The 62572-nt window shown below is 33.9% G+C and overlaps 9 protein-coding genes and 1 non-coding gene across 10 annotated transcripts in view; 5 read left to right on the top strand and 5 right to left on the bottom strand.

Annotated features, from left to right (window-relative positions):
- The window catches only part of LOC145637105 (protein ASPARTIC PROTEASE IN GUARD CELL 1-like), a 3239-nt gene extending 2454 nt beyond the window's left edge, over positions 1–785 (bottom strand). The window contains exon 1 of the mRNA XM_081688614.1: positions 116–785. Within this exon, the coding sequence (XP_081544740.1) occupies positions 116–785 (670 nt within the window). The remainder of the gene's footprint in view (positions 1–115) is intronic.
- An 8200-nt stretch (positions 786–8985) lies between these two features.
- On the top strand, positions 8986–14020 carry LOC145637097 (uncharacterized). Its single transcript, XM_081688609.1, has 5 exons — positions 8986–9063; positions 11444–11560; positions 11644–12148; positions 12650–12810; positions 13140–14020. Exons 1-5 carry the CDS (start codon positions 8986–8988, stop codon positions 13818–13820), a joined length of 1542 nt encoding a protein of 513 aa, XP_081544735.1. The 3' UTR covers positions 13821–14020.
- A 2088-nt stretch (positions 14021–16108) lies between these two features.
- Positions 16109–16784, bottom strand: LOC145559088 (large ribosomal subunit protein eL27y-like). The gene has a single exon (XM_081620502.1). The coding sequence runs from the start codon at positions 16668–16670 to the stop codon at positions 16263–16265; it is 408 nt and encodes a 135-aa protein (XP_081476628.1). The 5' UTR covers positions 16671–16784; the 3' UTR covers positions 16109–16262.
- Positions 16785–23801: 7017 nt separating this feature from the next.
- Positions 23802–25663, top strand: LOC145621435 (uncharacterized). The gene is made up of 3 exons (XM_081676198.1): positions 23802–23906; positions 24341–24501; positions 24851–25663. Exons 1-3 carry the CDS (start codon positions 23855–23857, stop codon positions 25541–25543), a joined length of 906 nt encoding a protein of 301 aa, XP_081532324.1. The 5' UTR covers positions 23802–23854; the 3' UTR covers positions 25544–25663.
- Positions 25664–25718: 55 nt separating this feature from the next.
- On the bottom strand, positions 25719–32260 carry LOC145621334 (acylamino-acid-releasing enzyme 1-like). The gene is made up of 18 exons (XM_081676099.1): positions 32072–32260; positions 31826–31969; positions 31346–31655; positions 31022–31243; positions 30697–30915; positions 30530–30604; positions 30031–30166; positions 29594–29745; positions 29432–29514; positions 29232–29353; positions 29035–29113; positions 28582–28756; positions 28212–28272; positions 27965–28087; positions 27047–27244; positions 26803–26871; positions 26401–26477; positions 25719–26283 (listed from the first exon to the last, which is right to left on the bottom strand). The coding sequence occupies exons 2-18, from the start codon at positions 31935–31937 to the stop codon at positions 26220–26222; spliced, it is 2277 nt and encodes a 758-aa protein (XP_081532225.1). The 5' UTR covers positions 31938–31969; positions 32072–32260; the 3' UTR covers positions 25719–26219.
- Positions 32261–32750: 490 nt separating this feature from the next.
- Positions 32751–35964, bottom strand: LOC145559080 (putative inactive purple acid phosphatase 2). Its single transcript, XM_081620490.1, has 2 exons — positions 35111–35964; positions 32751–34450 (listed from the first exon to the last, which is right to left on the bottom strand). The coding sequence occupies exons 1-2, from the start codon at positions 35792–35794 to the stop codon at positions 33164–33166; spliced, it is 1971 nt and encodes a 656-aa protein (XP_081476616.1). The 5' UTR covers positions 35795–35964; the 3' UTR covers positions 32751–33163.
- A 9707-nt stretch (positions 35965–45671) lies between these two features.
- Positions 45672–50160, top strand: LOC145621237 (uncharacterized). The gene is made up of 11 exons (XM_081676008.1): positions 45672–46035; positions 46936–47083; positions 47344–47415; positions 47510–47581; positions 48305–48376; positions 48473–48616; positions 48734–48814; positions 48893–48964; positions 49104–49175; positions 49589–49660; positions 49766–50160. The coding sequence occupies exons 1-11, from the start codon at positions 45945–45947 to the stop codon at positions 49854–49856; spliced, it is 987 nt and encodes a 328-aa protein (XP_081532134.1). The 5' UTR covers positions 45672–45944; the 3' UTR covers positions 49857–50160.
- A 563-nt stretch (positions 50161–50723) lies between these two features.
- On the top strand, positions 50724–50797 carry TRNAT-AGU (transfer RNA threonine (anticodon AGU)). Its single transcript has one exon. It is a non-coding gene; the product is annotated as a tRNA-Thr (tRNA).
- Positions 50798–51268: 471 nt separating this feature from the next.
- On the top strand, positions 51269–54327 carry LOC145637091 (heparanase-like protein 1). The gene is made up of 9 exons (XM_081688601.1): positions 51269–51517; positions 51608–51644; positions 52229–52412; positions 52565–52716; positions 52836–53069; positions 53167–53356; positions 53476–53601; positions 53703–53802; positions 53980–54327. The coding sequence occupies exons 1-9, from the start codon at positions 51269–51271 to the stop codon at positions 54325–54327; spliced, it is 1620 nt and encodes a 539-aa protein (XP_081544727.1).
- Positions 54328–54457: 130 nt separating this feature from the next.
- LOC145621139 (putative SNAP25 homologous protein SNAP30) lies at positions 54458–57010 on the bottom strand. Its single transcript, XM_081675906.1, has 6 exons — positions 56806–57010; positions 56136–56541; positions 55352–55445; positions 55109–55233; positions 54888–54985; positions 54458–54762 (listed from the first exon to the last, which is right to left on the bottom strand). The coding sequence occupies exons 2-6, from the start codon at positions 56469–56471 to the stop codon at positions 54663–54665; spliced, it is 753 nt and encodes a 250-aa protein (XP_081532032.1). The 5' UTR covers positions 56472–56541; positions 56806–57010; the 3' UTR covers positions 54458–54662.
- Between the last annotated feature and the right edge of the window lie 5562 nt (positions 57011–62572).

The raw sequence follows: 62572 nt of genomic DNA, 5'->3' as shown, positions 1-62572 counted from the left end.
AATATTTGTACCTAACTTCTATGGTGCAATAATAAAAAAAACGGAGAAAGTATTTAAAAACAGAGGGAGTATATATATATTATACGCGCTTAAATTGGGATTGCAGAGCACGTACCTATGATCCCCATACATTTGATGCTGTTGTCCCAACTACATCCAAACATGTATTGTACCAACACATGATCTTTAGGCCAATCAAATGTGACGTCTTCCGTAGCCATCTCTCCATAAGCATTAGTACCATCTTTATATGTTATCTTAAACTCGCAAATATCTCCTAAGTCATCGCAACCTCTGACAGCTCTGTTGGCATCAGTGTCGCACAATTGCTTATTACTACACCTAACGGTGCTATAGGTGACTGATTGCGTTTGGTTATACCACGGAAACTTCGATTTGTATGCACGATTGTTACATTGGAACCATGTTATACCACTTCCTGTGTCAAAACTGGCATGCATCAATTGCTTTGGCTTACCCAAATACATGCTCATTACATGCTCGCCTGCATCTTTTTTAAAGGAGTATTGGCTTTTTTCGTTTGGGGATACCGATAATCTTGAAAGAAACCATGTCATGTAGTGGTTTCGATCTAAGGTGATATTTTTTGCTGTTGTTGAGATGTTGTTGGCTTCGAGGATTTGAGTGTAGAATGGAGATTTAGGAGACAATGGTGGGATCAATGGTGCTTTTAGGCCCTTAGTAGGAGGATAAGAAGCCACAAAAAGGACTAGTAAGATGGTGAAAATTAGTGTGTTAGGAAGCATTTTGAGGTGAAGGACCATAGCAAAATTGTATATATGAAAATTAAATAAATGTATGATTTTTTCAAATGTCATAACATATTGTGGAAACATATATAACGTGTACACAGTAAATGTATGTATGGTTGATTTGGTAGAAAATCAAATACCAGTATTATATTTATGATTAAGAGTAAGGAAACAAATCGTTAATAATTGCATGTAACAATTACTGTCAGTATTATTGGTCAATTAAGACAAGACAATTGTTATGCCAACACATGTAATATGTAGTAGAAATAGACCTATACAAAAGTACCGATGCCAATTCAGATGTCCGAGTCGGATGTATTGAGTTCTGGTTGGGATAGATTTATTCAAACTTGAGTCATGCTAAATTATTGTGTCCACATAAGTCAAAATCTAAATTGGGTTTTGATAGGGTCGAGTCAGATCATGTTTTGACACATCTATATAAAAGGGTGGGAAAAGCGGAGAGAGAAGAAAAATAATTAGAGGCCCAGCACATTACATGATCCAAGCAACATTAGAAGAGAGAGATGAAAACAAAGTAAATATATATCACGTGTTTCAACCAATTACCATATGTCTTTTTTCTGGCGTTTCACCCACTTCACTCTTCTGTTTAATTTGGATTTGAGGCTCAATTCTGTCTAGTTAGGTTCCATACCATGATACCGTAGTTACTTTATAAATTTATAATACTAATTTGTATCATGCTAAGTACCAAACAAATATAGATTGATACCATCTATAGAGGCAGGGCAGACAAGGCGGCCGAGTTGGGGTCATGATAAACCCTAGATTATGAAATTGATAAACATTTTCATAGTTTTTCGTACAGTAAAGAACTATAAACAACAGCTTGCAATACATTAGCAATCACATTTTGCTCAATCATCAAATTAGGCTCCAAAAAATAAATTCCTTACACTTAAGAATAATAATAGCAACATAATAGAAACAAAGTCGATCATTTTAATCGTTTCAGTAAGTAATACTAAGATTTCAATGATCCGCCTAAGAAGAACCCTAAATTGAATAGATTGACAATAAAATTAAATATAAACCCTAAATTGTAAAATTGATATTCGGTGATTTACAAATATTAACAACTATATCTTACCTCAGAAGCTGCTTCATTGGAGGAGGGAAAGCTCATAAGCTTCTACAATGGAGATACAGTGGCGGATCCAGGAATTGAACTTAGGGGGTTTGAACTTTATCAAACACCCGATTTCTAAATACTTGGATATTAATCGGGTATTCAAGCTAAGTATAAAATAAAGTGTTCAAATACATACCAATACACAACTACACAAGTACACAACAAAATAAGTCCAAATTTCAATAATATTCCAAAAAGGAAAAATTGCCCGCAATAATCCCTCCTTTGGGCCGTCAGCTAATAATAATCCGCCTTTGGATTATTTTTAAATAATCCCACCTTTATACCTCTTCCGCTTTAAATAGTCCTAACCGGTCACATAACTTGTTATTACAAGTTACCAGACACATGTCAGTCTATGATTGGTCAAAAAAATAAAAATAAAATTAAAATTAATAATAATATATAAAAAAAAAAACTGAAACCAGATTCCGGCAGCCCCACCTCCCCTCCCCAATTCCGGCCACCATCTCCCTTCCCCTCCCCGATTCCGACCAGCCCCTCCTTCTCCCTCCCCGTTTCCAACCACCCCCTCCCTCTCCTTCCCCGATTCCGACCACCCCATCCCTCTCCCTCGCCGTTTCCGACCAGCCACTCCCTTCCCCTACCCGTTTACGACCAACCCCTCCCTCTCCCTTCCAATTCCCGGCCGACCCCACCCCAGTACCCATGCCGCAAACGCACCACCACGAATTCGGCCTCTATCTGCTCGATGTCCTCCCCCACCCTAATTCCGGCGTCGCTAACCTCCCCCGTCCCCCAATTTCGGCTTCCCTGACCTCTATCGTCCCCCGATTCCGGCTCTATTGAACTCCCCTACCCCATTCAACCCATTTTCAGGGATTTAGTTTGGTGGATTTAATTTGGTGGATTTTCGAATTGGTTGAGTTAATGGGGTTTTGGGGTTGGGTTGGCTGGGTGAAATTCCGGTCAGCGCGATCTCCGTGGCGGTGGTTTCAGGTCTGGGAGGGATGGTTGTTCCAGAGTTTTGCTTTGGGTGGTGGTGGGATGGTGGTGGCTTGGGTGGTGCTGGTGGTGTTTTTTTTTTTTTTTTACAAGTTTTTTTAAAAAAATTTTGACCAATCAAGTAGCTACACGTGTTAATTAAACTTTTTTTTTTAAAAAAAAAAAACCTACACAACCGGTTCCAGGTAAAATGGGACCATTAAAAAAATTAGGGGGTAAAGGTGGGATTATTTAAAAATAATCCAAAGGTCGGATTATTATTAGCGGACGGCCCAAAGGTGAGATTATTGCGGGCAATTTTTCCTTCCAAAAATGCTCCAAACTTTTCATGCCATTCATGGTCACACACTAGTACACTACAATAATTAAAAAAAAAAATTAGTACTACATCTATTGTCCATTTTTCATAATTCATTTAACAGTAACAAACTAACATGTCTAACAATACAACAAATGAACAGAAGTTACAAAATAATTAACAATCATTCAATCAACAAAATAACAATTAAGAAATTGAAAAACTCAAAAACAAATTGAAAAAAATAAATTAACACTTAAATACTTAATAGAAAACAAACTAACAATCTACATTCTACAATAGTACAATTTATAATTATAAACAAGTACAAATAAACCAATTACAAAACAAATTAAACTAACTATTTAAAAAATTGAAAAAAAAAAACAGCGATAGAAACTTACCTCGCAGGCTGGCAACAGGTCGTTGGCCGTCAGTCACAACCACAGAACCACCAGGATTGTCGCCCTCGTCGGTGAGTAGACTGGGTGCGGCAGCTAGAGTAGTGAGAAGAGCAAGAGATAGAGAAAGAAAGTTAGGGTTTGAGCTTTTTAATTGCGTCCAGGGAGAGTTGAACCCGGGATTTGTTGTCCAAAATTACACTTACTTATCCAACTGAGCTCCGCAACTTATCATATACTCCTTCCGTTTTTTTAATACTTGCTCCATTTCTATTTTTTACACTATTCATTTATCCTACTTTGACTAATGTTTGTGATTTATACATAAGAAAAAATATACTTTTGTGGGTACTTGTTGAAATTGTCTCAGTGAATAGATTATTAATTATCAATTGTTACAATTTATACTTATTGATAATTAAAGATATTATTGATAAAAGATTAGCATCGACATTGGTGCCCAAGAGAAATGGAGCAAGTATTTAAAAATGGAGGGAGTAACTAATATATAAAGCTAAACTTTTAGCCAGACGATGAGGCAACGACATTTGGGGTTCCAACTTTTCACCAAGTGTCGTGCCACGTAGGATAGAGTTATATAGAATTCAATTTGTAGGATAAAAAAGTTAGTTTAGAATTTTATTTTCAATCAAATTTTGATAGAATTTTATTATAAAATTGTTAATTTAGAGTTTTATTTTTGATAAAATACCAATATTTCATATGTACAAATTAAATTATAATTTTATTCAAAAAATAATTAGATTATAACTCTCATAAATTATCGTATAAATTTATTTTTTGTATCATAATATTTTTTTGGAGCGAAGAAATTAGTTTAAAATGTACCACATCCATTGTTTATAATATATTCTAATAAATTAAAATAATATACTTCACAATCTAATATAATTTTATTACTTTGTGCAGACATGTCAATTAGGTCGGGTCACGAGTCATTTCAGAGAGGGTCATTATTTCAGGTTATGGGCAAAGAAATGTTTTTCACCAATATTATTATTATTAGTCATTACATGTCTACAAGTTTAAATCGTCACAAAAACACATCAATTCCTAACTAATTTTGTATAATGATATGTTTTAAAATTTGACATATAGATTAAAAATATATCTTAAAATTCAATAAACAACCCGGGCATCGCACGGGCACAAAACTAGTATGGTATATATCTTTGTTTCAAATACTTTATATATAGTTTTTCTGTTTTTTTTTTTAATAACTTTCCTATTTTTTTTTTCAGGATCTAACGGGGTTCAGTTGAACCCCTGAACCCCCGTTGGATCCGCTACTGTGGAGATATCAGAATATGCGTTTCAATGGAGAAGAGAGAGAGGGCGCAACTAATGAAAGAGCTTCAAAGGAGAAAGGTTTGGAGTTTATCAAAGGGTTTTGTCCACTAATTTTGTCCGAAATAACGCATAGTGTGTCAAGTGTCAACCCTCACATAATACTCCGTGTAAATCAAATGACAAAAGCTAACACGCGCACTCAAAAAGTGGAAATATTACGGTAAAATGATTTTAACAACGCGTGATATCACTGAGTCTGATATATATGACATACATTTTAAAATTAATACTCGTACTATCCTAAGTTATAATGCTAATTAGTTGTCTGATGCTTTGAGGCTTGTTAGCAAAATCTAAATTAAATTAACATCTCGTGAAATAAAAGAAAAAATAACGATTATAATACATTTTTCATTTAAGCATAGAGTGTTATAAAAAAAAAGTAGTCAATTTTTAATATTAATAACAAATTTTTATTATGATGACCAAATGCAGGTTGATACATATTCATTTATGTTGAATAATTTTTTTAAAAAAAATATGTTTGGTGTGAGGTGTAAAATAGATTACTAATTAGATACGCTATGGTATGGTGATATAATTACTAAGTAGATATGATTGGCTATCGAAAGATGATGGAGCGAGTAAGAATTTTAAATCATAATCCAAATGGTAGGCAACTATGATTATAATGAATTAAGGGTCTGTTCACTTCAGTTTAATTTCAGTTCAATTCAGTTTAGTTCAGTTCAACTCCAATTAGTTCAGTTCAGTTTAGCTCCTAATTTTCTCCTCTCATAAAATATTCATTTAAGCTCAATTTAGTTCAATTCAGTTCAACTCCAATCAGTTCTGTTCAGCTCAATTAAGTAAATGTGAATAGGCTCTAAGTTTACAAATTTTTTAGTATGCTCATTGCTCAATCAATACCAACGTAGTAAATTGATGGATAATGCCATTGACGGTCTAAAATTAGATTATAAGTATATCCTACCAATATCAGTTAAAATATCGTAAAACAAGTACATATATTCTTTATATTTTAAATAATGAATCAAAATTTTACTAGTAATACTTTTACCGTTTTACTCATCATATAGAAGTCAAACAACTCATAACATACCACTTTGATATCACATACCCCGATACCCGTATGATATTTGTGACGTATCCGTGTAACCTAATTGAAGGGCGATCTTTTAGGTCTTACACACCCATTAGCATAATAATCCCATGTAAGACAAATTAAAAAGAGCGCGAGCGAGTGTGCCTAGTAGCTAGTCCTGTAGTACACCCCGTACATAAGTCACGACTTCTTATTACACATTTACACCACTCCCAGAAAAATAGAAAGAGTACACTTCTCTCTCGTTCCTACTAAACAGACACATTCAAACCTCTGTTTTCCAATTTCTTCGAAGATTCTGAATTGCAATGGCTAACCAGCAAGATAGTCAACAATCTCTACCCAGCTCTTCTGTATGATTTCTTTAACTGGGTTTTTTTTATTTTATAATCTAATTTTGTTTTGCTTAAACTTAGTAGTAGAATTTTGGTGTTGTTCTTTGATAATATCTCTCAATCAAAATCTGCATTTTCGATTTTCAGTGTTAATTATAGCTTCAAAATGTGTTATTAATGACTAATTAAGAGAAAGAAGTTAATGGGTATTTAATTTTTGGTTCATTCAACTTGGCATTTTGTAAAAAAATGTGAATGTTTGCTTGTTCTATGTTTTGATTGAATTTTGGTGGTGTTCTTTGATTATCTTTTGTTAATATGAAATTGTCGTGCCCTCCCTGTTCAATTGACAAATCTTTTGAATGATTTATCAATGGTGGATTATAAGAATGAAATAAATGGGTGTTTATTAATTTGTTGGTTTGTCTCATTTTTTTTTTTTTTTTATTTGCAATGTTTTCTTACAACAATTCTTGTTAGTCGATCCCGAATCATTTTTGGGACTCAAGATTTTGTTATTGTTGTTGTTAGTATGCAGGCTTTTTTGATTGGATTTATAGTTATTGGTTATCTGGAAATGTATAGCAGATTTTTAAGGCTGGTTAATTTTTAGGTGTTTCAGTTTGATCAACCATCTCTTGGTGAACAAGTTTTGGATCTTCTGGAAAGTGCAAGAAATAATCAACAGCTTACTAGCCAAACTGGTGAACATCTTGATTCTAATGTGCAATCTGTAAGAAATCTGCAGTTGAATAGCCAAACTGGTGAACATCTTGATTCTAATGTGCAATCTGTAAGAAATCTGCAGTTGAATAGCCAAACTGGTGAACATCTCGATTCTAATGTGCAATCTGTAAGAAATCTGCTGTTGAATAGCCAAACTGGTGAACATCTCGATTCTAATGTGCAATCTGTAAGAAATCTGCTGTTAAATAGCCAAACTGGTGAACATCTTGGTTCTAATGTGCAATCTCTAAGAAATCTGCAGTTGAATAGCCAAACTGGTGAACATCTTGGTTCTAATGTGCAACCTGTAACAAATCTGCAGTTGAATAGCCAAACTGGTGAGCATCATGCATATAATTACAATAATATGCAACCTCAAAGAAATCTGCTGCCTTATAACCATAGTGTTGAACATCAAGGGTATGATATGCAACCTCTAAGAAATCTGCAGTCTAGCCAAACTGTTCGACATCAAGGGTATAATCAACAACCTCAAAGAAGTCCGCAGTCTTACCAAACTGTTCAGCATCATGGGTATAATCAGCAACCTCAAGGAAATCTGCAGTCTAATATTCAAACTGTTCAACATCAAGGGTCCCATTTCACTCCCCAAAATCAACCAGGAACAAGTTCACATCAATGGCAAAGGCTTCCGCAATATGGTCATACGATTCCCAGTACTAGCAATCAGTTGGGATCTTCACATCCTTATTCAGGTATGCTTGAGAATCTCTCTTGCTCGTGTTAGATAATCACTTTGCTAGTCATATTCTGTTGATTGTCTAATATCTTCCCTAGACTATAAGTGCCTAGTAGATTGGATTTTTCTTTTATTAATTACATTACCCTTATATCATTGAAGTTTTTGCGTTACTTCAATTAATATGTTGAATTTGACATTTGTATACCTAATTGTTTATGAAAATATTATGCATATGTGTCATGAACTGTTATTGGGTATATGTGCAGTCGCACAATGGACTCCCCTTTCTTCAAGATATCCTGAGCTGCAGCAAAGTGTACAACAACCAATGACAAACTTCTCACCTGCTTCATTTCAATCTCAAGGAGTAAACCCAAATATCTGGAATAATATTCAACAGCTTTGTTATGATCTGATAAGAAGAGAGGTCTGATTCTGATTATTTGCAAGTCAAATTTTGTTTAAGTAGTTTGGCACCAAGGAGGGAAGGAGTAGTAATGATGAAAATAATAAAATACTGATTTATGCTAGTAAGGATGCATTTATTAAAGGGCTTATATAGTATCTTTTATGCAATGCACAATTGTAGGACCAATCGTGAATTCATATCCATACCCTTGATTTACTAGATATACTCTTACTAGTCTTAGGAGCTTTACATTTCTTTAAGATTTGATCCTGTCCTATTTTGTATAAGCAATGCACATTATAAAAGGTTTCCTGAGTAATCCTATTGTGTTACATTCTTGTGTTTGGCATGTGCAGGGAGAGATGGATTGCCACGTATCGAATCTTTATGTATCGAATGTCCGCTTGCAATCTCAATTGAATTCTCACATAATTCGGATCAGACTGCTGGAGGTAGAATTAAGTAATCTGAAACAGTTACAGAGACCAGTGGATAACTACGACCTTCACATTAGAAGGCTGGAGGCAGAATTAAATAATCTAAAGGAGCAATCACAGGGACAAATATATGACTGCAAAAGTGACATTAGAATGCTGAAGGCAGAGTTGGATAATCTGGAGCAATCACAGAGACAAATATATGAATGCAAAAGTGACATAGCAATGCTGAAGGCAGAATTGAGTAATCTGAAGTATTCACAGGGACAAATGGCTGATGACATACAGCATATTAGGCAGAATAATCCAAAGTGAGAAGGAGAATGCTTATTCTTCCAAAGATGGCAACACTCGGGGACTTCCCAGTTAGTTATCGAATTTCAGATGATGATAGTCTTGAGGCATTCTCGGCTGATCATGTTCACTTCTTAGAACCTTCATCTCTTTTGACTATGCAGCCTTTTTTTTCTATTTTGTAGCTGAATGTGTTACTGTCTCTAGCAGAATTCGTAGTGTTCTAATGCTACCATTTGAAGCAGGGGTTAAGCGTATAGGATAGTATAAAAGGTACAGGAATATTTTAGCATGCACTTGAATTTACTATGCAGCCATTAAGTAGGTGTTATCTGATTTTTTTTGTACAAAATACAGTGCCTTTTGTATGTAATACGGGCAAATTGGAAACAAATAAGCATGTATGTAAACGTCTATTTGATTGTTCATTTGTTCCTGCTTTTTTGTTGCTATCAATGACTTGCGCCTGTGCATAAATGTTGCCATTCTTGATTCTCCCTTCACATTGTAGTTCAGATAAGCGATTTATGCATTATTTGCATGACTAACATAGTAGGATGTTAATTGTTGGACATTGGAATTCTAGTCTAGTGTTAAATATGTAAACTATAATCATGTTTTCAGATAATGAGACAAGCGCATATTATAAATAATCAGCTCACAAGCAAATTTGACATACAACTTTGGAAAGAAAACAAAATCTTTGCAAAAAAAAATTTAATAAGAAAGTGTAAAAATTTAAGGGTGGAATTTTGGAGTGGTAAGTAGTTTAAAGTTGAGAAATTGGTGCCTCTATTAGTATATGGAATATCAGCATTACTCACTAGGTTGTTTTGAAAAAGAAAAGTAACTTGTGAGTGAAAAAAAAAAAAAAAAAAAAAAAAAAAAAGAAAATTTGGGATAGGCGATCAAAATGAAAGTAAAAACATTTATCAAATATCGTTACAAAAATAATATTCTTTAAAATAATTTCAATTTAATAAAAATAATTTCAATTTAGTAAGTTGACTGCTTTTCAAACAACGCATAACATACTACATAGATATCACACAAGTGACATATTCATGTAACCTACCTTGAATGTACCTCAACCCTCACGGTTGTTTTGGTTCGATATTTGTGGGTCAGACACTTTGGAATCCTCTCCCTTAAAGTGTATTTAATGGGGATTGAACCCTCTATCTTGATAAACTTTTTCTTTTAAGATAACAAAGTGTTTTTAATGGGGATTAAACCCTTAACCTTGATATATACTTCGTATATTTTTCTTTTAGGTAAAGAGAATTCCCTTGTAAGTAGGGAAAAATTAAGGATCCCACTTACTTAGGGTTAGAATCGAGCTCCTCTTACAAGAATGGAAGTAGTACCGAAGTAGAGCCTCCAATCACTAGGCCAACCTTAAATAAAAGAAAGAAATTGCATTCCACAATCATACCAAACATATGGTATTAAGAATCAAGTTCCAAACCCATACCATTATGATTTCATTTCTAATTCCAACCTCATATCAATTTGCGAATCAAACGCCCCCTTAATGCTTTCGTGTAAAAGGGTGACCTTCTTACATAGGGACTATCGAGTAGCATAATCCAATATTCCCATGTAAGGAAAAAAGAGCGCGAGCGAGTGTGCAATTTTGTATAGTATAAGTATAACCCGTACACAAAACACAACTCACATCTTCACATTATATTGCTCTCAAAAATAACATTAAACACAACTCAAAAACTTTCATAATTCTTTGAAGCTTCTGAATTGCAATGGAAGACCGCCAACTTAGTCAAGAATCTGGAACCGTCCCTTTTGTATGATTTTCTTTAACTGGGTTTTTTTAATTTTTTCTATTATGATCTTATTTTCTTTCCTTAAATCTTATTAGTAGAATTTTGGTGTTGTTCTTTGATAATATCTTTCAATTAAATTCTGCATTTTTTATTATATGTGTTAATTATACCTTCGAAATGACTGATTAATGGCTATTTAAGAGAAAGAAATTAATGGGTGTTTAATTATCCGGTTCATTTGGCTTGGCATATGTGTAGTCGTGTAGAATACTGCTTGTTTTCAATCATGTTTGGATTCTCTGCTTAGTATCAGAATCTTGGTGATGTTCAATTGATAAAACCTTTAGAATGATTTATCAATGGCGGATTTTGGGAAAGAAGTTAATGGGTGTTTAATTATCCTGATCATTTAACTTGGCATATTGTAGAAATGAAGAATTTTTGTTTTGTTTTGTTTTTTTTTTTTTTTTTTTTTTTTTTGGTAAATTAGAATTTTTGCTTGTTTGCATGTATGGATTCTTGCTTAATATGATAATATCAGAATCTTGGTGATGTTCTTTAAATATCACTTTTTAATATGAAATTGATGTTCCTTCCTTGTTCAATTGATAAACCTTTAGAATGATTTATCAATGGCGGATTATAAGAACGAAGTAAATGGGTGTTTATTAATTTGTTGAATTGGTTCATTCAACTTTAGCATATTGCATAACAAATTAAGGTGGCATATTTGTCTCCTTGTTTTATTTGGCAACGTTACCTTACAACAATTCATGTTAGTCGACCTCAAATCATTTTGGGACTTATATTTTGTGTTGCTGTTGTTGTTAGTATGCAGGTTTTTTTTATTGGATTTGTGGTTTTGGTTTCCTTGACATGTTTAGCAGTTTTTAAAGGCTGTTTATTGTTTGGGTATTTCAGTTTTATCCTTCTCAGCAACATCCAACCAATCCACAGCCTAATAGCCAAACTGGTGAACGTCCTGGGTCATATCTGCAGCCTCTAAATAATCTGCAGTTAAATAGCAAATCTGGTGAACGTCCTGGGTCTTATCTGCAACCTCTAAGTAATCTGCAGTTAAATAGCCAATCTGGTGAACATCTTGGGCCTGATGTGCAACCCCGAAGAAAACTGCAGGCTATTAGCCAAACTGATGAATATCTTGACTCTCATCTGCAACATCCAAGTAATCAGCTGTTTAATAGCCGAACTGGTGAACGTCTTGGGCCTAATATGCAACCTCAAAGAAATCTGCTGCCTAATAACCAATCTGATGAACATCTTAGATCTGTACTTCAGTTGTTTCCTCGTGACATTCAACCAAATCAACCAGAAACAAGTACACAGCAACAACAGAGGCTTCAGCAATCTGATCATATGATTCCTGGTATTGGCAGTCAGCTGGGATCTGCAAATCCTCATTCAGGTATGCTTGAGAACCTCTCTTGTTCATGTTGGATGAGCACTTTGTTACTCATGTTCTGCTGATTGTCTAATATCTTCATCAGACTACAAGTGCCTAGTACATTGGATTTTTCTTTAAATTGATTACATTACACTTATATCAGTGCATGTTTCGCATTACAACAAAGGCTGTAACAACGAATTGTAAGGCTTTTCATGTTACAGCAAAAGGCTGTAACAGCTTTCTGTAAGGCTTTTCGCAAATTTTAAAAAAAAAATCAAATTGAAGTTGCAAGTCCATTCTTGAAAAGGTAGGACTAACATCCTATGTTGGTAGCAAAAAAAGTTCATATATTTTTTCAAACGAGTTGTATTTACGTTTTTGTACTTGGGATCTTTTTAACAATTGGTCTGTACTATTGCACTTTATCTTCAAATATGTTGAACTTGACATATGTATACCTATATGCTTATGAAAATGTTATGCATATGCATCATGAATTGGTATTGGTTATATGTGCAGCCGTACAATGGAATCCCCTTGCTTCAAGTTATGAACTGCAGCAAAGTGCACCACAACCAGTGACAAAATTCCCACCTACTTCATTTTGGTCATCTCAAGGAGGATATGTAGACCCATCCATTTGGAATAATCAACTGTATTATGATCTGATAAGAAAACAGGTCTGATTTCGATTATTGACAAGTCATATTTTGTTTAAGTAGGTTGGTACCAAGGAGAAATGCCGATGAAAAAAATATAATACTGATCTATATATGCTATAGTAAAGATGCATTTCTTAAAGAGCTTATGTAGTATCTTGTATGCAATGCACCATTGTAAGACCACTCCCAAAATTCATGTCCATACCCTAGATTTACTATCTTATATTCTTCATAGCCGTTAGAAGTTTTTCGTTAGATATTTAGATTTGATCCTGTCCAATTTTGCTTATGCAATGCACCATTATAAAAGGTCTCCTGTTTTACATTCTTGTATTTGGCATGTGCAGGCAGAGATACATGACCAGTCTGGGAGTCTTAATCAATCTAATAACCCCCTGCAATCTGAATTATTGATGTCTTGCGTAATTGGCATTAGTTCGCTGGCGGCAGGGTTAAATGATCTGAAGCAATCACAGAGACAAATTGATGGCTGCAAAAGTCACATTAGAAGGCTGGATGCAGAATTAGATAAGCTGAAGAAGCAATCACAGGGACACTTGGATCACTACGCAAGTCACATTTCAAGGCTGAAGGAAGAATTAATTAATCTGAAGCAATCACAGGAACAAATGGCAAATGACATACGCCATATTTCTGCAGGGAAGGCATCAGAAAAGAATACATCAAGAAAGTCTATTCCTTCAGATGATACTTTGCCTTCTACCGGTAAAGTTAATTTTCATCTGGGAGGCGGAAGTGCTTCTTCTAACAATTTCCTCGCAAGAGCTTTTCAAGATGGTGTAAAAATAAGTGATTCTTACAAGCAGGATGAACGGAATCCGCTGGTTCAAAGTGGTAGTGATCTTTGTTCAAGCTCAGGAGTCAAGATCAAAGCTGGTGAACAGTCCAAGGGACCGGTGAATATGGCTGCAAGGGAAGGGTTATCTGCTACTAATATACACAGAGATGAGTTTATACAAGGTGAGAAGAAGAATGATGGCAACACTCGGGGATTTCCCAGTAAGTGATCGAATTTCAGGTGATGATGATCTTGAGGCATTCTTGGCTGATCATATTCACATCGTAGAACCTTAATCTCTTTTGACTGTGCAGCCTTTTTCTATTTTGTAGCTGAATTTTTTACTGTCTCTAGCAGAATTCTTAGTGTTCTAATATTACCATTTGCAGCAGGGCTTAAGTGTATAGGAAAGTAAGAGGTACAGCAGGAATTTTATAGCATGCACTTGAATTTACTAGGCATTCATTAAGTAGGTGTTATCTGAATTGTTTTGTACAGAATACAGTGCCTTTTTGTATGTACTATGGGGTAATGAAAACAAATAAGCAATTATGTTAACGATTATTAGCAAAGCTTTCGACTTAGATTGAGGCCTGCAACTAAATTTTAAATTAGCCTAAGGCTATAATTAGACGAGCATTTTAAGTGAATTTTGGGATTGCACAAGTGATAAGTGTGGCCGTGTGGGAAAAGGTCTTGCATCCTAAGGTACACTTAAACAATCAATTTACGTCAACTACCCTTAGGGTTTTCCATAGAAAACTTATTCCAATGCTCAAGTCAGCTATGTCTGATATACAACAATTATTATTTAGGTGCTAATAATCGCATTGTAAATTTAAAATGTGATGATGGCATTTATAGAACATACAATTGGTGCTTGTCAAGATTCGACAATGCTTCAAATTTCTTTTAATTTTTCCCCAATACCCACTATAAGATCTTAGAATTTTCATTAGAAAAACAATATGCCAAGCTTATTGCTCAATATACAAGATTCATTGGTTATTTAACCACCCTATCACTCACTCTTGATCGAGCTTTACACCATTCATCAAATATCAAGGTTTGAGCGTAACCAACCAAGCCAGTAAGATATCCAAGCACATTACTTAATAATATACAAGCCTTGATCGAGCTTAACACTGTTCATCACATATCTAATGCAACTACTGTTTAAATGAGCAGAGCAAAATCGAGTACTTTCTTTTATTTTTTCCCCAATCCCCTTACAAGATCTTAGATTTCATTTGAATAACAATATGCCAAGCATAGATGTTTAAATGAGCCGAGCAAAATCGAGTACTACTTTGTTCAAATTTCTTTTATTTTTCCCCCAATCCCCTTACAAGATCTTAGATTTCATTTGAATAACAATATGCCAAGCATAAATGTTTAAATGAGCCGAGCAAAATCAAGTACTACTTTGTTCAAGCGAGCTCTTAGTATGTATTATTAAGTTTGAGCACAATCCTAAGCTTTCAAACAAGCTCTAAGTATATATTTGTTTGTGAATGGCTTTATTAATCGAGTTGATAGACGAGCGTTTTATTACAATCTTCATTACAAAAGAGATTCTCTAATAAATAAGCTTTGTACCTTGACATGTGAAAATTAATTAGCAAAATATTTATCTGACTCGTGAACAAGTTAATAATTTAAGAAAAACTTTAAATGATTAATCGAATTATTCATGAACATATTGAAACGAGCAAGTTCATTAATAGATTTGTCAACCCAGCTAATGAGTAGTTCATTGATCAATTCGATTCATTTACACCCCCAAGCCAAGCACATTTGCTCAATAAACAAAACTCGTTACTTCAGTTAGTGATTAGCCTATCACACTCTTGAGATCAATATAAATAAAATTCTAAAATTAGGCAATTAAACTCAAATCTCATCAATCATCACTAAGTCATTCAATTCAAAACTCCATTCACTATGATCACCCACCTCGAATTTCACTTCCTACTCTCTCCTCTCTCTCCATCGCCACAGCCACCATTACTAGACCCAAAATTCTCTCTAAAACAATCAATGAATCAAACTTGAATGGTCTTAGACTCTTAGATATCCCACCCGATTCACACCATCATCTGAGAGGCCGAAATGGTTTCAAGATGGTGGAAAGATAGATGATTTCCACTGGTTCAAAAGTTCAAATTGGGAGTAATCCTAAGATCAAAGCTGGTGGACAGTCCAAGGGACCGTGACCGGTTTCAAGGGAAGGCTTATCAACCACTGATATACACAGTGATGAGTTTACTACAGAATTAGGCATAATATACAAGGTCACAAGAAGAATGCTGATACTTCCTAAGAACCACAGAAATTCCCAAATAGCAATCGAATTTCAGATAATTAGAAACCTTAATCTCTATTCATAGCGTTCGAATCCTACTTTACAGGAATTTTCTAGCATGAACATGAAATTAACCAGGTATTATTTGTAAATGTTCCTGCTTTTCTATTGTAATATCAAATTAATAAACAGAAATAAACAAAAACATAGCATTGATAAAAATGGGTTCATCATATATCATAATCAACCAAAATTCCCAAGCAAAAACAACTCCTAAACAAATTCAAAAACCACAGTTTAATCCGAACATTAAAATAAACAAAAAAAAGCATAAAAAATTACTCTGGTTGATAAATCTGTAATTCTCTAGAACCTGAGTTTGGAGAAAAACCAACGATTCTTCCCAGTCTTAAACCTCTCCTCAAACCTAGCCTTAGTCTCTTTAGCAGCAGTAACCTTCTTATCCTTAGACTGAAGAACATCAGCAGAAACAACATCCTTAAGATCAACATCAAGAGTGTAACGAGTAGGCATTATGTGATTGTAATTCACAACTTTGACGAAGCATTTCACCCTCGATTTCTTCGCCTGCTTCTTCGCGGAATCCTTGCGAATCACCTTCTTCGGGTACTTGTTGATGCCGGCGACAAGGCAGTGTCCGTAACGGCGATCCCGGCTACCTTCGTCGAAGTTGCGCACGATTACTGCCTTCCGACCTGCGTATCGCCCTTGAAGGAGGATTACGGCTTTTCCTGTTTTCAGAAACTTCACCATTTTTAGGGTTTTTTGCTCTCTCTCTCTCTCCTCTGGAAAGGGGGATGAGTTTTGTTATCGGCAGAGAAGAAGTAGGGGTTTGAGAAATGGGGTTGGTTTAGGGTTAGTAATGGGCTGGGCTGCATTGTTATTTATGGGATTGGAAAATGTAGAATACGGGTAAATTAACGACAATTTGATGGTACAGATTAGAGGTAATCCTCGATAGGGATGAAACTAATACGGTTTAAAATTGAATCGAATTACAAACCAAATGAATTAATAAAGTGATTTATTTAATAAAAAAAATATAAGTCGGTGTGGTTTGAGAAATAAAAAAAATTACAATTTGTGATTTGGTTTTGATTTTAGGATTTGAAAAACCAAACACATATCTAAATTGCAGCCCAAATCTAATTTCAGCCCTAATATAAAAGGTCAAAAGTAATTTATGTTTGTTTGGCCCAAAAAAGTAACAAATAAAAACCCAAAACACTGTGCACAAAAAATTGCGGTGCGGTTTTTTTTTTTTTTTTTTTTTAAATGATTAAAAAACAGTGTGATTTGATTTTGACCGAAATATAAGATGGTCTGGTGCGGTATGAAAAATCCCAAATAAAGTTAAAATGGTTGGGTTTGCAGTTTAGGCTATAAACCACACCGCAAACCAAACTTTCACCCCTAATCATTAATTGTCCGACTCGCTAGTCTCACCCGGTCCGGCTCGAAAATAGTGCGAGTTTTGACAAGGCTAAAAACACTCTTCTTAGTTCTAAACCTGAAAAGGCCCAAAAATTCAACCTGAAAGTGAGCTTGAGCAAGTGCGTAGTATCCATACATATACTATACTTTGTACTCCCTCCATTTTACATCAATTGTGACACTTTTCTTTTTCATCCATTTCATATTAATTGTAACAATTCCATATCTGATAAGGATGCAATACTACAAGTATTTTTTTCTCCCTTTTTTAAATGCAACAAATTTGTTTTTTTTCTACCCTTCAATCAATGGTTTTGACTTGTATTTTTAAGTAATGTACAATAAATATATTTTGTCATGCAGTATATTGATGAATTATCTAAATATACACTTTGGAGCTGAGACATCAAAATTTCGTAATTTATATTAATACAAAATTAAAGATATTATTCCTAAAAAAAATTAAAGATATTAATAATCAAAGTTGTGTATCGGTGAGCATGTCCAGCTAAACTGTTACAATTAAAAAAAAAAACACGGAGGCAGTATTCCATTTTTTTTTTTACTCCTATCAAACCCACGACTCTATTATGTTCACTTGGTAAGCCTCACGGCATATTCTTAGGTGTATACTCATGCACCTAGAAATAGGTGTAACAACAACACAATATGAACATTAGCTTTTCAGAAAGTGAACATTAGTTTTCTTCCCCTCTATTTTTTATTTTCTCTCTCCTCTGTTTATTATTATTATTATTATTATTATTATTATTATTATTATTATTATTATTATTATTATTATTATTATTATTATTATTATTATTATTATTATTATTATTTTCCCCCTTTTTTACACTTTTTTGATTGAATTTGTTTCTTACAACATGAAAGTAGTTATTAAGTATGAATTTTTGCGTGAATTGATTAAGGTTTATATGAATCTTTGAATTCACAAATTATACTCTGTTTTTTATCCTTCCTTCTTTAATTCCTTTTTCCTCGGTTTTTTTTTCTATTTTTCTTGTTTTTTCGATTTAACGATTGAATCTATTCCTTACAATATGGAATTGGTTGTTTATCTGATTTTTTGAATTCATATGAATTGAATTTTTTTAGCTTTGATCAATTTCATCTGATTTTCTACATTTTTTTTTATCAATGAACATAATCATGCAAAATATGAACATATGCATAGGATCCCGTAAATAAGAACATTAGCTTTTCAAAAAGTGAACATAGGCATAAAACATATGAACATATGCATTTCAGAAAGTAAACATAACAATTCAAAATATGAACGTAAGCATTGGTTTCCTTAAAGTGAATATAACCATTTAAAAGATGAACATATGCGTAAAAAATATGAACATATGCATTTAGGAAGAGAACATATGCATAAACAAACTTAATGAGAATATTTATGAACAACATATGCATTTAAGAAAGAGAACATATGCATAAACAGACTGAAAGGTCACTAATTTTTTTTTTTTTTACAATTCCAATAAAAAATTTCGAACAATAGAGTATCGAACAATATTCAAACAAAATTAAGTGATAATCATATAATTCAAACAAAATTAAGTGAAATTTACATAAAATTGCCTTTTTTTTTTTTTAGGGAGAATCCTTTTGATTTTGCATCTCTTTTCTAATGTCTATTGATGTTTTTGCAGTTTTTTAGTAAGAGAAAATGAAATAGAGGAGAGATAAAGTGAAATAGAGGAGAAATAAAATCATAATAAGAAGAAGAAGAGCAATTTCTGAGTTTGGAAGTGACGTTACACTGGGTGTGGGAGGGTGTATTGGGTGTGGATGTGTTTATTATAGTTACAGTGTTTTTTAGTTAGTTTTAGGGCCTTTTTTTGGCTTCTAGGCTTTGTTTTTTTTTTTTTTCGTTTTTTTTTTCTCTAGACCGCTGTTACACCTATCTAAGGTGCACAAGGGTGTACCTTAGACTAATTGTAAGGTTCACAGCCCATTCCACTTGGATTCGCGCGCTTCAAGAGCCCAATGTATGGTTCCGCCTCATTCATCAAGTCACCATCATCATCTATTATGCTATTCATGATGATTGATGAGTTGAATTTAATTTGTTCAATCATCTCCTTGTTAACCAATTTATATTATCCCAATCAACTGTAGGAGGGAACATTTTATAATCCTTTTGCGTGAAGAAACCCTGTTGATAGCAGCATGAAATAGGCCACTAAGTCCCCTAAAGAGAAAATATGTAACAACTTATAAAAACCAAGTACTCTATATTAGCCAACCTGTGATTCTGCAGCAATCACATTGACAAAATCTAGCCGCCATTTAACTGAACGAGCACTTATAACACCGGGACAATTACACGTAATGGATAACCATGATCCCTATTAAGAGGCTAAGGTCATATCACAAACAGATAAACTCAAGTTAGATTGATACTGGAAATAAAGAGACTTAATGGTCTTAGTTTACATAATATTTCTGTTATGGAAGCACTGAATGTTGTTGCCCTGACAGAAAAAAGCGTCACGAAAGTAGATTGATACTCGTTGAATTGTTTACATGTATTTCTTAATGCAAAGTTTGGTGTTTTAGAATCAAGGGTCAACTGGCATCATATAGATCAAAGATTGTCTACCCCTTTACCTCTTAACATGCCATGCAGGGAGCCACAATAGAAGCATAAATATGTTGATGTTGCATTTTTACATTTAGGAAAGAACAAACAAGTAACTGACCCTAAAGCAAGAGGAATGGATAAGATACATGATCAATATTAAAGCATCCAAAACAGAGTTTCAGATTTCAGTAATAGCATTACCTGGACTGGCATTAGACAAACTTGCTGACCTCTGCAACTCATTGACAAGTTTTCTTTTGTCACCTTCTTCCACTACAGCTCCAATCAGTGAAGGCATGCCTATATTTTCTATTGATCTAATAAGCAATATCAGTCTATTATAAATTTTCATTTTAGGTGGAACATTGATCATTTTAGATGGATTTCATGTTCATTTATATTCAATTAATTTTGATACATGTTCATTCTCTTTACATTATATGTTCATTCTTATATTTAAAGATGTTCATTTGCATTGCAATCTAATTCAATATTTATTCTCATATATAAACATGTTCATTTAGATTAATACTTATTCATTCATTCTTACATTAAAAGACATTTGTTTCAATTTTAATACTTGTTTGTTATCATATTGAAAAATGTTCAATTAAATTTAATATTTGTTCATTCTCATATTGAAAAATGTTTTATTTAGATTATGATATTACTTGTTCATCTTCATATTGAACTATGTTCATTATTTTCTGTCAATATGTTAAAATTTTGTATTTTAAAATGTTTCTGTCTTGTTTATAGTATGTGTGTTTTGATTGTTACTAACATTTTACTTTATAAAATTTTGATCTCTTATCACACAGGACAATTAATGAAATAAAAAAAAAGTTGAATACGATAATGTATGTATTGATGAAAAGATATGTACCAAGAAAACACACACACATCATAAGAGTACGTAGAAGGGTATCTATTACAAGGACGATGACTCTACAAACTTTTTATGTATACCAAATGTTAAATTATAGGCGATGTTCAATTTATTTTGTAAGACCAATATATACTAAGGGTCTGTTCTCTTACGTTGAAATTCAGTTCAGTTCAACTCAGCTCAGCTCAATTCAGTTCAGTTCAGTTCAGTTCAGCTCGGCTCAGTTCAGTTTAGTTCAGCTCCTAATTTCCTTCTCTTATAAAATATTCAGTTGAGTTCAGTTCAGTTCAATTCAGTTCAGTTCAGTCAATGAGAACATGCCCTAAGTATATGATATGTACATTTTTGAAGTTTATGATTTTCACTTTTGAATTTTTTTATACAAGTTTCTACGTACTTTTAATTAATAAATTGAGCTTGTGTACATTTATACATTTGAAAAGATAAAAAAGTTGTGCTTAAAAAACAATAAATATATAGTATCGCCATATTAACAATACTGAACATTTAACGATACAAAACTGAACATTTATATTTACAAAAATGAACATTTATATATACCAAAATGAACATTTTACATATGATTCGAAATCGGAAAACTATAAGATGACGTCATTAGGATGAAGAGGGGGTGTAGGTAGTGCTACCTACATAGGGGTGTAGGCAAAATTTTGTAGTTATTACAAGGCTAAAAACACTCTTTATAGTTCTAAACCTAAAAAAAGCCCAAAAATTCAACCCTAAAAGTGAGCTCTTGTTTTTTTTTTTAACCACCCGAAAATGAGCTTGAACAAGTGCGTAGTATAATCCATACATATACTATACTTTGTACTCCCTCCATTTTGCATCAATCGTGACACTTTTCTTTTTCATCCATTTTATATTAATTGCAACAATTCCTTATCTGGTAAAGATGCAATGCTACAAAGTATTTTCTCCGCTTTTTAAATGCAACAAATTTAATTTTTTCTACCATTCAATCAATGGCTTTGACTTGTATTTTTAACTAATGTATAAAAAATAAATTTGTGTATCGGTAAGCATGTCCAGCTAAACTGTTGCAATTAAAAAAATAGAGGCAACAATCCTTTTTTTTTTTACTCCTATCAAGCCCACGACTATGTTATGTTCACTTGGTATGGCTCAAACCAAGGTGAGTTTTCCACCAACTCTTGGTTAATATTCTACTCAGGTACTCCGTACCAATTACCAAGTGTTACTGATTAATATTGGATAGAGGTGTTTGTTCCAATGATTAAATCGGGTTCGATGAGGTTGGGTCGAGTCAATTTTTAAAGTTGAGTCATGCTAAATTATTGTGTTCATGCAAATCGAAATCTTTTAAATTAAATATTCTTTTAGTCAGTTTTAAATCGGATCGGATCGAATGTGGTTTTGACCCTTGTAATATTGATGAGTACAAAATGGAGGGAGTATATTGTATCGCTTACAAAAACACATTTAAACCTCTGATTAAACCTGAACATTAAAATTTTCAAACACAGAAAAGAACTCCCTAAGCTCTCTCTACTTCCCCTGCAAACTGAACTAGACTTTGAAGATTCTAAATTGCCATAGCACGAGCACGATATTGAAGATTCTGGAACGAGTTCTTCTGTATGATTTTCTTTAACTTGATTTATTTTTATCAAATTTTGTTCTGCTTAAATATTGTTAGTATAATCTTGTTATAGTTCTTTGATGATTTCTTTCAATTGAATTTTGCATTTTCGATTTTCTAGGTTGATTATACCTTCGAAATGACTTGTTAATGGCTAACTAAGAGAAAGAAATTAATGGGTATTTGATTATTAGTTCATTCAACTTGGCATAATGAAGAAATGTCGAATGTTAGCTTGTTGTATGTTTTTTTTCTGCTAAAATTATTATTAGTATAATCTTGGTGTTGTTCTTTGATGATTTCTCTCAATTGAATTCTGCATTTTCGATTTTCTAGGTTAATTATACCTTCTGAATGACTTGTTAATGGCTAATTAAAAGAAAGAAATTAATGGGTATTTGATTATTAGTTCATTCAACTTGGCATAATGTAGAAATGTCGAATGTTAGCTTGTTGTATGTTTTGATTCTCTGCTTGATATCAGAATCTTGGTGATGTTCTTTGATTATCTCTTGTTAATATGATAGTTTTCATGCCCTTCCTGTTCAATTGATTATGATGATTTATCAATGAGGAATTTAAGAGAAAGAAGTAAATGGGTGTTTAATCTGTTTGGTAATTTGTTGGATCATTCAATTTAACATATTATAGAATGAATCATCGTGACAGGCTTGTCTAATTTTTTAGCAATGTTTCCGTGTTAGTCAACCCCAAATCATTTTGGAACTTACGATTAGTTGTTGTTGTTGTTGTTGTTGTTATGCAAGTTCTTGAACAAAATTGTATCAGTTTGTTTTCTTGACATGAGTAGCAGTTTCTAAATGTGGTTTAATTTTCGGGGTTTTTAGTATGATCCTATGGATGAAGATTTTGGGTCTTTTATGCAGCTTTTAACCAATTCACAGCCTAGTAGCCAAACTGGTGTACATCTTGGGTCCAATATGCAACCTCTAAGAAATCTGCAGTCTAATAACCAAACTGATGAAGTTACTTCTCGTCTACAACCTGTAAGAAACCTGCACTCTAACAGCCCAACTGGTTCAGATTCTATGAGGAAGAGGCTCAAAGAGGCTAGCCCTTTCCGCAACAATTACCCTCCTATGTTTCCTCGCCATTCTCCAGCAGTTCTGAATTTTAATGGAGTTGGAACTGATACTAAGCAACAACAGCAGCTAGTGGTAGGCCTGGAAGCTTCTACAAGTAATAATTCTAATGTTCCACTTGATCTTTCCCCTTCTAATCCTGGAAGTCTCCCGTCACAAAGCTTGTTGAATCCTGGTTTTAATCTTTCCCCATCACATCAGTTGTTGCCTAGTTTCATTTCCCCAAATCAACCAGGAATAAGCTCACAGCAAAGACCGAGGCTTCAGCAATCTGATCATATGATTCCCAGTATTGGAAATCAGCAGCAGGGATCTGCATACCCTCATTCAGGTATGCTTGAGAACCTCTCTTTGTGTTAGATGAGCAATTTGTTACTCATGAGCCATTGATTGTTAATGTCTTCATTGGACTATGTGTGCCTAGTAGATTGGGATTTTCTTTAATTTCAATGAAGTTTTCGTGTTACCACATAGGCTGTAACAGGCTAACAGCTTACTGTAAGGCTTTTTGCAAAAAGACAATACAGCAATTCAAATTGAAGTCCATTCTTGAAAAGATAGGACTAACATCCTAAATGGCAAAAAGTTCATGTTTGTTTTCAAGCAAGCTGTACTTATGTTTTTGTACTTGGGATCTTTTGATGATCTGTTTATTCTATTGTTCTAACTCTTCAATTAATATGTTGCATTTGACTTATGCATACCTAATTGCTTATGAAAATGTTAAGCATATGCTTCATGTATTGGTATTGGATATATGTGCAGCTGGACAATGGAATTCCCTTTCTACGAGTTATGAACAGCAGCAAGGTGCACCAAACCCAATGACAAATTTCTCATCTGCTTCATTTCAGTCATCTCCAGGAGCAAATGCAGAGCCATACATTTGGAATACTCAAGAGCGTCACGATCTGGTCATGAGCGAGGTCTGATTCTAATTATTGAGAGTCAAATTTTTATATAAGTAGTTTGGTAAATTGGTACCAAGAAATAATAAGAGTGAGAATAATAATAAATAAACACGATCTAATTGAGTGGAGATGCAATTCAAGGAGATTATGTCGTATTTTTTATGCAATGCACCATTGTAAGACCACTTGTGATATTCATGTTCATACCCTTTGATTTACTATCGTATCGTGTGCTCTCAAAAGTCATTACGAGCTTTTCGTTAGATAAGATTTGATCCTGTCCTATTTTGTGTATGCAATGCACCATCATAAAAGGTTTCTGAGTAATTCTATCCTGTTTCATTCTTGTAATTGACATGTGCAGGTAGCAACGAATTCAAACTTTATATATCTTCATAACTCGATTGATCGCTTACAAGGTGAATTGATTGATTGCAAAAGTCACATTAGAACAATGGAGAGAGTATTAAATAATCTGCAGCACTCACAGGGACAAATGGATGACTGCAAGAGTCACATTAAAAGGCTGGAGGAAGAATTAAATAATTTGAAGCAAGCACAGGGAAAGATTGCAAATGACATACGGTGTATTTCTGCAGGACAAGCATCAGAAAAGAATACATCAGGAAAGTCTATTCCTTCAGATGATACTTTGCCTTCTACTGGTGTAGTTAATTCTCATCAACGAGGCAGTAGCACTTCTTCTAACTTTATCCTCACTAGAGCTTTTCAAGATGGTCAAAAAATAGGTGATTCGAGTAATAAGATGCTGGATGAATTGAATCCGCTGGTTCAAAGTGGGATTGGTCCTGGTTTGAGCTCAAGAAAGAAGATCAAAGCTGGTGAACAGTCCAAGGGACCGGTTAATATGGCTGCAAGGGAAGGTTCGTCTGCTACTGACATACACAGAAATAAGTTTACTGCAGAATTAGGCACAATAACAGGTGAGAAGGAGAATGCTAATACTTCCATAGGTGGCAACACTGGGGATTTTCCAGTTTTTGATCAAAGTTCAGCTGATGAAGATCTTGAGGCATTCTTTAGGTCCATTTCTTAATGTTCACCTCTTAGAACCTCAATCTCTTTTGACTGTGCAGCCTTTTTCTATTTTGTAGCTGAATTTTCTACCGTCTCCAGTGGAATTCATACTGCTTAAAATTCTTTCCTTTTTTTTTTTTGGGGGGGGGGGGGGGGGGGGGGGGGGTATGAGAGGGATAGGAGAGTATAAGAAGTACAGGAATTTCCTAGCATGCACTTAACTGTACAATTAAGCAGGTGTTATCCGAATTGGTATGTACAAATTACAGAGCCTTTTTGTATGTAATACGGGCAAACAGAAACAAGCATGTATCTAAATGACTATTTGATTGTTCATTTCCTGCTTTTGTTTTGTAGTAATCAATTTTTTTGTGCCTTTGCATAAATGCTGCCGTTCTTGATTCTCTCCTGAGTCTCCTCACATTGTAGGTCAGTAAAAGCAATTTATGCGTTATTTGAATGACTAGCATGTTGTTGGTCGTAAAATTTCTAGTGTCAAATACAAGTGCTTTAGTTCATTCCAATTCAGCGAACTGCAACCTTGTGTTCAGATAAGCGAGAGTATATACAGTAAAATCAGATCACGAGCAAATTAGACATAAAACTTGGAAAGAGCACAAGAACTTAGTAAACTTAAGCATTTGGTTAACTCTGGCATTGCTGTTAAGCATCTCTTCATGGATATGGCACTTGATCTATTGACAATAATTCTTGAACCACATTGCAATATTTACAAAGCTCTCGACTTCAGATTGAGGCCTGCAGCCAAATAACCAGAATTTAAAAGGAGGATAACATGAAAAAACATGTGTACAGAATATTAGGGACTCAAGTGTACAAAGGAATTTAGAGCCTATAATAAGACGAGCATTTTACCTGGATATTTCATGTACGTCATCAGGAAACATAATTACCTTAACCTCAATTCCTCTCTCCTTTAGTGCACGCGCATACTAGCAGTAAATAAGCACAATAAATCATTTTTTACACTTAAAAGAGATAAATACGCCAAATCAACTTACACAATCTTAAACCAGTTCTAGATACCATTCACTTCTAACAGGATTGATTGTTTTCAGAGCCTAGGATAAATTGGCTTTCATTTAGCCAGCAGAAATTGATACTTTGTCTAGTTAATGCTAAAAGTAATGATAATTCACAATCAATGTTGATCTTCCAAGAACTGCTGAACATGTGCTTTCACCTTAGAAAAAAACTGGAAAGCATCATGTAAATAAGAATCTATATAACTGTGTAATTGGGAGGACAATAACTCACTTGCAATCCATCAGGAACAGGAACTCGAAGATCCTGAGCACCTAAAAGAAGCAGTGTAGGCGCTTTGACCTGCAAAGTTTACAGACACATCTCATTTATTCATATCTTAATTAGGAATGAATTAAAGCTCACTATCAACTGACAGAGATGAAAATGTCAGGATATCAGAAACACTAATAGTATGGCATTTCAACAAAAAATAAAACTACTGATGACAAGATCAGAAGCTGTGCCATATATATACCTTATGGACATGCGAGATAGGGGACTTATCATATAAGATATTCAGATTGTCTTTAGATGGTGCTTCTGTAAAGTACGTTTTACCATCACTTCCATAAGCATTGACAAAGCACCAATCAGGAATATCAGTAGTTCCAACCATCAAAGCAAGGTTGCAAACAGGATTCCAGACTGCTGCTACAGAAAATTTTTCAGGGGCCTGCAGCACAAAATGTTCCTTAAGGCGCTTAGTGATTTCCTTCATCTTTCCAGAAAACCGATGGTAAAACTGATCATGTCAAAGCAACCAATGGGTACACCAAAGCTAGAACACAACTAATCATTGTTCCCTCTTTAAATAAGGTTCCTAAACTTTCCTTCCACATAAAACTTTCATAACATGTCTTGATTTTGTATGTTATATTTTTCATTCTTATTGCAGCAATATGTTAACCTCTTCAATTGCCTTTCTGACAAAATTTTTATCTCCATATAAAAGCTAAATTATTACTTCCTTAACAAACAATAAAAAGTGAGTGATACTTGATGGAGAAACTTCATGATAGAAGTCTCAGTTTAATTTGAGGTAAAGTTACAAAAATTAAAAAAAAAAAAAAAAAAACATTACAGATAGCATGAATGAAACAACAAGTTACGTGAGTTAAAAGGCTTAGAGCTACCACCAAATGCCGAAATTAGACTAAGTTTAAAATTAATACGAAGTATAACTTAGAGCTCATATCAGCAACCTTTCAGAAATTAAGCAGTTGAATAGGAATATGATCTGTATCATGTATTGGTAAAGTTAGATACACAATTAGAGAGAGTTATGAAACACTATATGGAAAGCTGAAGAAAGGGCCACTTGAAAGATACATGTGATTAATTAATGAATGTCAATATGTCATGCAATCTCAAAAAAACAAAACCTTATGTGTACCTGCCCAATAAGGTGGGCACTCAAAAAGCCACCATGGGAACCACCAAACACAGCAATTCTAGGTGGTTTAGCAAGTTGTAAACCGACAACATGATCTATTGCAGTAAGCACATCATTGACGTCCTGCAGATAAAAATTTAGTTTGATTTGTTTCACTTTGTTGGTATATGGTCACAATATCCATAACATGATAGAAAGTTGATGACGTGCAAATAAGGAATTGGAATTTGCAATAATGAAACAGGACCTGTGATCCAACAATCCCGGGAAGAGACTGCAGTGCTTCTTCACCAAATCCCAGAGAGCCTCTGTGATAGAATGCAAAAAGTGGCATAAATTAAAAATCAGTAATGCACAAGGCTCGCTGATGATCCAACAAAAGAAGTTAGCTACAAGCAATTGAGCTGCTATTTGGACATTACTAGAAAATGCCTGACCCGATATCTTGTACTCAAAATGTAACCACTATAATGAATAGAGGGGAAGGCTTCCAAGGAAATGAAATACATAAATGTCCAATATTCTCAAGCTGGAGTTAAGGCTTTAATCATTTTTAGTTGGGGTTGTGAAAAGAATATAAAAAAATAAGTAGAAGGTCGAATAAAAACATTGTTTACCGATAATTGACAATTAATAGATTATATCCAGTTGATGCCAAAAATGCCAATGTCTTTGAGAACTTTGATGTTGCAACATCATGAGGACCTCCATGAAGAACTGTGATCAATGGATTACAAATGTCGTTCTTTGCAGTTGAGGAGACAAATATAGCTTCAAAAGGTTTACTCGCTCCTGTTACAAAGATTCAACATGAAGAAACGAAAACAGATAAATCATGCACTGAAAGATTGATAGTTGAAGCAGCAGAGACAGCTCACAATCTAGAATTTTGCATTTTCGAAAGCTGAAGGAAACATACAGACATTTGTACATGCATATTGTTAGCCATCAATAAGAGATTAATTTGAAAACAAAAATGTATCAATTCCAAGCATAAATGTTGATCTAACAGAAAAGATCCAATTGAAAACCATTCATGCACCTAAGCAGAAGACATAATTTGAGATTACCTTCTGTACAGTTTTCTGAAATAGATCTTACTGGAATCTTCATTATACTGAATTGAAGGGATGAGAGGCGAGATGAAACCTGTAAAAGGTTTACACCAAAAGATGTAATCCAGAGTGATCTGTATCGAGTTATTGACTGTATACATGTAGAAAATCACTGTTGTAAGTATTAGTCAGATAAGAATGAGGATATAAACCTCCTTGGAACATCTGAATAGGGGGCTCGGAACATCTTGCCAATTCCAAGGGGCATTTGGGACTTGCTCCTTAAGAAGACAACCATACTTGATTCGAGGAGTATCTACAGGGCTGCTGCATACTTCAAAATGACAAACAAGATGAGTTGTCTTAAAGTTCAGCAGTTACAGAAACGAGAAATAGATATCATTATACATACCGGCTATGATATTATCCTCATCAAGCGAAAGAACCTCCCATGAGGAGCTTGAATTATGAGGAGTGATGCGTGACAAGTTCCCACTGCAGAATTAAAAAGATGCATTATTAGCTGAAAATTTTCATATTAAGAAGACTGAACGGTGTAAGTGAAATCAGAAACCTCTCTACATCCACAGAAAGTATCACTTGAGTGCTCCTCCAGATCGAGGATAAAATCATAGTACGCTTATCAGAAAGCCATGGATTCATGAGGATGCTGGGAAAATATAGTCCAGGGAAGCAATCATTCTCCGCAGACAGTACAACAGGAACCTATGATAGTGAGACGAAACATTTGTGATGTTAATGTGGAACAGAAATTTATCACAACATAGACGACACCAATAAGGCAATAACTCTTAAATAGGTAATGGTCTGAAACAATTCAATATTGTTTGTAAATTACTCTGTCCATGAATAACATATCAGACAGTACACGATACTCTATCCAAAAGGATACTTCATGTGCACAAGGATAAAAAAAGGAAGGAAAGAACTATTTCAACGAAAATTCAATTGTAATGAACAAACTTGATATTGAAGACAAAAAGAGTTTACCACATCAACAATTGGTAGCACATTTGAGTTCCAATCACTTTGCCAATCAACTCTATGAAGTGAAAATGTGGCATTGTGTGCTCCTGATTCCACAGCACTTTTGGCTGATAAGAACACAAGAAATCTCCCGTCTGGGCTGTCAAAACAACAGAAATACATTCACTTGGCATCCATGTATAATACACATTAAGAATAGTCTATATGTCTTTCACTAGTTTTGTTAATCTAAATATGAATCATAGCATAAATCTGGCAATAAAACTGACATATGTACACAGGACAGCTAATACAAACCAGTGCTATTCTACGCTTAAAGCGCCTTTAACATTTCTATCAGAACCAGGGTGCAGTATGTAAACAAGCATAGGTGTGATTGCTCAAGAATAAGAACACACAAGTAGTTAAAGCTAGAAGCCTGAGTCTTTGATACATGAACTAGAGCCAACATACAACAGTAAATCAGGACAATAATCAACTGGCAAAACATGAAAAATCATACCTGAAGCGTGGACAGAAAGCGCTGCTAATTCCTTTTGTCAACACAACTGCATTGGAGTCATCATCTGCATTTGATCTGCTTCAAACAGAGAAACAGGATAGGTGTATGATAAAGATGAAACTTAGATACATATTCTCTACATTGACATAACGAAAATAACAACTTACTTAAGATTAGATTTGATAGCTTCTAATTTGTTGAAAGGACATGTTACAGCATATAAGGCACATGGTCTATTAGTACAATATTTCATGCCAAGTTTTCTTGGTTCTGCAGGCCACCCAACAACTACAAGATGTTGCTGTGAGGCAATTGTTGATGGAACCCAAACAACCTGACCAACACTGAGTGCCTTGTTAATTCCTTCAACAGCACGCACCTCTCCGCTGCACAACAATTAAATGATTGAACTTGTATATCCTCCAAGAGCAGAAGTATTCAGCTTAATCATTAATTTCATTATCAAAGCCAAATCAAAAGGTGACTCAATACCTGTTAATATTAATAACAAAAACTGCAGGGCACCTTTTTTTCACATATGTTTCTCCCCATCCCTCCTCCCAGTCCCCTTGGCCTTCCCAGCTGTTACAACCCTTATTGGAGGTACTCGCGCTTGTATAACCAAAATTATTGAATGTGGGCTTTAAAGGGGTAGGCTCCTCAGCAACATATGCAATGAGTGTTTCATCTAAGTTCCAAGAAACACCTTCAAACCTGTCAGTTAAGAAAAATGAGAAATGAGCATAGGAATAAGAAAAGACTTATGTTCCGCCACATAAGCCTACTTCTAAACTCATAATGCAGAAGTCAAATTACCATGCATCCGTAAATAATGATCCATGAACAGCCTGAGGTACAAGAAACTCCTTTTCCAGATCTGAAGAGCCCCAAATCTCAAATTTAGTAGGAGAGTCATCATCAGAATTTCGAACAATGAGAAGCTTCGAACCAGAAGGTGAAGGCAATATTATGGATGCCCCTGAAACCTCAATAGGAAAGGGTGACCATTGAAAATCCACTGGACTAGTGCCACTCCCATGAATAGTAGCAGACAAGATAAATTTTCTGTTACTATTAGCAAGAATATTGGGTTGGCTAGCAGAAAATATTGCCTTAGAGTCATTTCCTGTGCAAAATTGCATTATATGAGAGCAAAATAAACATAGATCAACATAAATAGAGCATAACTAATGCAACCATCATATCTTTATTATGTTTTTACAATAAAAAAGAATGCAATAAGGATTGAAGCCGTCTGATATACAATCAATGCAATGCTGAAAGTCATATTACTACCTGATTTGCAAACCCAAGCCTTGTCTATTTTACTGATATTAATGAATTCCATCAGCAATTTAGACAGACTAGCATATTCTTCCTTCATTGCCGAGTGAGTTTCCTCGTACATTTTCTGCCCCTTTTAACTTACAACAGCTACACCTTTTAAAGTTCATGTAACAGAACTAACGATCAGTGATACCAAGACAGCATCAGAGACATCGATAATAAATAGATAAAAGAATAAGATTTAATAGTAACTACCTTTAATAAACAGATCCAAGCTAAATTGGCTAAGATAGAAAGTCAAACTCGAGCAAGAGAACGAGACTTAAACTTTTTGACCCTTAGTTCAGCACTTCAGCACAGCACAATATAGGAGTCTTTACTGTATTTAGTTAGAAAGGGAGTGAGAGACAGTTGGCCAGGGTATTGAATCAGAGCCACTCAAGAGTGATTGTTAGGTGGGAGTAGGATTATTAAGGGTCTATTCTTATGTTTTATAAACAAAGAGATGGGATCGGGATTAAAAATAACATGATTGTTTTGCCATCAAAGATGACAAGAGTTGGTACATTTGTTTTACGTTCCAAATCACACATTCCCGCTCTATAATCCTCAAACTCCTATTCTTAATTAATAAAAACCTCAACTTAAACTAATAGAGTACTAAAACACCATTAAGTGTAGCAATAATTGTCTTTTTTTTCCCCTTCTTTGGAAAAGAGGGTCCATCATCATCCATGCGGAAGTACTCAGATAAGTGATAAGTGTAAATCTCAACCACAGATGTCCCAATTTTACTGATATAATCTCCTGCCTATAATTCTATAAGAGAGTTTATCTAGACCATCATGAGTTCATGACATATGGTTTTAATGGCCACTTAAACTTTGAAATACAAACATTTCTGCCTTATAATGATATGCTTTCATTCAACTACTTAAAAAATACAACAGATTATTGATTTACACACACACGTTACGTATCTTATTATTACACCAGAGTTTTCTATTAAATGTAAATCTAATGCTGTTATACACTGAGATGAAAATACAATCTCTGCCGGAATAACAGGTACACAAATCCTATTATACATCAAGAATGTTTGCCATCAAAAATGCTCTAATTGTACATTAAACACAAAATAAGGAACATATATACAGACCTCTAAGTACCTATGTGCGCTCTGGCCTTTGAATGGCAAATTTAGATCACATGCTTACAGCCAGCTGCGACAGTCAATGCTCTAGCAAAATCAAAAGTCGAGAACTATGGCTGTACTTAACAGAAGGCCGGTGAAAGTAGTTGCACCTATGAAATTCAAGCTGCTTTTGCTTAAAATATAATTCCAGTTCAAGAATCTTCAGTTTTAACTGGAAGCCAACTATTCCCAGAAGCAGGAGTTTCTTTTCTTGAACGTGAAACAAATCCAATAACATATCCGACAAAAGCACCAAGTAGCAAGACACTCCCTCCCTTTACAAACTGGGAGAAAATGGGTGATGCCATTCCACCTTCTAACACTGTGTCAGGAAACTCTGTTTTCTCACCACTAGCAGAACCACTACCACTCAAAACTTCTCCAGTTGCCAGAATCTCCACTGTATCATGCACTTCTCCATCATGATTTCCCACATAAGAAAGCGTGAGCTTCTTCTTTGTGGCAACAAGCCTAGTATAACCAAATTCACCCCCACGATATATTGACCTCTTTGGCTGTGGAAAGATCGGAAGGTCAGTGTGTTCTGGTCTTGGTTCCCAGATAGGCTGCCAGTCCTGCCCCGCCATTCCAATCACAACATGCACAGGATATCCACCTTGCTTCGTCCCAGACGAGTCCATTTCTCCACAGGTGAAATTGTTCAATGGACAAAATCTTTCATACCTATGTACATGACCCCACAAAGCAAGAGTCACATTGTTCTTCACAAGAAGAGGTTCCAGGTGCTGCTGCATCTTTTCTCTTAATGGGGTATCCCTAATCTCATTACTTGTTGTGTACATAGGTCGATGTCCTTGGACAACAACAAATGGTGTCTTCTTCCTATCGACATTTTCCAAATCATGCTCCAGGAACTTGTACTGGGCACTTCCCTGTAGGAAATTGGTCTCGGTCGAAAAATATACAAAGTGAACAGACCCCATATTAAATGAATAATACAGATTCCGGGTGGCTGGTGCACGAGTCCCAGTTGAGAATGAAGAGTTTCCAGGCATTTTGAATCTAAGACTGTAGGGTACACCACATTCACCACCACCATCCTTCGCATAAGCTGCCCATTCTGGTTTCCAAGGTTGTTGAGGCCAATCATATTCATGGTTTCCAATGCAGACATGATAAGCCATCTTGGAGGCAACTGGCTCAATTTGGTTAAAGAAGTTGTCCCATATCCAAGCATATCCTCTTGCATAGCTAATATCTCCGATATGTGATATAAACGCAGGCTTGTTCCCAAGTGCTTCTATGTCACGGAGGATCCATTTAAGGGTGGATATACTTTCATCTTGAGTACGGATAAAGGTTCTATAGGGTGTCGCAGTTCCCATGTCTCCAAACATAAAAGCTACAGTTTCATCAGAATCCTCATTTCTTGAGACAAAACTATAGGTAGGGCTCCAACCCCCTGAATCACTCCCGACCTTCAATCATCAAAAAGAAACAACTTCAGTGACATTACTGACCTTATAACATACTAGTAGAATAAATTGCATGAATCTCAAAGACAGCAGTCAAATCGAAGCCATGAAACCTGAATGTAGTAGAGATCAATTTATCTTAATACTGCAAGCTGTTCTTAAACATAAATTTTTTTCATATGACATAAACACATAAAACTTCACAACTTAAGAATAGGGTCTAATAAACCCACCAGCTAACTTTGCCAATTGATTAGCAACAATATTATCTTCTGAAACTAGAACACACCCTCAAATCTTTGCTCAAAATGAATACTTGCTATGACTTTAAGTCGAATTCCATAATAATATCCGAGATTGATCAATTTAACACACATGAATACATGATTATACAACTCCAAAGCAGTAAGAAACAACTCCACATGATTCAACATTAGCTAAACCCTCCTAACAACTTACAAACACACACAAAACCCCAATATCAAACTAGTAAATTTAGCAGCAAAACATGTAATTTAACGGTCGTGCACGATCAAATTAGCAACTAACAATCAAAATAACCAATCATATTTCATATCATCTAGTTCATCCATACCAAGAAAACTAACATTAAAGCACTGAATTCAATAAAAATAAAACAAACATAAGTATGAATAATTATACCTTGTAATAATATCTCTTCCCTTTCTTCAAATTAGTCATAACCCCATTAAAAATAAACCCAGGATCTCTCCACCCAACACTCTGATTAGCAGGACCATCACACATATCTTCAACTTGATATATCTCCGCCGTCGTCGCCGCCACTTGTCTGAGCTCATCTTCCTCTTTACCATACTTCACAACCCTCTCCCCACCATCCCCCGCCACAAACACCACCCTCATCTCATCCTCCCTATCAGTAAACCCCAAATGGACCTGCTCCGGCCCATTAAGCCTCTGAAAAGACACCTCCTTGGATTGGGCCAGAAGGTGCTTGGTCCTTGGCAATGGGTTCCTATCATGGTCCATTTTTGTGGGGTCCACTTCCGATTGGGTCCATCGGAAGATCCGAAACTGATATGGGTGTCGGAGATTGATTAAAGGAAATGAGATTGACCCGAACCCGGATTTCCATGTTGATGAAGAATTGAGGAAGAAATAGCCGATGAAATGATGGTGGTGTGAATCGGGTGGGGAGTAGAGTCCGACCCAATCGAGCTCAGATGGGTCGGATATATCGGACCATTCGAGCTTGATTGTGTCGCCGGATTTGGAGAGAGAATCTGGGGTTACAGTGATGGTGGGTGTGGCGATTGAGAGAGAGAGGAGAGAGAAAATGAGGAGAAAATGGAGGTGGGTGATCATGGTGATGGGGTTTTGAATTGAATGATTCAGAGATGATGGTTGAGATTTGAATTGAATTTGGCTAATTTTGGAATTTTTATTCAGATCTCATGAATGAATTTTGGGTTTCATGTGAGTTTAGGTAGGGTGGAAAGTGGTGAGTCTATTGTCAAGAGTGCGATAGGTTGGTTAATCACCAATGAATCTTGTATATTCAGCAATGTGCTTGGCATATTCTTTTTCTAATCAAAATCTAAGATCCTATAGGGGTATTGGGGGAAGTAAAAAGAAATTTAAAACTTTATCGGATTTGCAACGGTTGCATTAGATATTTTGATGAATAGTGTTAAGCTCGGTCAAGGCTTGTGTACGAGATGTCTTACTAGCTTGATGATCAATTACGCTCAAATCATAGTTAGAAGCATAAAGCTTTACGATTCTATTCCTTATTTTGGTCCATCTTCACAGACACGAAGACAAACGCCTTAATCCATGTTGACATTCACCTTTACCCACTTAAAGGAACACCGAACACCTTTAAGTGACACGTACTTTCTTATATCCTATATTTTATGAATAACTTATTACCCTCACATCACATAATTTATTACTTGTTATAAGCCTTTAAATTTAATTCTCTATCGGGCATAGTCGACTTTAACCATTGGAGCGAGTTAAAAACCATCGAGAGTAGCTGACAATTTGACATAAATGCTTGTGTAAGGATCAAACCGTAACAATGAGACATATCGACCCCAAACACAAGCTTCCTAGCTAATTATTCAGAACAACTTCTTGATTGATTGCTCATTATTTTATGGATGATATAAGTTTTATGTTTATGATCTCTCTGGGGCACCCTTGTTTTAGTTGTTTATCTTAAAGATATACAAATTTTGTTTCTCTGTTGGTAAGTTTGTAAACATTAGTTTTGTAGATGTTGGTCAAAATTTAGGTTGCTAAAAACAGTAAAATAAAAGAAAAACAAAGGAGAAGCATATAAGTTGTGTCTCAATGGCATGAGACTTGGTTTCTTTCACGCAATAGCTTCTCCGTAAGACCACCAGTTTAACTCTCCAATAATTCCAGTGCTAAACGACATCAAATTGTTGCCCTGCCTTTCTTCTTCTTACCATATACGTAGTATTGGTGTAAAACTGGATACTTTTTTGCATTAGAATAATAGAACTACTCCGTAATAATCTAAGGGGATATTTCTTGTCAAAATAAATTAATTAATTAAGGGGATATTTATTTTATTTTATTTTATTTATTTTTACATCGAAACACAAATTAAACATATGAAGTACGTAAATACAAAGTACATAGTATCAAAAAATGCAGTTTAACTCCCTTCGTTTCATAATGTTAGTCTCATATGGAATCAATCACATAAAATAAAAAACACAAATATATTTGGAATCTAACATTAAAGTACAACATAATTATAATTAGTTTACCTTATTTAACTTTTTTGATTTTTTATTAGGAATGCACAAGTCTTAATTGCATAATTTAAGATAAAAATTTCCTTACTTAGAGTCATATCATCAATCTACAATCAATTAATTCCAAAAAGACAAGTTATAAATGTAATATATTCAATATGGGTAGATCTTTTTAAAACGCCTAAAATAGTATATAGAACTAACATTATGAAACGAAAAGAGTATATACTAGTGATAAACCAGTTACCTTCCCTTATAATTTCAACATACATTGAATTTGATAAACTTTTATACTTTATGAAGTATGATTTTATTTATTTAAACTTTAATAAGTGCATTGACACTTGTTAGAAAAACTAAAATATTACTCCATACTCCGTAGTCTTTTTTAGTAGTGATGTGTTTGACATCAATTTTTATTTTTGAATAGATTACATATATATACCTTTTGACTTTAAATCTAAATTGTAGCGTTTGACAAAAGTAACGGAATATAATATCTCTTAAATTTTTAAATGGCCTAATAGGCTAATAGTGTTACGCAAACATTAACAAAACTATCTTTTATAATACGGAGTAATGTATTATGAGCCTAGTTAGGGCCTGTTCATTTACTTAAGTTTCTTTTCATTTCAGCTCAGCTCAGTTCAGCTCCAATCAATTAAGTTCAGTAAATGTGAACAAGTTCTTAGTAGTTATTTTTTTTTTCACTAATAGTTAGTAGTTACCTATGGACTTTATTTAATTTAGTTTTTTTTTTTAATGGTTTAATTTAGTTATTTAAACAATACAAAATTAATTTTAAAGTACTACATTATTATTATTATTATTATTATTATTATTATTATTATTATTATTATTATTATTATGGCAACAATCCGTTTGTCTCAAACATCCACCACAATTTTTTGTATGCTGCCAGCTGTACCGTGCAACAGGGATTACTCGAGTTTTTCGGTCAGGGGTTACTCTAGTTGCCCGGGTTACCCAAGTTACTCGATCAAGGGTATTCCTGACCGAGTAATCCCTCAAGTAACCCCTGACCGAGTAACCCTTGACCGAGTAACCCTTCGAGTAATCCAAGACGACCGAACCCCTTGAGTAACCTTGGCCCTCTAGTAACCCTTGACTGAACCCTCAAGTAACCCTTGAACGAACTCCTTAAGTAACTCCTGACAAAATTACTCGAGTAACCCTAACTAAACTCCTTAAATAACCCCTAACCGAGTAATTCGAGTAACCCATGACCGGGGTAACCCCTAACCTAGTAACTTGAGTAACCCCTTAAATAACCCTTAGCTTGACTGAGTGAACCCCTTGAGTAACCCCTGTTTGAACCCCTCAAGTAACCCCTGACCGAGTAACTCAAATAACCCTTGGCTAAATAACTTATGTAACCCCTAACAAAATGACTCAAGTAACCCCTGCCATACGATGTGGCCTAGCCTGCTGCACAACATGTTGCTGAATATCTACTCTCAAATCTAAGAATGTCGAAAACTAATATCTATTCTCAAATCTAAGAACGAATGTCGAAAACTAGTATCTACTCTCAAATCTAATTAAGAACGTCGAAAACTAATATCTACTCTCAAATCTAAGAGCAACTTGTTGACAACTAGCAACTATATTAAGTATTATCACATCTAATAAGTACACCCATAGTTATTGTATACATTTAGCTTTGTCAAAGGAGTATATATAAGACCTAAAGTTATCTTTCATTATGAATATTAATTAACTTAGTTCGCGACACTAGCATATAATTCAAAAGATAAAAAACAAGGCTTTTCTCAAAAAAAAAAAAAAAAGATAAAAAACAAGAGTACTTTAATTTAATCTTGTCAGGAAAATAATAAAATTAATTTTTTTTAAAAAAAGAAACAAATCAAATAATTTTAGATTTTTAGGGTTTCCTCACTTTTGTTTAGGCTAATTAATCAATACACAATAGGATTATTGAAAACCGAGTTAAAAAAAATCATGGTACAGCTATTAAAACAAGAAAGACAGAAAAATACCAAAGTCAAAATACCACTTTATATTGAAAAACCGTGACACTTGAACGAACAACAACAAACTACAAACTCCCTTATTTTTTTTCTCTCTCTAAAATCTTCCATACTTTCTCTCTCTACTACCTTCTTCTTCTTCTTCCTCAACAAACTATGATGACGACGAACAAAATCTTCCTCCTCTTTACAATCACCATAATCTTCATCCTCCCTTGTTCATATTCTCTCTCCTCAAATTCAAATTCAAACACCCTATTTCTTGAACCCTCTTCAAGACTATCACCATCTTCGCCTCCGCCGCCGTTTCGACATCGTTACTGTCATTCTTTCCCGTCTAAATACCCACCTGCAATATGTAACACTCAGTTCCGGCAATACCTTACGTTCCCTCCTCCTCCTCCACCATCGTCGTCGTCAAATCATGTCTCATCCTCGGAGATTGACCCGCGTTTCGGTGTCGAAAAACGGCTCGTTCCTAGTGGTCCTAACCCTCTTCACAACTGATCATATCCACCAAGTAAAAACGACGTTGTTTTCATCCCTTTTTTTTTTAGGTAATATTTTGTGTTAATTTGAGTTCTTGATTCAATGCGTACGTAGGATTAGGGCGGTATGTCACGTACTTAATTACGTACTGCCAAAGGAAAAAAAAAAATTTATAATAAAAGTTGGTGATTTTGTTTTATATATAATTTTTTTTATATCATCTTCCTTGTATGCCCTAGCATACATCCGGCCGGGTTCGAGTTTCTTGAACCCGTGTGCGCGTTCGTAGTTTAAAACAATATGGTACGGATGGAGTATCGTACATGATGGTGAACACTATTTCCAAGCTTGTTTCTGTAAATTCAAAGTTGAGCAAGGGAAACAATAATGGAAATGGTACGAGTAATTTTTTAATTTTGAATTTTAATATTTTGTTATTAATTTTTAAAAATTGGGTGTAATTGAGAAGATCAGAAGATTCTCATGGAGTTCCATAAATATAGGAGGGTGGAAGTAAATGTACAAGCTAGAAGAAGAAGGTAGTAGTGGGGATGGGATAGTTAGGATCTTGTGATTAAAAGGGCAATTTTGTCTTTTTACTTTATTTTTAATTTTTGTTTTTGATGTTCATGAGGAGCTCATTGTGGCATTTAATATTATCATGTAAAGTTCCTTTTTTTTGGGTCCAGTGTACTAATGATGATATTATTAATGATGATGCAACTTCAATTCTTACTTCGTATACTCCTATGTTTTTTCTGTTTCTATATTATTAAGTTTACTTCACTTAATTAGCTTGATGTTATTTCCTTAATTAGCTTTGTCGATCTAGAATCAAATGTAATGTTCATGTTAACTACGTATGTATACATTGAAGTGATCGATCTCTTCATTAAATTGTATATGAGAGTGACTAATCTATGTTAAGTGAGCTTTAAAATTCGTATTAGACAATAGACAAGTAGAACAATTGAAAATGTTGGGTCTGTGTTTGTGTGGCCAATAAGTAGTTTAAAAGGAGTACATGTGTATGTACACCACTAAAGAGAGTGTATTGAGTGAATTCAAGAAAAACTTGTGCAAGTGCCATAAATAGTTTTGGTGATTAATGACTTAGTTTGCCAATCTTTATCTTCCTTCTAGTGCGTTCTTCATAATCACGGAATAGTATATATTTTCCATTTTTAGTCACAAAATTAGTCACAAGTGATCGAATTATATATGTAGGGCATGTTCACATTTATTGAACTGAACTGAATTGAACTGATTGTAGCAGAATAGAACTGAACATGTCCTTAGTCTTTCGAAATGACAAACATGTTGAAAAAATGAAAACTATTATTCATCTATCCTTGCCATATTATCTTTTAGATGTTTTTTTTCTAGAAATAGCTAAACAAATTTATATAAAAAGGTTGTTTTGCGTGAAATCTGTGTCACCCAATTTGACATATTATTAGTGTTAATTAAGGTCCAACATTTCAACACACACCTCTTTTATCTGGCCGTTTTATTCAATTAAAAGTTGTAATGTGGGTTAACTTTTAAGTTAGTGACACTTATAAGTGTAATCCTCCTAAAGAAACAGTGAAATTAGAATGCAGTGGTCATTTTCGTAATAAGGATCTGATGTATAATTTGGCTTCATGATCTCAAACATACTTTAGTGGCTAATTCAATATTCCACTAGTATGCCGACTAATAAGTCATTAGATTATGTTCACCATATAGTTCATAACATAATAGGAACTCAAAGTGCAAATTTGTACATACAAGTATAAATTTTGGTTTGCTAATTGTTGTGTGTTATGTGTGTATGAGCATTATACTAATGCTAGTTATCCCAGTGTTATACACTTATATGTGAATGTCATTTAGTTTAGTTGTATTGGACGTGATATCTAATGCTTGAGATGAAATTTTGCACAAGATGATGTATGACATATACCTGTCAATTAATCTGGTTTTGCCATGCCAGTAGTAGACATCCACATTCAACTTTCTAGTACTTTCACTGTGAGAAATCCGAACGACTTAAATCAAAGCATGAAAGTTGTGATATATCAAGTACTACACTTTAAAAATGGGCCATATTTTTACATATTTGCAATCGCATCTAGACATCTAGTTTCCATTTTTATTTGTTACATGAATTCCTACCTTTTCCAAATCTATGAGCAACAAATAACAAGATGTAATTGTAATGCAAATGCCAAGGCCAAGGGTGATAATCTTGTGGTCATTAATATTTTGAAAGGTAAGGTCCCATGCCATTGGATGATATTAAGGAACTTCTTGCCATATTGGCTCATATATCTATCGCCAAGCCAATCCTGTCGTAATCTGTTTTATGATTAATATAGTGTATTCTTTTCTAGTGTCAAAAGAAAAAAAAGGCAATCGTGCAACATATTATATAACTTAAGCAGTAGCGGATTTTGGGCCAAAAAGTTTGAGGGGTCAAGGGTTGATCCTCTAATTACCTTTTGCTCAAAAATAACAATAGTTAACCACTATGTCATAACTTTTTAATTGTAACTATTATACATTATATTACTTTTAACCAATTACTTAGAAAAATTAGGGGGGGACCCGCCGCAACAAAGTTCCGCCCCTGAACTTAAGTAAAACAAAAATAAAAATACACTATACTGTACACCATTTACAAATAAAAAAAAATGTAATTCATTACTAAAGAGGCAAACGACCCCTACAAATAATGAATTTTAAATTTAACATACACATAGAAAACTAATCAAACAAATGTTTCTTTCATCGAACGATTGAATATTTATTAGTATCATGTACTCCGTATAATAGATTTTGCATTGTGGTATAACTCTCGAGGTTGAATAATTACGGAGTATATTTTTGCATGCATTGTGGTATCATTCTTAAAGATATCAATGAAATAAGCTTTCTTTTAGAAGGCCTAGCAAATAATCCAAAAAAAAAAAAAAAACACACGAAATTGGTTTTTAACACAAACTCTTTTAAAAATATTGTTTTACCACCATAAAAAACTCATACTCCCTCCATTTTTAAATATTTGTTCCACTTTTCTTTTCAGATTGTTTTTAAATACTTGCTCCGTTTCCTTACTTGGAAATCTTTTACTCTATACAATATTTGATCTATTTCTCTCACCTAGTGGATCAAACATAAAATCACATTTTATTAATTTCATATTTAGATATTCTCTCAGTTGCTTTGGTTTTTACAATTTTCTATTCTTCCCCTACCCCACTACCTCTATATTTTATTACTTTCTCACATTTTTCCTAAAACTCTGTGCATGGAGAAATAAATCAAGTATTTAAAACGGAGGAAGTAGTTAGTTTTCACCGCCAACTAACGGGATTTATCCAAGAGTTTGTTATTGCGACCCATTATAACACCATCTACATGTAGAGTAAAGCATAAATATAGTCCCTGAACTTATGTATTTGTGTCATTTTAGTCCCTCTTTAACTTTTTGAGCCTTTTTAGTCCCTCAACCACCCACTTTGGTATTTGTCAGCCAATACTTTAGGGACTTTGATGACCAAGCAATACTTTAGGGACTATGAGTCAGCAAAAAAAGTTTAGGGATGTTTAGTCATCAATAGTTTAGGGACTTTGAGTCAGATTTTATATTTTAATATTTATTCAATGAATCTTCTTTAGCAAGCTTCATTTTGTTACTGAGTTGATGAAGGAAAGTTTAGGGACGAGTTTTAGCCACGTGGCCCAATGGACGGGAAATTTATCAAAACGAAGCGTTTTGATTTAGAAGCGAAATAGTATTATTTATATACTGTTGATTTCCTAAATTAAGGACAATTTACAATCTTGAGAAAACCTGAGCGGCGTGAAATTGTCGAACTAGAAGAACCTTGATTAATGAGTTTATCTCTGTTCGAATAAAGCAATCTTTGATTAATGGTATTTGCTTGTCACCCTAGCTTTGTTGTTCAATCTTTGATAAAGCAGTTCACTAGATTTTATTTTGTGATCTTGGTGGACATTGTGTGAGAAAGGTGAAGGAATTTATTTCCAAATTTAGTTTATTATCGACATGGAACCTTCGATCAAAGGTTTTGGAAATTTGAGAAAGGTATTATATTGCTCTTTGCTCACCATGTCGAAGGTTATTGCTGCGGGTGGTGATTAATTAAAAAGGCTTGCGATAGTTCCGGGGTTTCTCCAAGCAGTTGGTTTGGTCATGCTTCGTGTTTATTTGCAACGGTGACCGATTTCGTGCCAAACATCACGAAAGTTTCCTCACAACTTTGTTGTTATTCTTAATTTCTAACTGTATATAATATATGTTTATTATATGTGCCCCAAGTATGCATAATTTAATTATTATGATGTAGGAAGACATCTTGCAAAATAAAACTAATTAAGACATTATTAGTATGTAAAAAATTCTAAACAATGAACAGAAATTACAAAATTTACACTTTATGTTTATAGGTACCTGGAATTGAGTTCTTGATGCAGTGGAAGCAATTTCGTGGGGAAATTTTTTTTTTGGATGTTCAACAACTTTTTTTTTCATGAAATTCGAAGATTTATAGCCCTTTAATTTTGTTAACGGCTAGTTTTTTTATTCAGAATAAAATATTCCTTAATTGCTTTGTACTGTTTGAAACATTAATGGGTGTAAGTCCCTAAACTATTTGCTATGTCAAAGTCCCTAAACTATCTTCAAAATTGATGACTCAACATCCCTAAACTTTTTTTGCTGACTCATAGTCCCTAAAGTATTGCTTAGTCATCAAAATCCCTAAAGTATTGGCTGACAAATACCAAAGTGGGTGGTTGAGGGACTAAAAAGGCTCAAAAAGTTAAAAAGGGACTACAATGGCACAAATACATAAGTTCAGGGATTATATTTGTGCTTTACTCTCTACATGTATCACAAAACTATTGGGTTTAAAAAATTATTCATTGTTTTTTTAAAAATAACTACTCCCTCATTTCTACTCTCTTTTCTCTCTTCTCTCTCCTCTCTTTAGGGTTTTAATTTTTTTGGCCGTTTAGGCCGAAAATAGTCTAATTTCTTCGGAAATTAGACTATTTCCGACCCTTTTATTCAATTTAATTTGCTTTTTTGTTATTTGATTTGATTTGTTTTGCTTTGTTTTGTTCTCTCCGTTTGTGAGAGTCTGTCCCAATTTTTGGGGATTTTGATTCTCATCTATGGATGAGAATTTTATTTTTAGGGTTTTAATAATAATTGAGAAGGTGAATTGGATTCATATGGGTTTAGGGTTCATCATCAACTTTACGATCAAAACATCATCGCAGATTGCGAAGGTCTCTACTTGGAAAGATGCAAAGACATCGAAAATCACTACTCGCGTCAAGTTTGAAGCAGTGGAGTGTGAGCTATGCCCGATATGCAAATTAGTTATGATTTTGATTGTAAAAATTATGTTATTTTCTCTAGATCTGTGGTTTACAAATCTTTATTATTGTTGTAGATGCTGTATGGCTATTTATTAATGATAATATTTTTCTTCTTGTCAAAAAAAAAAAAAAAAACTATTGGGTTTAAAAAGAGAGAAAAAAAAAAACCTAAACACTAACCCAACCACCACACCCACCACTACGCACATACTCCCATCGTCGTCAACCCCTTCCTCATCTCACCCCATCGCTGGCATCCCTGCTTGACCGCCGACACCCCCAAAACACCCCTCCCTTTTACTTGCCCCCGAAAAATTATCGAAATTTTACACACTTGGGTACATCTAGAAATTGTGTAACCCAATAACAGTCTTTTATGAGAAAATCAAAAATTATTTTTATAGTTGAAAAAAAATTAAAAATTAGTCGAAAAATTTACAATTTTGTTTATCAAGAAGATAAATTCCGACTTGCTCGGGTTTTACCAAAGCAAAACGGGAGAGAGGAGAGACGTTAGAAACGACGAGTTTATGTTCATCAAATAGTAAGTGATACCAAGACAGACTCAGAGAGCACTCATTTTGCACACAGGGTGGAAACTGGAAAGAGAGATCACTCCACTTACACACCGACACTCTCACTCCACTTTGCTCGTCGAAATTGCTGGAATCGAAGAAGCCTAATCTTCAGCAGAAATTCATCTATTTCTTTCTTATCAATAATTTTTCAATTAATTCAAAAGATCTCATCCTTCTTTAATCGATTGTTTGATTGATCAGAGTAAGAGAGAGAAATTGGGATTTCTATTTGAATTAGTATTGGAAAATGGCGAATTGGCCTCCTGCAATTCTGCTCTTCGCCCTCTTGATTCCGCTGCTTTTCAATGCTGTTTCCTGTAAAACCCTTAAACGTGATGGTAATTTTCTCTATTTTCTGTGTTTTTATTTTTGGGGTTTGATCTAAAATCCCTAAATTGTTTGATTATTGTTCATTTATGATCATATATTTTGGGAATGATTGCTTTTCTGTTTGATTTCTTTGGAGCTGGAAAAGATCCCCTTTTTCTGTTATTAGTTTGATCTGTTATTGTAGATTTTCTATTTTAAGTAGCGGTGATGTTATTGGAAAGATATTGTTACCATTTTTCGAATCAAATTCCGAAATTGTGTTGTTCATTTTGTGTGGAAATTAATCTCCTTGTTTGCGTTTGAGTTTTGCCTTTGTATATATCTTGTTTGATTAATTAGGGTTACAATGTTGGAGTTCTGGCGTTGTTTCTATTGATAGATTTGCTTTTCCTGTTTTTGAGACAAGCAATTAGCAATGATTCGAGCATCGTAATGTCAATAACATGAATAGATGGTGTGCTTCTGATCCTCCATTAGTGAATTAGGCAGACCTAAGTTACAGCAAGGTAGGGGGGTTAGATGTAAGCTGCTGTATCTACGAACCGGCAAAGATGCTTTCTTAGTCCGAAGGAGCTTCCCAAAATGGACTTCGACTCTTAATTCAAAAGGCACCCAATTTGTATATGTTTCTGATCCTCCATTAGTGAATTAGGCAGACCTAAGTTACGGTAAGGTTGGGAGTTAGATGTAAGCTGCTGTATCTATTAACCGGTAAAGATGCTTTCTTAGTCTGAAGGAGCTCCCCAAAATGGACTTTGACTCTAAATTCAAAAGGCACCCCATTTGTATATATATATTTATCTAATGCTTGATGTGAGCTTGCTTGGATTCCCTTGGTCTAATTGGGTTCTTTTTTTTTTGGGGTTTCTTAGAGTGAGTTTTTAACTTACCGAGTTTTGTTTTTGCAGTGAAAGCATTGAATGAAATAAAGTCATCGCTTGGATGGAGGGTCGTTTATTCATGGGTTGGTGACGATCCATGTGGAGATGGTGATTTGCCTCCTTGGTCTGGTGTAACATGTTCTGTTCAAGGGGATTATAGAGTTGTTACAGGACTGTATGTCAAATTTTTTCCTCCTTTATCATATTTTTTATTTCTAGCATTATGTAATGTCTCGAGTTTTTAAATTCTTATTACATAAAGAAAAGTGCTATGCAAAAACTATTTCTGAAAAGCATTTCTTCAAAAAAAATTTTAACATAATTTTAGCTTTTTGCATATTTTTACAAATTAAAGACTGAGGGAAGAATTGATATTGGTTGTTCAAAAAAAAAAAAGATATTGGTTTATGATTTGCATTGTTATTTAATTTGCAGGGAAGTTTATGCAGTGTCAATTGTTGGTCCATTTCCCATTGCTGTCACTAACCTGTTGGATCTTCAGAGGCTGTAAGTGTGTTTAATGCCTTGGTTTACATTATTAGCATCCATAGGTGCTGATGACCTGAAATCCGTTATTTACATAAATATACTTGCATGACAGGGACCTCCACAACAATAAGTTGACTGGGCCAATTCCTCCTCAGATTGGACGATTGAAGCGCCTGAAAGTTCTGTATGACCCTTATGGCTTTATTCAATAATTTTGGTTTTCCCATTGTTTTGATATTCTGTGTGTGTGAATTAAGAACTATATGACTTCTAGATTAGGGGACATCTACTTGAAGTTTTCCCTTGATTATTTGCGCTGTTGTACAGACTACAGAGTGTGACTTTCCTTATAATTCCCTATTTTCAAGGGTCAGCTTGAGACTTTAGTTCCTCTCCTGTCTCTTTCTTTTTAGGATTTGTTGGCAATGTTACTTGATTACCCAATACCCCACAAACTACTATAAAAAACACATGAATTGGTACACATTAGATTAGTTTAACAAAACCAGATAGCGAATCGCTTTTCTGTATCCATTGCGTGTAATGTACCGTAAAGGCGTGAACTAGTAACACTTGCAGCCTTACAGGCAAAAATGAGAACTATTTCTATTAAAGTGGTTTTTGGTGACAATTGTGGTGACAATCATTAAACAAGAGTGCCATCCCCTTCTTTCAAAAAAGAGTGCCATCCCCTTCAGGATCAAAATTAACAATGGAAAAGCAACTTCAATGGCCTGACAAACCAAAGTTATGATATTCCTGTTCTATTATTATACAGTGTTTAAAGGCAAATCAAGTTAAAATGCTATGAGCTGTGGAGATAGTCTTGGCCTTATTTCTATGATTATATACATTTTATCTGCTTAGATAATCATCCATTCTCAAACTTGGTGTTTTTGCCTTGTAGGAATCTGCGATGGAATAAGCTGCAGGATGTCCTACCCCCTGAAATAGGTGAACTGAAAAGTTTGACACATTTGTAAGAAATCTTGACTTAAAGAGTACAATTTCTTTGTTTTTTTGCTGTTTCTTTGTATTTTTTCTGAATGGAAGATGTTAAATTCTACCTCCACAGGTATTTGAGCTTTAATAGCTTCAAGGGGGAAATTCCTAGAGAGCTGGCAAATCTTCCTGCACTGCGGTATTTATATTTACATGAAAACCGTTTTGTTGGGCGAATTCCTGCAGAATTGGGCAATCTGCAGAATCTTCGGCATTTGTAAGATTTTATAAGCGAACTATTTGTTTTTTTTCCCATTATTTTATACTATTTTCTTGATCGATAATGATGTTACAATCATCACCACTTTTATAATAATAATTCTCATCTTTGTAGGGATGTTGGTAACAATCATCTAGTTGGTACAATTAGGGAACTCATACGCATTGAAGGATGCTTTCCTGCCCTTCGTAATCTGTAAGTCATTGTATAGCAGTTGCCTGTATCATTTGTTTGCATTGTTAACCCCACTAACTTCTTTGACCTGCTGTCTAGCTACCTGAATAATAACTATTTGACTGGAGGAATTCCGGCTCAGCTAGCAAATTTAACGAACTTGGAGATCTTGTAAGTAACACCCCCCCCCCCCCTCCCCCTCCCCACAAACACCCCTTTTTTTGGCGTGTTGTACAGTTTATTCTCTTAAGCTGGTTATTTTTCTTTACCTTGAATCGTACGAGAAACTTATGGTTTGCATTTGTCACAGGCACCTGTCATACAACAAAATGACTGGAATAATTCCATCCGCCCTTGCTCGTCTTCCTAGATTGACATATCTGTAAGTCTCAACTCTTACTGACTGTATACAGTGAAATTTGAGCTGCTGAATTCTCTATAATTTAATGCATTGAAATAACTGAAATCTGTTATTGGTCCCTACTTTAAAAATATAGAAAAGAAATCTTGGGTGTTGATTTTTTTTGACACATTGGGTGTTGATAAACTTTACATGATTTATAAGAATGATCCTTGTACACCCCTTATTCAGGATTCCAAAACCAATTTTGTCTGTCTTCAAGTGTGCTTTTAAAGTTTTAATTTAAGGACTCCTAGGACTTTCAAATTTGGCCATTTAGGGAAGAGGGAATTGGAGGAAGAGTTCAAATTCTAAATCGACTGTTTGGTATGCTGACAAAATTATAGATCATATGGCTACACATTGTCTCATTTATCAAGCTCTGTAATTTTCAGGTACCTGGATCACAATCAATTTAGTGGGAGAATTCCTGACGCATTCTATAAGCATTCATTCTTGAAAGAAATGTGGGTTCTCTAAACCTTTTGAATCATAGAAACTACATAGTGTATTATAGGGAACCCGTAAGGCTGTAAGTCTGTAACCATTTGCTTTGTGATGTGTTTATGCAGGTATATTGAAAGCAATGCATTCAGACAAGGCGTAAACCCAATAGGTGTTCACAAAGTACTTGAAGTCTCTGACACAGAGTTCTTGGTCTGATTCAGAAACGCCGCTATTCTTTATCTGTCTTCACATCCCACTCCATCCACCCCTCTCCAAACAAAAAAGTTAAAGAAAAAAGAAAGCTTTTACGGCGAGAGGTGAACTCATTCGAGCTTGAAATTAAATTTTGGTTGAGGCTCCTAAGTGTAGATGAAGAAATTTGCACCCTTGTTGTAGGTACAGAATGAAAAATGTATGAATGTTGATGGCAGCAATTAGCCATTTGTTATTATTAAAGAAATTATAGATCCTCATTATATTTATTATTATTATTTATGCACTTATCTATATAACGGCGTTATTATGGTCGATATTGGATATGAAGAAAATTGACTTGCTTTACGAGAAATCTTCAAACAAAACCAACCTAAAATAGATTACCCCTCAATTTATGTACCCAGAATCATAATCTGAACTTTAGGTACATCAATTATGTTTTTCTCCTTACCAAAGAAATTTTTTACTCCGTATATACTTGTAAAGTTGTAATATATTTCCATAAGGAAGTCCTTTTTTATGCCGAGAAAGTTCCAATTAAATGACAAAATCGTAAATAAATCAACAAATATATATTATGTTTATTCTTTATTGCCACTTATTTATCAAGGTGATAAACTCTTTTTTTTTTTTTTTTTTCTCTCTTTATCTATTTTCTTCTTAGGACATACAGTACACAGAATTATTTTCAACCCTATCTTTTCCTTCATTTTTTTTTTTTGGTTGTTTTTGGTAAAGGCAATCTTATCCTTCATATTTGAGTTTATCTTTATCTTTCCCTTCAGATTTTCATTTTTACCTAGTACGTGATAAATAACCATATTACAAGAGGAAACAAATTGTTCAAAATAATTTTAATTGACAGTTGCTCTTGTAGCTCAGTTGGTTAGAGCACCCGATTAGTAAGCGGGAGTTCTTGAGTTCGACTCTCAACAAGAGCAATTCAGCCAATATTTTTAAAATGTGATATTCAACATTTCATTGTATTGCATTAGAAAATAATGTTTTGGCCTTATTGTTATTTATTTTTTGACCTTAGCATAATTAATAAACACCTTTTAATCTAAAGATGACCAATGTTTTATAAATTAATAAATTGTCGAGCATGGTAATAGAATAGCTAATATTTGCTGTTATACAAAATGTAGGATAATAATTAATATATTTGGGATAGATTTATATATCTTTTCTACAATTTTATTATCATTATCATGTGTAGAAAACAACACATTTATCCAAATATTTAAGGATAAAATAGATCATCGTCATCTAATTTAATAATAACATGTCTATCATCATTAGGTGTCTCCATTATATAAACAAAGCCATATATATGTCATCTAAAAACATTAAAAAAAAAAAAAAAAAACTCAAGAAATTTAGGTATACAATTCCATTATATGTCAAGTATAATGGAATTGTATAGATCAAGTGTTATATTTATAATTTCGTTTATTATAGTAATTAGTTCTAGTAAATTATGTCTTGGAATTAATAATAATAATAATAATGAGGTGAATGAAGTAAAAGTGACAATTAGAGGTGCAACATCGATTGGAAAAACAGATGACAGTTTTATATGTGCAACTTTGGATTGGTGGCCTTCTAATAAGTGTAACTATAATCAATGTCCTTGGGGAAAAGCTGGTATCCTCAATCTGGTACGTAACAATTTTTATTTTTTTTTTTAAATATTGTTTTTTGGTTTATTAGACAAATTATTTATTGAAGAATTTTGTGATGAATTGCAGGATTTGAGAAATAAAATCTTGAATAATGCAGTCAAGGGTACGTATTGCTCTCATATTTAATTACATTCCTACTTTCTTTTATCACGTGTAATTAAATCTAGTTATATTGGTTTTATTATTGGATTTTAATAAAAATATTGACTTTTTATGGAGTATATGTTAAAGTTAATTACGGAGTAGATTAATATGGTTAAGGATTTTATTATTAAGCTTATAAATTAAATATGGAGTATGAGTAAATAATTGATTGATTTTTATATTTGATGGGGAATAATTGATTGATTTTTATTTTTGACAAGGAATAATTGGTTGACTTTGGTCTTAATACATTTAATTTGTCTTAATTTTATTCAAATTAATTAATTAATACATCACTGTAATATAATATTATTCCATTTTATATTCAAAATTGTTTCACTAAAATTATTTCTCGTAGTATATATGTTAATCCAAATAAAAATAGAGAATAAAAAATTGAACTATATGAGATGTGAGACTTAAAATTTCAAAACGCAAATGACACGTACAAATATATGTGAAGGTATAGGAGCGTACGAATAATTTTAGTAAATGATGTGTTATTTTGTTTGAAACGTGCTCAATATTATTAATTGTGTGCAGCATTGAGTCCACTAAGAATAAGAGTTGGAGGATCACTACAAGACCAAGTGTTTTACAATGTTAGAAACCCCACAAGCAAATGCCAGCCGTTTTCCTTGAAGAGTGATGGCTTGTTTGGGTTTAGCAAGGGTTGCTTTCACATGCAAAGATGGGATGAGCTTGCTCAGTTTTTCGGTATCAACGGGTAATTTATACTTGCATCGTTACATATATTATCGACTTAATAAGTTCATCATGGTCTCATATAGAGATCACAAGAAAATAGTCTTGCGTGCACCTATACTACATGTAAAACTCTATTTATGCGTGTAATTATTTTAAATCGCTAATTTGCAGGGCCCTAGTAACATTTGGGTTGAATGCCCTCGTTGGGAGGGAAAAGGTCAAGGGTGATGATCTTTACATAGGAGATTGGAATTATCAAAATGCACAAGATTTCATAAATTACAACATCTTTAAGGGACACAAAATTGACTCTTATGAACTTGGTACGTCGTTGTTTACTTGATATAACCGCGTTAAAGTTTAATCTGTTACTAGTCTTACTATGAGAAATGAGATTAATCTAAGCTAAATTATTAATTTTGATGATTTATGTTATTATTAGGAAATGAGCTATGTGGAACTGGGGTGTCAGCAAGAATAGAGGCTGAGCAATATGCTAAGGATATGGTGGTACTTAAAGAAATAGTCAAGAAATCGTACCCGAACCTGATAACCCGGCCCAAGGTACTGGGTCCAGGTGGTTTCTTTGATGAAAAATGGTTCACCACCTTCTTACAAGAATCAGGACCTAATGTTGTTGAAGGTCTAACCCACCACATTTACAATCTTGGTGCTGGTATGTATACTAGCTAGTAGTCTAATAAAAGTATAAAATTTACTTATTTTTTTTTTATCATATTTTTACAAAAATGTGTTTCTTACCTTGTGTTTAGGTGTTGATAAGGATCTCATAAACAAGGTTCAAGACCCCAATTTTCTGACCTTAGTAGCTCAAACATACAAAGATGTCTCCAGGGTTGTGGATCGGTTCGGACCGTGGTCTGGAGCCTGGGTTGGCGAATCCGGTGGAGCGTTTAATAGTGGTGGCAAAAATGTTTCTAACACTTTTGCTGATGGCTATTGGTCTCTTTCCTCATACATTTTTTTCCTTACATTTTTTTCCTCATATTTCTTCCTGTTACATGTTACACTTACGTATACATTATAAATGTTTGCACAATCGTTGTTTTTTGTGGGAATAGGTACTTGGATCAGTTGGGCATGACAGCGTCCTTAAACCATAAGGTCTTCTGTAGACAAACTCTAATCGGAGGGAACTATGGGCTTCTTGATACAAATACCTTCATCCCTAATCCCGACTTTTATGGGTGAGCACTAATTTTATTCTACTTATTGAGACGTTAAGATAACGTGACAATAAAATTTTTTTTAAAAAAAAGATGAAATGTGACACAAAATCTCATTTTAGGGCTTTATTGTGGCACCGTTTGATGGGGAGCACGGTACTTGCAACAACTCACACCGGTTCTCCTTATCTAAGGACATATTCCCATTGTTCAAAAACCAAGGTAAGCAATACCACCAACCTAATAATGCTTTGATGTGTTGCACTACCTATGTTCGGACTTGGATAAATTACACTATCAACGTGACAACTAATTCCGGACAAAGGGAACCTCATATTTTGTCCACTAGTAAGATGTAACTCGTTGGTATTAACCTTTTTCTATTTATGTTATTTGCAGCCTGGGGTTACTCTACTGCTCATCAACATGTCAAATTCCACCACTTTCAATATAGATTTAGTGAATGATCACAACTTATTCCCTGAGCCAAGAATGACAAACACAAAGCCATGGTTACAAGAAAGAGAAGAGTATCATATAACCCCGAAAGATGGGAATATTCAGAGCAACCAGATTCTTCTCAACGGGGAGTTATTAAGTCTAACTCAGACATCCGACATTCCTGAGATGAAGCCTGTGTTTGTGACGACGTTTTCACCTATCAAGATTGCACCTCATTCATATGTTTTTGTTACCATTAGGAACTTACAAGTGCCAGCATGTAATAGTTTCTATGATTTTTTTTAATTTGAACAATTAAATTCAGCAATAACAACATTCTCTTTCAGTTCTTCTGAAATTTTCGATCTCTAGAAACAAATTTTCTGATTTTTACAGAGGATAGAATGACAAAGAACACAAGGAGCTTATATACAGCTTCATAAAAAATAGCCTTTTTATTTACTGCTTGTGTAGTTGTGTCATGTATACATACAGATGGAAGTAAAGAATGAATTTGAATCCAACTACTACAAGTAAAAGAATGAACAGAATTTCAACCTCTAACAAAAGTGGAAAAATTACAGAATGAATATTATAAAGACCAGTTACAGAAGGACAGGAAACTGAGGTACTGATCTAAATCACTTGTTAAGCAGATGGCGAGTACGCTGGTTAGCCCCTTTCACCCTGGAGTTCAACTCATCCATGTCAGTGTCAAGATGATCAAGTGCTTTGTTTTGCCTGCAATCAAAACGCCCATCAGAACATACAAAGGCGAGTAGCACGAAACAAGCTACTTAAATGTTAAAGTAAAGCAAGAAAAGGCTAAGCCTTTTCAAAATCAAAGGTGGCAAAGAAAAACTTACTTGTCGAGTTCAGAACCCATGTCTGATGCCATACCCTTTAGATCACCCAGAATATTACTTAAATCTGAAAGAGCATCATCTTGCTTTTCCTTCTCCAACTAATCACATAAATACACAAACAAAAAAAATTCAAAACAAGAATCAAGCTAAAAGCCTAAAAGTAAATACTTCTGATAATTTGATCAAAAGACTAGTGTTATGTCATAAGAAATATTACAGACCTCAACTTTCTGCATGGTTGCTGATTGTCCAGAAGGTGGTGTCTTACTACTTGGCTTTCCTTTTGGTAGAGGAGCACCCTTTAACTTTTCTTTCTGCTCTTTTGTTGCACTTTTGGATGGTGCATCTGACAAAATAATGAACAAAATTACACAGCTACATAATTTGTATTTGTGCTCATATAGAGATGAGCAAAACATGGAAAGAGAAGAATAAAACTAAACACGTAACAGGTGAAAGAGAACCTGGTGACATTATCGGCCCTGTTATGCTACGAGTTTTCTTTGGCTTCCATGTCTTGGAGAACATTCCCCCGAGACTGTTGAGCAGCTTTTCTCCCTAATAAATAATGTCAACAGAATAAACATGTTCCTTCATTACATCAGAGCAATTCATTGGATGAAGCGATATTATTCAAAAGCTTGTGTATCAATCTACCGAGCCTTGTACACAAACTATGGATACATGGTGTTGAAATAACTGTAGCATATTTCACAATAGAACTCAAGAGGAATCTAGAATGGAACAACATACTTTAAATGCAAAACTATATCCTGCATTGCCATACAAACATCTAATGTGGCTCAAGTAGTGGCATGCCAACATAATATGCTCACTAGCTTACTATATATGTCCATGCTGTACGATTCCAAGTTTATTAGTCCCAAAAATTTACATTTCAACCTATACATTCAACCAAGGGACACAGTGCTGCATACAAATCCCCTTTTTAATGTGCATTCTTGCCACTTTAACAATGGAAAGACCCGAAATCCATAGACCTAATAGTTGAAAACGGAAAGTACAAAGTCAAAACACGAATAAACTACCCTCTTAACATCACACACCCAACAACTTATTCATCATATAACTCACAAAATAAACAACAAACAAACAAACAAACATCGCGAAAATCAAATCATTGATACCCTTTATATACTTGCTACCTATGTCCATTAATCAAATTCCAAACATTGTTCTAACACAAAGAACCACTATAACATCATAAGAAGCAAATTAAAGAAATACCTTACTCAAATCCTGGTCAATACCAACAGCCATCTCATGAGTCCTATGAATCTGCTCACCTTGTTGATGCAAGGTTTCGAGTGTTTTAGTAGCATCTTCCCTAATATCCTCAGCAATCTTAAGACAATTGTTGACAGACTTAGTTGTCTCTTCAGCCTTATTAACTGCATAACCCTCAAGCTCCTGCATTGACTTGTTCTCTAGGCTATCATTAAGGTCTTGAGATACCAATATAGGCTCAGACGATGTTCGCCTCGACCGGAGACCTGATTCAGCATTTGGATGTGCAGGACTAGCTGCAGTTGATGCTGAACCTTTTTTCCTAAACCCAAACATTGTTGAAATGTCCTATCCTATCTAAGTGTTTTTTTTTTTTTTTTTTTTTTTTGAAATTTAGATTTACACCCTGAAAATTTCAAACCCTAACATCAATATAACCAAAATTGGGAATTTGTATAGTAATTAATTTAGGCAAATGATTAATTTCATCGTGATAAATTCATCAGAATCGGATAATATACAATTGCATTGATTAATTAATCCATCAATTCTAGATATATCATTAATATTCAAACAATCAAACATAGACAAAATAATACTCGTACATCATCGATAATTATAGTAGATTAACAAGAAAATACAAGAAAACCAGAAAATTGAAATTGTGTACCTGAGAATTGACGAAATTCGAAGTGGGTATAAAATGTAGGTGATAAAATGGTACAAGAATTAGGAAGAACGAAATTAGGGTAAAATGAAAATTTAGGGGAATTTCAACGCAATGAGGAGAGAGAAAGAGAAGCGTGGGTAAAATTAGAGAGAAAAAGCGAGAAAATTGAGAAATGGTGGGAATGAGAAGATGATTGGCGCTCCAGAAAAACAGAGCCAGAACAATATTTTCTCTCCTTTGACATTTCGACCGTTATATCGTGCTTTACATATTTTGGGTCAACGGTCAACTCTATTTCTTTTCTTTCTCCTTCTTATCTTGTTATCTAAATTTTTCCCAAAAAAAATGTTATCTAAATTTATTTGTCATATTACTCCATTTTAGGGATGGCAACGGGTCGGACTCGGAGCGGATTATGCTAAATTCGACTTCGACCCGACAGGAAGTCGGAGGTTAAATCCGACATCCGACATCGGACTCCGACTCCGACTCCGACATCCGACTCCGACTTCAATATCCGACCTCCGACTCTGATCCGACCCGACTCCGAGTTTTTTTTTTTTTCATTATTCAATATACCTTGAGATGTTGGGCTATTTGGGCTTTTACAACCCACACCCAATGCCACCATGACCCACTATCTATTGGAGTCGGAGTCGGATAATCCGTTAAAGTCGGACATTTTTGTCGGAGTCGGATTTTTTATAGGATCCGACTCCGACCCTCCTCCGACTCGGAATCGGATTATTTTAACAGAGTCGAAGTCGGATTACTTTTTTCTCACCTCGGATCGGGGCGGAGTAGGGTCGGATCCGGACTAGATTGTCATCCCTACTCCATTTACTCGCTTTTTTGCCGTGATTAAAGTCAATAAATAATAAATATAGAGGACTTTATATCCAAGAGTAAATTGTTATAACTACTCTGGCCATAATTTATAAAATTAAGATAAATTCTTAACTACAAGCATATTTGATTAAACTATTAGCTCATATTAGGTTAGCTCCCGTGCCATACACGGTAACTTTTAGTAATTGTTTCATATTAACAATACCTTTAATTAAACAATATAAATTTGTCTATAATATTACGACTTATTAAAGAGTATGTTAGCACACTTATTTTTTTTATTTTTATTTTTATTTTTATTTATTTTTATTTTATTTTTTATTTTTTATTTTTTTTTGCTAATTTTTAACTCTTAAATGAGAAGAAAAAAAAATATTTTAATAAGCAAAAAAAACTACCTTGGGTACACCTACCTGTATGTGAACCCGGGTATATATAAAAGGTGGTCGATGATTGGGGCATTTGAAACTACACATTTGTTAATGTGCATATTTTTTTAATATACTCGATTTCACTAACAAATTGTATTCGTATCATTTTCTTAAAAAACGTTGGACATTACACCATGTATGTCTCAAATTATGGGAAGAATGTGACTTTTTTTTTTTGTTGCTTAAATTTATAGCAGTTATATTTTTAATTTTTTGTGGAAGGATACCTCACATCTTTCTTTTTTTATTTTTTATTTATTTTTTTATTTTTTAGGAAAGGATACGTCAAATCTTTTATTTTAAATAATTTTTAATATTTGATATTCGAACTATTGAGCTTCTAATATGTAATTAAATAAAATTAATTAAAAAAAATAGAATTCTTGTAATATATGACACAAATTCTATATAAATAAAAAAAATCTAATGTATCTACTTATGTTTATATAGTTGACAATAGATTATAGAAAATACATCAAATCTTTTATAATATATATGTATAAAATTTCTACTCCGTAAAAAAAAACCTAAGGTCACACCAGAACATGACACGTGTCACTGTTGGTGTGTCTTTTAGTATATGGTTATTGATTGATTATTGATGATTAATAACCTTAGATAAAATGTGATTGTACATTAGTTGTGCTTTATGAAAATGATGGTAAGAAAAATTAAGGGTCTGTTCACTTCAGCTTGAATTCAGTTCAGTTCAGTTCCTAATTTCCTTCTCTCATAAAATATTCATTTCAGCTCTATTCAGTTCAGCTCTAATCAGTTCAGCTCCAATCAGTTCAGTTCAGTAAATGTGAACAGGCTCTAAGGAGTTAGAAGGCCTTTTTATTCTACAAGTATTTCATTTTATTGTAGGTGAGAATTGAATGACATGGTGGCACTATTCTTCATGATTATTTATGAATATTTTTTTTAAAAAAAATTGAAATTAGTTTCTTTCTTCAAGATAATTAAAAACAATATTAGAAAATTATTTTGATTGTAATATAATTGGAAGTTCTCGCATTGGAATTCTAAACCGGTCTTATTGTTTTGACTTGATTCTAGCTAGCATAATTGATTAGTTCTTCCTTTTTCGATTCTTGTATTTTTAATTTTTCGATCTTCATGTAGATCCAATCTAATCTAGTTTAAGAATTTAGTCTTGCTTATGTTAATGACATAATTGACATTAGTTTTCAAATTATAAGCAAAATGATGTGTAAAAAGTCTTTTTTTTTTTTTTTTTTTTTTTTTGCTTAACTTACATAAATGTTGGTGTAATCTTTTACTTAATGATGAAAATAATTGACAAGTTGTATTAACAAGTGACTATCTATATGGAATGATCAATAATGACAATTGGTATCTAATGAACAACACAACAAGAAGAATTGTTAGGACCACAATTGTGCTCCATAAGAAACTCTAACCACTCTTATTCAACAAATCTTTATGAATGTTGATATTTTTCCTTACCTCCTTTCCCATGGAGCAAAACTTCCTTCTAGAAGAAAATTTCTTCATGATCTGAAATATCTTATTGCTTGCTTCATGTGCCATACTATGTACTACATTTATGAACATTATAAGTTTATTGACCTTCTCCTTCGCCACTGTAAGAAATAAAAAAGCTAAAAAAAAAATGAAAAATAGTGAATGAGGTGACACTAAGGGCATGTTCTGATTTACTGAACTGAGCTGAGATGCATGAACTGAATTGAACTGAACTGATTGGAGCTAAATTAAACTGAACTGATTGGAGCTGAATTAAACTGAACTGAACTAAATATTTTATGAGAGAATAAAATTAGGAACTGAACTGAACTGCAAATAAACAGAAGTGAACATACCCTGCAGCTTGAAATTAGTGTTATACACTTTGAGATATCAAGCAATTAAGCATACTTTAATATAGATATAGGTGTACAAATTCTATTGAAAATGTTAGAATATATCAAAGTTCTTTATACTCTATGGCTTTATCTAACAAAGTAATTTTTAATCAAATGTCCACACCAAGTTGTAAATAGGAAATTTTGTCCGGGATTATCCCATATATAGCTAGTTTTGTGAATAACTACTCGAAATTTTTTTAACAACTACTCCTAAGATGTAAAAATTTTGTTTAGCACTACCCTTTAACAATTTTCGTCCAAATTTTCGTGTATGGGGCCTACAACTACGTTTTCCCATCCAGTTATCTCTGTTCCCAACTACCTCCATTTTCCTTTATAAATTTCCCTCCATTTAATTTTCCTTCATTCTTTCACCTTTCACTCTCTATAGATTAACCTAATCAAATCTTATTGCTCCAAATTTATTGCCAATTTCTGTAAATTAACATGTTAAACACCCTTTTCATCTTAAACGCTATCTATTTCCTACTTATTTTTTTGCTTTGCTGGTTGGGTCCATGTCAATGACTCAAATTAGCAAGGGAAAATAAGGACCAAGGAGGTACAATGTAGTAGTTGCTATGAAACTTGTGGTCTTTCCATTCAATAAATCCTTAAACCCTAAACCCAAAAAATTAAAAAAACACCAATTCAATTCAAACCCTAAACCCTATAAATTCAAATCTCCTTATTCAATTGAAGCCAAAAACCCTAAATTGAATCCTTAATTATGATAATAATTGAAGTAAATGAAACTCCTAAATCAATTACATTGCCAACAAATTACAACAATTACTTAAAAAATTATATGATTTGGTGAGTAATTGTCTTTAATAATTGCTCAAATATATGGTTCTTGGAATTTTTTGTTGTGACTGGAAGAAAAGAATAACAATACGAGTGTTGGATAAGTGGGAAATGAATTAATAGGTTGGATAAACGATACTATGGCCCCCACAAACGGAAAAATTGAGCGAAAAATGTTAAAGGGTAGTGCTAGACAAAGTTTTTACATCAAAAAGGTAGTTGTTTACAAATAGGAAAAAAAAAAAAATTGGGTTGTTCATAAAACTAGTCATTTATGGGGTAGTACTTGATAAAATTTCATTGTAAATATCGATTAAATTTAGTTTTACTCCTACCCCCATTATCAATTGAAAATATCGATCTTATTTATTTTTACCGAGTCTGAATTGAATATCAGTGATTTTACTTTAGACACAATCGCTAATTCATTTACTAGAGTTAGCAATTTTGTCCTAGGTAAATTACTAATCTAAATCTATAAATGGTAATTGAATCAAGGGTTCATTTAACTCTAAACCATAAATTCAATTAGTGGTTTAACTTTGTTAACTGGTAATTAAATTCTTAGTTTTGGGCTGAACACTGGAAAAACAGTTCTATTTATTGATGTGGATAGTAGGTTGAGAATTTTGCTGGAAAACAGCGTCGTTAAGATAATTAGGCATGTTCATTTTTTTTTTATTTTTTTTTATTTTTTTTTTTACCAGATTTTCAAACTTTTTTATATGAAAACAATTGAATGTTAGATATGGATATGCTTTGTATGTACGAATACATGGTGTTTTCTGTTGAAAACAAGTATAATAATCTAGAAAATTCTTGAATTGTCTTGTTAAAAAAAATCTAGCATAAATATCTAGTTGTTAGAAGGAACTAGATAAAACACTAGCACCTAGATTTATCTAGATAAAAATAGAAACATGTATAAGTTAATTGTTGAAGTAAATCGGTGGAATTATAACCGACATTACTTAGTATAAATAGGAGCATACTTGCATGTACTCACTTCACTCAAGCCATGCAATAAACACATACATTTCATCATCACCATTATCTTCATTTCTCACAATACCAATTCACCAATTACAAACCATTCCACTACAACTCACTACGTAATACTCTTCCCATTTTTAACATTTTCTTGGCTTGGATGACAACTAGAGCTAGGCATGGATCGGATCAACACCAAGGCCGATTAACACATGACATAAAATTAAAATAACATAGCCCCACAAGGCCACAAGAGTTGCCACTAGCACGACACAACATGAGTGAAAAATGTCATTACCTATGCATAAACTTCAATTTCAAAATTTAGCATGAGCACAACAAGTCAACCTACTTAATAATGTAGTGACCAACTAACAAATAATATAAAAACTATTGACCAATTAACAAATAATATAAAAACTATTTATTAGTTACAAATTGACATCAAACAATACAAAAAATAGGCTATATATGTTGTGCATAGGTTCTATTTATAAAGATCATCACAAGCTCAACACAACACAACTTTTTCTTAGCTCATTCTAAAAGCGACTCGCTCGAAAACAAAACCCACGACTACTAAAGTGACAACTTAAAGATCAACCGCAGTAAAACCTTGGATGCACTTCTGAAAAAAAAAAAATCAAAAAACAAGGACCTCTCTCATTCTCTTTGAAAGATACACCCAATTTTTTATCAACAAAATCTGCTTTTCATCCAAGCAGTCATCCTGGCCTTTAGCCATTAAATCTGCTATGAAGCTCTCCATCACATTAAACCGTATTGGTTCGGCTATGTGGA

Source organism: Chenopodium album, chromosome 1 (assembly GCF_948465745.1).
Source record: "Chenopodium album chromosome 1, dcCheAlbu1.1, whole genome shotgun sequence".
Lineage (NCBI taxonomy): Eukaryota > Viridiplantae > Streptophyta > Magnoliopsida > Caryophyllales > Amaranthaceae > Chenopodium > Chenopodium album.
The sequence above is the reverse complement of the archived record's forward strand: the minus strand, read 5'-3'. Positions and strand labels throughout refer to the sequence as shown.

Excerpts from the sequence above, each read along its gene's own strand:
- LOC145637091 (XM_081688601.1), top strand. The coding sequence starts at position 51,269 with ATGGAATTGTATAGATCAAGTGTTATATTTATAATTTCGTTTATTATA. Across the intron at positions 53,070-53,166 it reads CATTTACAATCTTGGTGCTG|GTGTTGATAAGGATCTCATA; the intron begins GTATGTATACTA and ends CCTTGTGTTTAG. Across the intron at positions 53,357-53,475 it reads ACTTTTGCTGATGGCTATTG|GTACTTGGATCAGTTGGGCA; the intron begins GTCTCTTTCCTC and ends TTGTGGGAATAG.
- LOC145559080 (XM_081620490.1), bottom strand. The coding sequence starts at position 35,794 with ATGATCACCCACCTCCATTTTCTCCTCATTTTCTCTCTCCTCTCTCTC. Across the intron at positions 34,451-35,110 it reads GGAAGAGATATTATTACAAG|GTCGGGAGTGATTCAGGGGG; the intron begins GTATAATTATTC and ends TGATGATTGAAG.
- LOC145559088 (XM_081620502.1), bottom strand. The coding sequence starts at position 16,670 with ATGGTGAAGTTTCTGAAAACAGGAAAAGCCGTAATCCTCCTTCAAGGG.
- LOC145637097 (XM_081688609.1), top strand. The coding sequence starts at position 8,986 with ATGGCAACACTCGGGGACTTCCCAGTTAGTTATCGAATTTCAGATGAT. Across the intron at positions 9,064-11,443 it reads AGGCATTCTCGGCTGATCAT|GTGGCATATTTGTCTCCTTG; the intron begins GTTCACTTCTTA and ends TAACAAATTAAG. Across the intron at positions 12,149-12,649 it reads ATCTGCAAATCCTCATTCAG|CCGTACAATGGAATCCCCTT; the intron begins GTATGCTTGAGA and ends TTATATGTGCAG.
- LOC145621139 (XM_081675906.1), bottom strand. The coding sequence starts at position 56,471 with ATGTTTGGGTTTAGGAAAAAAGGTTCAGCATCAACTGCAGCTAGTCCT. Across the intron at positions 55,234-55,351 it reads AGGGCCGATAATGTCACCAG|ATGCACCATCCAAAAGTGCA; the intron begins GTTCTCTTTCAC and ends TTATTTTGTCAG. Across the intron at positions 54,986-55,108 it reads CAACCATGCAGAAAGTTGAG|TTGGAGAAGGAAAAGCAAGA; the intron begins GTCTGTAATATT and ends TTATGTGATTAG.
- LOC145621435 (XM_081676198.1), top strand. The coding sequence starts at position 23,855 with ATGATTCCCAGTATTGGAAATCAGCAGCAGGGATCTGCATACCCTCAT. Across the intron at positions 23,907-24,340 it reads ATCTGCATACCCTCATTCAG|CTGGACAATGGAATTCCCTT; the intron begins GTATGCTTGAGA and ends ATATATGTGCAG. Across the intron at positions 24,502-24,850 it reads ACGATCTGGTCATGAGCGAG|GTAGCAACGAATTCAAACTT; the intron begins GTCTGATTCTAA and ends TGACATGTGCAG.
- LOC145621334 (XM_081676099.1), bottom strand. The coding sequence starts at position 31,937 with ATGTACGAGGAAACTCACTCGGCAATGAAGGAAGAATATGCTAGTCTG. Across the intron at positions 29,746-30,030 it reads TGCTACCAATTGTTGATGTG|GTTCCTGTTGTACTGTCTGC; the intron begins GTAAACTCTTTT and ends TCACTATCATAG. Across the intron at positions 26,284-26,400 it reads GACGTACATGAAATATCCAG|GCCTCAATCTGAAGTCGAGA; the intron begins GTAAAATGCTCG and ends ATTTGGCTGCAG.
- LOC145621237 (XM_081676008.1), top strand. The coding sequence starts at position 45,945 with ATGGCGAATTGGCCTCCTGCAATTCTGCTCTTCGCCCTCTTGATTCCG. Across the intron at positions 46,036-46,935 it reads TAAAACCCTTAAACGTGATG|TGAAAGCATTGAATGAAATA; the intron begins GTAATTTTCTCT and ends TTGTTTTTGCAG. Across the intron at positions 48,377-48,472 it reads CTGAAAAGTTTGACACATTT|GTATTTGAGCTTTAATAGCT; the intron begins GTAAGAAATCTT and ends CTACCTCCACAG.